The sequence below is a fragment of the Neophocaena asiaeorientalis genome, unplaced genomic scaffold (genome assembly GCF_003031525.2).
Source record: "Neophocaena asiaeorientalis asiaeorientalis breed wild unplaced genomic scaffold, Neophocaena_asiaeorientalis_V1.1 scaffold582, whole genome shotgun sequence".
Classification (NCBI taxonomy): domain Eukaryota; kingdom Metazoa; phylum Chordata; class Mammalia; order Artiodactyla; family Phocoenidae; genus Neophocaena; species Neophocaena asiaeorientalis.
In genome coordinates, this window is record NW_020172996.1 from 739,397 (window position 1) to 809,908 (window position 70,512).

Consider the following 70,512-nt stretch of genomic DNA (forward strand, 5'->3'; position numbering starts at 1 on the left):
TATTATGAGTGTTTCTCTACAGGCGTCATTTTGCCATGCATCTTTTATCCATTGTCTTCATGCGCTGATGATTCTGGGTAGTTGGTTATTTTATAAGCTATTGAAACATTTGTACCTACTTCTATTGCTATTTCTGCATTTCTTAGCTAGAAATCCTGTATAAAGAAAACTTTCCCATAATTTTCTGTTTGGCTACCTCAAAATACATTTTGTACAGAAAAGGGAGGAAAGAGCTAGATCTGTTCACTCCAGCAATTTTCAGGATAATTATTTGCAGCACTATCATCCTCCTCAAACAATAACAAATGTTTATCTCTCGGGGGTAAGATGCCCCTTTTGCACACATGCTCAGACTGTGATTGTGGCAGCCAGTGTCCTAGTAGGAAATAGCATTTAGTTAAGTTGCTCTTCTTTTCCGATAAGTCTCATATTTTAAAATTAATTGTATTTGTCTCAGTCCATTCGAAACTGCTATAAGAAACCACCGTAGACTGGGTGGCTTATAAACAGCAGACATTTATTTCCCACAGTTCTAGAAGCTGGAAGTCCAAACTCAAGGTGCTGGCAGATCTGGTGAAAGCCCATTTCCTAGTCCATAGACAGCCTTCCTTCTTGCTATATCCTTCCATGACAGGAGGCGATGGGAAATTTCTGGGGCCTCTCTTATGAGGACGCTAATTCCATTCATAAGAGTAGAGGCCTCATGAGCTAACCACTTCCCAAAGTGCCTCATTTCCTAATACCATCACGTTAGGCATTAGGTTTTGAACATATGAATTGAGGGAGACACAAACGTTGAGATCATAGCAGTATCTATTTCAGGAAATTGAGTTAGAAATAGTTAATGGAAAAAATAGGGACTTCCTTGATGGCGCGTGGTTAAGAATCCACCTGCCAATGCAGGGGACTCGGGTTCGATCCCTGGTCCAGGAAGATCCCACATGCCTCAGAGCAACTAACCCAGTGCGCCACGACTACTGAGCCCATGCTCTAGAGCCCGTGAGCCACAACTACTGAAGCCTGTGCGCCTAGAGCCCGAGCTCCGCAACAAGAGAAACCCCTGCTCGCCACAACTAGAGAAAGCCCGTGCTCAGCAACAAAGCCCCAATGCCACCAAAAATAAATAAATAAAATTTAAAAATAATAAATAAATGGGAAAATAGCTGGGCTAGGGACTTCCATGGCTGTCCAGTGGTTAAGACTTTGTCTTCCAATGCAGGGGGTGCGGGTTCAATCCTTGGACAAGGAACTAAGATCCCACATGCCTCTGGACTATAAAATGCAAAACATAAAACAGAAGCAGCATTGTAACAAATTGAGGGACTTCCCTGGCTGTCCAATGGTTAAGAAACAGAGCTTCCACTACAGGGGGCATGGGTTTGATCTCTGCTCAGGGAACAAAGATCCCGCATGCCCTGTGGTGTGGCCAAAAAAACAAAAACAGAAACAAAGAAACATTGTAACGAATTCAATAAAAGACTTTAAAAAATGGTCCACATCCAAAAAATATATATATATTTTAATATAGCTGTGTGCTTCCCTGGTGGTGCAGTGGTTGAGAATCCGCCTGCCAATGCAGGGGACACGAGTTCGAGCCCTGATCTGGGAAATCCCACATCCCACTAGGCCCGTGAGCCACAACTACTGAGCCTGCGCGTCTGGAGCCTGTGCTCCGCAACAAGAGAGGCTGCGATAGTGAGAGGCCCGCGCATATATATATATATATATATATGTATTAGCTGGGCTTGCTGGGGTTTCAACACAAACACTGAGGCGTACCCATGCAGGAATGAATTATTTTGTGTGGGAAGCAGGAAGAATGCCTCATCATCTACTTCCTTATGGGCCTCCTTACAGCTGTCATCCATTTCCCCTGTCATGATCCTTGCTGAAATATTTTCTTTCTTATCCCTTTGTTACTGACCAGGGTTCTTGGCCTCCTTAATCAACATTGATCAGAGGCCAGACAAGAAATTCAGACAAGACTTTGCTGGGTCTCATGCTGCAGCACTAGGGAGCAAAAAAGCAAGTAACAGTTCCCCTTGCTTGCTCCCTGATGTGGGAGTGAGCTTGTCCCTTAAATGGGATGAGGGTAAGAGGAGGGTTGAGGGTTGGAACGGAGGTATGGCTTAGGTGGTCTGCCCACGCCCTTGGTGGTGCTTTGTGCAGGGCTCATGCACAGTACCCTGCTTTTGCTTCCGACACCTCAGAAGTGGCAGTTGGGTTTTTGGTCTTTTGTATTTTGCTGTTCATAATTTGCCCTAAAGCACATGTACACAGTTATTTTTAGTCCCTTGTAGTTTCTTTGTATCTGTTGCTTGAGGAGATGTTCATCCAGGTGCAAGCACTACAGCAAAGGGTCCCAGGTCCCAGGTCACAGCCTGTCTCACCTTGAATGCATACACTGACGCCTACAAAATTATCTCTAAAGTTCTGATCTATAGGAAGTTGGAGAGTAATAAGATAATATATTTTGGTTGCCAACTATTGAAAGCAGGCATATTGTGACTTAGTGACACTGCAGTGTGTGTATCAAGGTTTTTCTTTGGGCTCCTGCTTGCTGAATGGAGTCTACAATATAATGTCTCCCCTTAAAGGGATTATGTTTTCAAAAAATAGAAGGGACAGAATAAATATGAAGATATTTGGATAATAACATACACTTAAATTTATAATTTATGTTAAAGCACTTTCACTTTTTGTAAAATAAATCTTCTGTATATGTTCCAAACATACTTTTTTTTTTTTTGCGGTACGCGAGCCTCTCACTGTTGTGGCCTCTCCCGTTGCGGAGCACGGGCTCCGGACGCGAAGGCTCAACGGCCATAGCTTACGGGCCTAGCCGCTCTGCAGCATGTGGGATCTTCCCCGACCGGGGCATGAACCCGTGTCCTCTGCATCAGCAGGCGGACTCTCAACCACTGCGCCACCAGGGAAGCCCCCCCAAACATACTTTTGAAGATCTTCATGAATTTATTTAAACATTTATAGAAAGCAAAGTTTTTTTATTGTCCACCTGTTTAAGGGACGCCCAACCTCTTCTTCTGCAACATCCTAGTAATGGCCATGTGTGAAGTCGGTTCTCTCTAGACACTGAGCAAACACGCTGAAACGCACAGAACTGTGAAACTTCAGTCTGCATGTATTTGAACAGTAGCAAGATAAAGTTTATTAGTTCCCATCTATGACTGTAGGTACTTTGTATCTGCGTGATATCATGATATCCTCGGAGCAGGCTCAACCAATCAGGAGGAGAGCCCAGACAGAGAGAGAGAGGCCCCCAAGACAAGGTCGGTCGGGGGGGCGGGGAGTACACAGGCAGATGTCATGAGGGAATTTCATTGGTGCCTTGTGATGTCACTAGGTCACAAGGGAGGACAAGGGGAGCTTGTGTCAGGTGCCACAGCCTCATCACTCTGGTGTACTCAGTCATCTGGGCGGGGTGCTCACAGACTGTGGCGATGGGAGGCAGCAGAATACGAAGTTTAAAAAGTTTACCATACAGTATGTCCACTTGCTCAGTTAGGTGCATCTTAAATGACAAGATAAAGGAAACACAACAGGGAAACTGGGTGTGTCCCCTTTAGAAACATCCAATGCCTCGCCTCCTTCGTTGGATCCTCTGTAGGCCCTTTGCCAGCTCCAGTCTCCTGCCTGTGGGACACTGGCTCCAAGGAGCAGACTCCCATTCCCGAGCGGATGCTGGACAAGAACTACATTACCCTGAAGACTATGCTCCGCGGAATAGCTGTGAGCGCCGCTCTGATGACGTCACAGAAAACGGGCGTTAGTGGCTCGCGTTGTCAGGGGCGGGACTTCCTGTGTCGCCAGGGAGGCCGTTTGTTCGTGATGGGGCAGTTGTGTCTCTATCTTAGGTGACTTCTACCCGGGTCGTCGGGACGGAGCGGGGAGGACAGCCTGGAGGGCCCACCTGCGCCTTTGTACGACCTGGGGGAGGGTCAGCCAAGTCCGCTGGACCCGCCGGTCTCCGGCGCCCTCACGTGGTCCTACGCTCCCCGCGGTGCGATGGCGGCGCTGGTGACCCCGGCGCAGGTGAGTGGACGGTGCGCCAGGCCACGCCCGCTAGGACCCCACCCACGTGGCCGAGGCGCGCTGCTGTGCAGGATGGTGGTGTCCTGTGAGTCATCACCTTGTCCTCCCCAGGGCATTGTTTGTCGGAGCCTCGGGTTGGGCTCGCTTGTGCTTCGGGTGGGAATCCAGGTTAGGGGCTTCGCACGGAGAGTCCCATTTCTGTCAGTGAGTGGGACGCTGTGTGGTAGGGAGAGATGTGGCTTCTCGAATCCCCCGACCCCATACCGCTGGCGTGGAAGGACCCGCAGGGAGGAGCGCAGGCCGCACAGTCCGGAGACCTTTCTGTGTGTTGCGGCCCCGCCTATTCCCGAGTCTAGGACCTTGAGCAGCTTTCCCTGCTGTTCTTGGTTATGTTTTGTTTTGTTTTTCTTGGCTGCGTGGTGAGGCATGCGGGATCCTAGTTCCCCGACCAGGGCTGGAACCCGTGCTCCCTGCATTGGGAGCGCGGAGTCTTAACCACTGGACGGCCAGGAAGTCCCTGTCCTTGGCTTTTATGCTAAAGTTCCTCCAACTGGGTTGAGGGAACTAGAAAAACCACATAGGTGACATGTATCCCCCTGCGTCCAGCACGGTGCAGGGAGCATCACTCTGGCTCTCTTTCCACGGAGGTGCCTCTTGAGCCTCTGTTGATGTTAGAGGCTCATCCCTGGGGGAATCTGACCCTTGGGCATCCCAGCTGTGTAACCTCTACAAAGATAAGGACTGGGGTGAGGAAGAGGCAGGAGTAGCCTGCAGCAGCTTGGGGATTGCAGCCCTGCTAGGACAGAAAGGGTGTCAGGACAGGCAGGGGGCCCAGAAGGCCAAGGAATTTGTCTTTCAGTTTACAGCCAGTCGAACTGGCTTCCCACTGAATCTGTTTTCCTATTTGAAGCTCAGTTACATATGGTAAGTGGTGGTAGTGTGCAGGAGTGTGGTGTCCGTTTGGACATGAAAACACAAGAGGTCCTGGGTAATTCCATAGCCGTGGCCCTGAGTACCCTCATCATAGTCCTGATCGCTGTCAGGACTTGTCTTATTTGTTAACTTCCCATTCACTTGGCTCCTTCCTCACTTTATATCAGACTCACTCCAGTGTGCTGTCCTGAAAGAGGCTTTTCGTGGTGCCCTGTCTAAAGCAGACTGTAACCTCTTGTCATCTCGTGCTATTTTCTTTCTTTTTAAAATTTATTTGTTTTATTTTTAACTGTGTTGGGTCTTCGTTGCTGCATGCAGGCTCTCTCTAGTTGTGGCCAGCGGAGGCTACTCTTCCTTGGGTTGTGCGGGCTTCTCATTACGGTGGCTTCTCTTGTTGTGGAGCACAGGCTGTAGGTGCGTGGGCTTCAGTAGTTGTGGCTCAAAGACTCAGTAGTTGTGGTACACGGGCTCTAGAGTGCTCAGTAATTGTGGTGCACGGGCTTAGTTGCTCCGCGTGGCACTTGGGATCTTCCCGGACCAGGGCTCAAACCCCTGTCCCCTGCACTGGCAGGCGGATTCTTAACCACTGCACCACCAGGGAAACTCTATTTTCTTGACTTTGGAATCTGCATCCCTCTGACATTGTCTTGCTCATTTATATCGTTACTTGTTTAGCATCTCTTTCCAGCCCTGGACCATGAGCGCCTGTTGCTGCTCTCTGCCAAGACCTAGAACAGCCTGGGCTTGTAAAGGGCACTCAATAAATGGTTAAATGAATGAATGGGTCTGCCACTCAGGTGCTCCCATCACACTTATAATAAGTACAACCTCCTGCACTGTGGCCCACAGGCCTGTACTGGATCTGCCCCATGACTTCCCCCATGCTTCTTCCTCTCCCCTTCTTCCCTTACTCACCGCAGTCAGCCAGGAGGTCCTGAACTTGCAAAATTCCTGCCCAATTTGCAGCTTTTCCCCTTGCATTTTCCTTCATCTGGGGTCCTGTTCCCAGATCTCTGCAGGGCTATCTCTCCCCACCCTTCCTGTGCATTACTGTCACCTCTTAGGACAGTCTTTTCCTGGCTGTTTTAATTCTAGCTAAGGTACCCCTTGCTCCCACCTGCCCATCTTCTGGCAACTCTGTGCCATCTTTTTCTGGCTGGATGTTCAATTCCCACTTCTGTTCCTTTATATACATATACATATATATATATATATATATATATATATATATATATATATAACAAAATTTTAATTATGTACTGAAAATAAATTACAGGAAAGAACTTTAAAATGCTAGAGGACAAAGTCACGATAAACATTCCCATTGAATTCTCTTGGGGGGTGGGGGGGTGAGACTGCAGTGCTCAAGAAGATAAATATCACAAATATATCAAAAACTTCAAATTGTCTCTGCATTCACACACTGACACGAGCCACAAACATTCCTTCACAGTGACTGTACTCATTAGCCTACCACAGAACTAGATTTTGTCATAAACTACAAAACTTTTAATACAAAATCGTGTTTATATATTTATAATTCATATACATGCCCTATCTGCGATTTTAGAAAATAAAAGCTGCACACTGTATAGATACTCTTAACTCATAGCTGTAGGCAACATTTTTGGTTGGAATTTCTCCCCCAATAAAATTAACGGCATATTTTATGTACACGAAGGCTAAACTGCATAAAGACAGTTCAGTTTCCCAGATATGCATCTCCTTTTAGGACAGGTTTATAAATTTTCAAAGGCAAGACAAATGTACACCTCAGAGTCATTTTCTTAGCTACAAGAGTTATCATGTAATTTCTGTGAAGTTCCTGATACATGCATTTATGTAATACTGGTATTGAAGGCAGTAAAGCAATATGTACTTTTAATGCCGTGGCTCAATAAAGGCTTCATTGTCGTTGCAATCTGGTTCTTGATACAGTGATTCATAACCTCTAAAAATTAAAATTTCAATGGGACACTGTGTTAAAGAGACTCTAAATAGATTTCTTAAAATAGTTCCCTGAAATATCCTTTACATAAGACAGATTTCACTAACATTAGATTAAGTAAAAAGGGAAAAAAAAGAATTAAACATGGCACAAGTGTGCATGAAAACTAACGCACAGTTAGTCTTCATGTCTTAGGAGCCATAAATAGAACGCTTAAAACCAACAATTTCAACTCTGTGGCAGCCATCTGTGAAGCCAGTTATACTAAACTACTCCTACAGTTGATTGTAAACTTTGGTTTATTTTTATTTGCGTTGTCATTGTACAGCTAGCATGAAAAGAAGAAAGAGTGGAGTCCATGAGGAGATGAACTGTCAGTCAGTCTTTAATCTGGCATGATGAGACAGCTGGACAGTCAGGCTTGCTTTGATAGAGTTTGTTACAGACTGCCTTATGTTTTCCTCTGTCAAATTGTCGCCCAGGGGCTTCAATACCTGTTCCCATAGTGTTTCAGCAATCTGATCAGTCATTGTTCAAATTTCTCTGAACTCCCCAGAGTATGTAACATATGCCCAAGTACAAAGAGGCCTCAGTGCTAACCCCATGACAAGGTTACACAGACAGCTATAGAGTTTAGGCCAACGAAACCAGTCAGTCCTGAGATTATATACATAGCAAACGTGCCTGCAAACAGTGTGGCAGGCGTATGAGCAGCATAGAAGATATTTTTGCCATCATTGTGCTTTATAAAAGTTGCATGGGTTTCTTTATAAAATTTGCCTAGGTTTCTTCTATTTCAGCCTCAAGCTGGTCCTGATAACGACGGTAGAATTCATCTCCACCCATTTTTTTTTACTGAACGAAACTGTTTAATCGCCACTTCCTTGAGATCCAGGTGTTTTCGCTTCCAGATCTGAAGGTGCAATGTGAGGCTTGTCCCCACCGCCTACCTGCTCCATACTTTCTCTCTTGCTCCTGCTACTGCAGCAAAATTATCAGCTTCAGCTGTTGCCTGAAGCATGGACTTTTTACATAAATTTTAATATAAGCCTTAAAGTATTCTACAAGATCTCTACAAATGACTTTCGTCTCTTATCTCTTTTGCTACCAAATTTTCTGGGGCAAGTAGCACTGGAACCACATTTCAAAGCTCTTGTTTAAACTCTTCATCAATATTTTCAATCTCCCATCAAAACTAGGATGGGCTTCCCTGGTGGTGCAGTGGTTGAGAGTCCACCTGCCGATGCAGGGGACGTGGGTTCGTGTCCCGGTCCGGGAAGATCGCACATGCCGCGGAGTGGCTAGGCCCGTGAACCATGGCCGCTGAGCCTGCGCGTCCAGAACCCATGCTCCTCAACGGGAGAGGCCACAAAAAAACTAGGATTAGTTGCAACTTTAAGACTAGGATGTGGCAAAAGGAAGCAACCAAGATTTGAGAAACAATTGTGAATGTGCTTCCTTACATTCTGTAGCTCTTCATGTTGATTTTGTTTTACCTGCAATCTCTTTTCAAGGAATTGTTTTCCACTTTCCAAACCATACGAATGTTCATAAGGATAACTCCAGTTTCGAATCAAAAACATTAATGTCTGAAATGGTTTCTGGTAGATTTCTTTCATTGCAAGTCTGCCATATTCTGTAAATAATTGCAAGTGTTGAAGATCATCTTCTTGAATATTTTGAGACAAATTATATACCTGGAGAGAGCCAGTCATAATGCTCAGAGCAAACACTGTTGCACAATCTCTGATAGTTGACTGGCTATCAAAGGCACCTTGGGTATCCATTAGCAGCACAGCCACTTTTGTTCATTCCAGACATATGCCTGTTGTTTCTCTTTCGCAACCAACTCGCCATGTAAAGCCAGTCAGTGCTTCATTGTTTCCACCAATCCAACTTTGAGAATCCTTGTTATACATACATCTAAGCATGAAGTCCAGTAGAAATGATTTCCCTTTACGAAAAGCTCCTGCCACGGATACCACTACTATGTTAAGATCTCGTATGTGCTCCTGTAGCAATATCTGCTCCAAAGCTTCTTCATCAAGCTCAAAATTATGGTCATCTTCATGTGCAAGAACAATCTGTACTGGAAATGGTTTCTTCATAACCTCATCAGAGTTTACTAGGTCGTCATCTTCATAATTCTCACCTAGGAGGGTCGTGGACGAGACGTGGTTAACCCAGGTGTTTGGGTTGCTGGTTCACCTCTGACGCCGCAGCCCCTCGTGCAGCTGCTACCTCTGCACTGCTTCGCCACCGCCCCCACCCTTTTTTTTTTTTGCCACACAACATCGCTTGTAGGATTTTAGTTCCCTGACCAACTATTGAGCTTGGGGCCTCAGCAGTGAAAGCGTGGAGTCCTAACCACTGAACCACCAGGGAATTCCCCCACTTTTCCTTAAATTTGAGGTTGTGGTTGATTTTCTAGAGCTGCCTGAGCCTCAGGCCTCTGGCTGTGACGTGGTGGTGACGATGGCATTTACCTTGTGGGCTGTGGATTAGTGAAAGTCACAAAATACACTGAACACTTAACTGGGCCAGGCACTCCACAGCATCTGGTATGGGAACATTTTCTCTTTAGTTCTAAGAATTGGCATAGTGGGAGTGATTGTTGTATTGATGTGGAAATTGATGCTTGGAGAAATGATGGGATGTCATCCTCCCCATGATCACACTGCCAGCAAGTGTCAGATTTTTTTATATATATAAATTTATTTATTTATTTTTGGCTGTGTTGGGTCTTTGTTGCTGCACGCGGGCTTTCTCTAGTTGTGGCAAGCAGGAGCTACTCTTCATTGCGGTGCGTGGGCTTCTCATTGCGGTGGCTTCTCTTTGTTGCAGAGCACGGGCCCTAGAGCACATGGGCTTCAGTAGTTGTGGCAGGCGGGCTCAGTAATTGTGGCTCATGGGCTCTAGAGCACAGGCTCCATAGTTGTGGCACTCGGGCTTAGTTGCTCCGTGGCATGTGGGATGTTCCCTGACCAGGGCTCGAACCCATGTCTCCTGCATTGGCAGGCAGATTCTTAACCAGTGCACCACCAGGGAAGTCCCAAGTGTCAGATTTAAGAGTCTTCATTCAAACCCCAGAAATCTGGCTCCAGAGCGAGGGATCTTTAGTCACTTTACCGCAGCGTGTGAAGACCGCAGCCTGGGGCAGGTGCACCGTGAGGACCAGGGAGGCTCAGCACCTGTCACTTTGCTGTTACCATTGTTGGAATTATCATCATGAACATTTTTCCCAGAGCACGTACCATCTGCCCCCAGTCCTCATGGAACACCATTGTCTGTGTCATCTCTAGTGGTTCCTTCACGGAGGCTTTTCTCTCAGCCACAGTTGCGTTATATCCAGAGACTGCTTCCACCTCCCCCTTGAGCCCAACACAGAACTCGGCGATCAGCAGGCCTCAGTGGTTCAGGCCTGGGTCTCTCTGCATCTTCACCGGCAACAGAGTGACAGGGTTGATCCTATCCAAGTGCAAAAGCCCAACACCACTACCTGTTTGACTGTCCAGGTGTTGGTGACCTTCAAGGATGTGGCCGTGACCTTTACCCGGGAGGAGTGGGGACAACTTGACCTGGATCAGAGGACCCTATACCAAGAGGTGATGCTGGAGATCTGTGGGCTCCTGGTCTCACTGGGTAAGTGCTTAGCTCTCACACATGTGGGGGACCCCACCCGCCTTGTTTCCGGGCTGATCAAGGTCACAGGAGTCACCTTTCCTCCTCCCCACAGGCCCTGCATTTTTCTGGTCGCTTCTCCTTCTGCCTGGTCTCCCTGTGTCTGTAGCAGTGATCGGTGGGATAGAAACAATGTCCTTATGAACACCAGCCCCATCCCAGTGCCCAGCAACCTCGGGCCTCAGTTTGAGGTCCTTGTTGCAGATTCCACAGGAGGGAAGCTGACTGACCCAGCCTGGTGATGTCAGGTGTCCCCACAGCCCAGTTAGCAGGGCTGTTCTCAGACAAGTGGGTGAGTGAGGGAGACCCCTACATGGCATTTGTCATCAGTGCCATCCAGGGATCTTCCTAAACAGCACAGTTTGGTTCAAAGGCCCCTCGTGTCTACGTCATCATCACATGCTTTCTGAGGCCTGGGCCGTGATCCTCCCCTGGGCAGGAGATCATTTTAGAAGGTGCACAGGAATGTCATGGAATGCCACAGGTGGACACCCTGCAAAAGCCAGTCCTTTTACCTTCTCTGTCTGGCACGCTGATTGTTGTCAAGAGAAAGTCTCAGATCAGTGTGAGTGAGTATTCCATGGCCCCCTTTGTGGCTAATTTTTCTGTTCAACAGAGGGACCAGCCTCTAGCTCACAGCCCTGAGCCTTCTACGTGAACTTGCTAGGACCTTAATGCCATTATTTTGACTTCAGCGTTGTGGGGTTTTTTTGTTTTTTATTGGAGTATTCCCAGGGTCCCGTGGCTGTGTGTGAAAGTGGCATGACCCTGCATGGGGCTGGCTTCCACTGATGAAGTTTAAGGGAAGTGGTGCTGTGTAGACAGACAGCACCACCCTCTATAGCAGTTGCAGCCCAGGAGTGGTGTTTGTGCCGTCGGATTCCCAGTCACAGATCAACATTTTCTTTACTTTGGGAGCCGCTACATTCATGGTCTTGTTCCTGTCATGAAGTCCCAGATAGGATGGAAGGGTTTCATTCTTCTCATCAAAACACCTGCGTCCTGTTTTTTTCTCCATCCACAGGGCATCCAGTTCCCAAACCAGAGTTGATCCACTTGCTGGAACGTGGGCAGGAGCCGTGGATGGGAAGGAGAGACCTCCCACGTAGCATGTGCCCAGGTAGGAGCCAATAGCTGCTGGGCAGGTGGGTTCCCAGCAACCTTGAGAATGCATGGGGACCAGTGCCTCTGAGCTGCTATGTGCAACCCCCTTTGTGGGGTCTGGTGGTTCCTCTCACATCAAAGTATAGTGTGCATCAGCTGGCCAGCTTGGGACCACACCATTACTTAGAGACCCAGGCACCTTCTTCTTCTTTCTTTTTTTTTTTAATTTTTATTTTCTCTCTTTTTTTTTTTTTTTATTAAAATACAGTTGACTTACACTGTCGTGCTAATTTCTGCAATACAGCAAAATGACTCAGTTATACACATATATAATTCCTTTTTTATATCCTTTTCCATTATGGTTTATAACAGGATATTGAATATAGTTCCCTGTGCTCTACAGTAGGACCTTGTTGTTTATTCATCCTATATATAATAGTTTGCATCTGCTAATCCAAAACTCCCACTCCTTCCCTCCCCACCCACCCTCCTCCTTGACAAACGCAAGTCTGTTCTCTATGTCTGTGAGTCTGTTTCTGTTTCATAGATATGTTCATTTGTGTCATATTTTAGATTCCACATATAAGTGACATCATATGGTATTTGTCTTTCTCTTTCTGACTTACTTCACTTAGTATGATAATCTCTAGTTGCATCTAGAGATCCAGGCACCTTCTGACGCCAACGTATAGCTCTAAGGTTGGTCCAGCATAATCCAGCTGGTGGAGGGGAAACAGCAAGGGATAGGGGCCAGGTCGCACCCAGATGCACACATACTTTACTCCCCTGTATCCCACAGGCAAGGACTAGGCATTTGGCCGCAGCTGGATGCTCAGGACTGGAGAGTGTGGTTTTGCTCTGGGCCGAAGGAGAAGAGCCAGTGGGCTTGGTTTGTATGACCTCTGTCTACTCTACTCACCCTGCTCTCAGGAAGTCAGAGCGAGGCTAGTGTGTATGTGAGTGGGTTGTTTGAAGGTGTAATGAGATAATGCAGAAAACTGCTTAGTATAGTGCCTGGTCTATACAGAGGGTCGACTAAGGTCAGTTCTTACCGTATCCATGTAATTGTATTAACCAGAGTGAATGGTGGTATCATGCATTTTTCCTGGACTTCTAGACTCAGAGGAAGAGGGGCCTTTCTTCCCCTTGAAGTTATGATCTATGCTATACTCTCTATGGAACTCTTTCCCACCTTCTCCATCCATTTATCCATCCTCCTGTTTGTCCACAAGACACTCAGAAGCAGCCCCTTGCACTGTACCTTCCTGCCCCTCTTGCCCTTAAGAACACCAAGCGGATGTTTGGGGTTTTCAGCCCCACATCTCTGCTGCTGGCTGTAGCTTGAATAATCCACAGTGAGTCACGGTCTCTCCTCTCTGTCGGTCCTTCAGGCTTCTCAGCCCGCCTGTAAGTGTCTTTGGCCAACCCCACTACCGATGCTCTCTTCCACACGCCACCCCGCCCCCCATTTCCTTATTCCCAGATCTCCACTTTCGTGTCTCAGAGACCCCTCAAGCTTGTCATGCCTTAGAAGACCCCCGGGATCCTGCCCACTCCTACCCCGTGCCTGGTTCTGAGAACGTCCTGCCATCTAAGCTGATGAGAAGATTAGCAACACCTCAGCCAGCCTCTCTCTCCATCAAACCGACAACCGTCCATCCCCAGGCCTGCCCGTTTGAGATTATCCGTGTGTCCTGAGTCCATCACCAGCACCCTAGTTCAAGCTCTCGTCATCTTTTTTTATATATATAAATTTATTTATTTTATTTTATTTATTTTTGGCTGCATTGGGTCTTCATTGCTGCACGCAGGCTTTCTCTAGTTGCAGCGAGCGGGGGCTACTCTTCGTTGCAGTGCGTGGGCTTCTCATTGCGGTGGCTTCTCTCATGGAGCACAGGTTCTAGGCTCATGGGATTCAGTAGTTAGGGCACGCAGGCTCAGTAGTTGCGGCTCATGGGCTCTAGAGCACAGGCTCAGTAGTTGTGGCGCATGGGGTTAGTTGCTCCGCAGGATGTGGGATCTTCCCAGACCACGGATCGAACCTGTGTCCCCTGCATTGGCAGGTGGATTCTTAACCACTGCGCCACCAGGGAAGCTCACAACTCTTGAAAGAGTTGTCTCATTTTGGAAATGATGGACAGTTGTCCTGTGGTGTATGTGGGGGATGGATTCCAGTGCTCCCGCAGATCCCAACATCCGTGGATGCTAAGGTCCTTATGGTGGGCCGTCCCCCTCCATATGCACAGTTCCATATCTTCAGATTCAGTCAACTGCAGATTATGTAGTATTTTGATCCATGGTCGGTTGATTTCATGGATGCAGAACTCACAGATACAAAGGGCTGAAATCGTGTATAAGTGGACCTATGGGTTTTAGACCCGTGTTATTCAAGGATTGACTCTATATATTTGACTTCCATACCTTTTGTTTTTAAAATCTACTTAATTTTTTTATATCAGAAGTATACAGTGATACATATCAATCCTTCAGGTTCACTTTTTCTTTTTTCAATTTTAAAAAAATTTTTATTGCAGTATAGTTGATTTAGAATGTTGTGTTAATTTCTGCTGTACAGCAAAGTGATTCAGTTATACATATGTATACATTCTTTTCCATTATGGTTTATCACAGGATATTGAATATAGTTCCCTGTGCTATAAAATGGGACCTTGTTTATCCATCCTATATGTAATTGTTTGCATCTGCTAATTCCAAACTCCCAATCCATCTCTCTCCACCAACCCCCTTGGCAACCACAAGTCTGCTCTCTATACCTGTGAGTCTGTTTCTGTTTTGTAGGTAAGTTCATTTGTGTCGTGTCATTTTTTTTTTTAGATTCCACATATAAGTGATATCATATGGTATTTGTCTTTCTCTGAGTTACTTTGCTTAGCATGACAATCTCTAGATCCATCCATGTTGCTGCAAATGGCATTATTTCATTCTTTTTCATGGCTGAGTAATATTCCATTGTATGTAGGTACCACATCTTCTTTATCCATTCCTCTGTCAATGGACATTTAGGGTATTTCCATGTCTTGGCTATTGTAAATAGCGCTGCTGTGAACATAGGGGTGCATATAGCTTTTCGAATTAGAGTTGTGTCTGGATATATGCCCAAGAGTGGGAAATCATCTTTACTTTTCACATATGTATAAACTGAGGTATCCTCCACCTCACCCAAAATTTAGACTATTTCCAGTTCTGTGACAGGTTCCTGGTGCTTCATCCTTGTCAATAGCTTGTCCTACAGTGTTACCCACTGTTTACACTCTATCACCGTGGATAGGTTTTATTTTTCTTTTCCTTTTGGGTGACGGGGCGTGCCTCAAACAACAGAAATTTATTGTCTTAGTTCTAGGTGCTGGGTGTCCGTAGGGTTGGTTTCTACTGAGGCCACTCTCTTTGGCCTGTAGAATAAGATGGATTGTTCTTGCTAATGGCATTGCTGTCATCCTAATTGCCCAGTACAGCAATGAGAATAATAACATTAGACTTCTTCAGAGAATCAGAGCCAAAAGGAGATAAATCAAAGTTTTATTCTATTGATTAGGCTTCATGTGATTGTGAGGGTTAAGTGATTTCAAAATCTTCAGGGCAGTCCAGTAAGCTGGAAGAGTAGATGCTTGCAGTCCTGAGTCTGGAGGCAGAATCCCTTCCCTCCCAGGGCATCTCAGCCTTTTCCCTTAAGGACATTGATTTTTCTTTTTTTTAAGTTTATTTATTTATTTACTTTTCTGGCTGCGTTTGGTCTTTGTTGCTCCATGTGGGCTTTCTCTAGTTGCGGTGAGCAGGGGCTACTCTTCATTGCAGTGCATGGGCTTCTCATTGTGGTGGCTTCTCTTGTTGTGGAGCATGGGCTCTAGGTGCACGGGCTTCAGTAGTTGCAGCACGTGGGCTCAGTAGTTGTGGCTCACGGGCTCTAGAACCCAGGCTCAGTAGTTGTGGCGCACAGGATCAGTTGCACCGCAGCTTGTGGTATCCTCCCAGACCAGGACTCGAACCTGTATTCCCTGAATTGGCAGGTGGATTCTTAACCCCTGCGCCACCAGGGAAGTCCCAAGGACATTGATTGATCGGATGAGGCCCATCCACATTAAGAAGGGTAACCTGCCTTTCTCAAAGTTTGATGATTCCAGTGTCAGTCATATCTAAAAAGTACCTCACAGCAACCTCCAGAATGGTGTTTGACCAAAGAGCTCAGCACAGTAGCCAAGCCAAGTTGACATATAAAATTAACCACCATACATACTCGCACCGTGTCAAGAAATGTGCTGAGAGCTTTACAGGCATTTTCTCATTTAACCCTCATGACAACCGGAGAAACTGAGAGTCCTCTAGTCTCTTAGGTGAGGAAATTATGACGTAAAGAAGAAAGGAGGGGGTTTCCCTGGTGGCTCAGTGGTTAAGAATCTGTCTGCCAATGCAGAGGACACGGGTTTGAGCCCTGGTCCGGGAAGATCCCACATGCTGCAGAGCAACTACTGAGCCTGCGCTCTAGGGCCTGCGTGACACAACTACTGAAGCCCGCACGCCTAGAGCCCATGCTCCGCAACAAGAGAAGCCACCGCAATGAGAAGCCCGCACAACAGAACGAAGAATAACCCCCGCTTGCCACAACTAGAGAAAGACCACGTACAGCAACGAAGACCCAATGCAAGCAAAAATAAATAAATAAAATACATAAATTTAAAGGAAAAAAAAAGAAGAAAGGAGGGACTTCCCTGACGGTCTAGTGGTTAGGGCTGTGCCCCTCCACTTCAGGGAGCACAGGTTTGACCCCTCGTCAGGGAACCCACAAGCCGCTCCTCAAACTGAGGCATTGTGACTCCAGAGCTCTTCCTGCTAACACCACTCTAATGCCTCTCAACAGAGCAGAAACTCGTCTTTCATACCGTTTGAGTTTGTGTGTCCCACTACCCCTTTTCTTCTGAGATTTTTATTCTCTTCTTCCTGTAACCGCCCCTTCAGGCTTGCCTTCACCAGGCTTCTGGTGCCACTTTCTTCTTGTAACTCTCTTTTTTTGCTGCGCTGTGTGGCTTGTGGGATCTTAGTACCCTGACCAGGGATCAAACCCAGGACCCCTGTAGTGGAAGCATGGAGTCCTAACCACTGGACCACCAGTGAAGTACCTCTTTGTTTTTTTTTAAATTTAAACAGTATTTTCAGTGTTTTATTTATAGGCCACTTAAATAGCACTTATTACATCCCAGGCCATTTTCTAGGCACTTTTTTCTTTTTTAATTGAAATATAGTTGATTTACAGTGTTGTGTTTCAGGTGTATAGTAAAGTGATTCAGTTATACATATACATATATCCATTCATTTTCAGATCCTTTTCCCTTATAGGTTATTACAAGGTATTGAGTATAGTTCCCTGTGCTATACAGTAGGTCCTTGTTGTTTACTTTATATATAGTAGTGTGTATCTGCTAAACCCAAACTCCTAATTTATCTTTCCCTCCCCCCAGCCTTTCCCCTTTAGTAACCATGAGTTTGTTTTCTATGTCTGTGAGTCTGTTTCTGTTTTGTAAATAAGTTCATTTGTATCATTGTTTTTACATTCCACATATAAGTGATATCCTATGATATTTGTCTTTCTCTGACTCACTTCACTTAGTATGATAATCTCCAGGTCCATCCAGGTTGCTGCAAACGGCATGATTTCCTTCTTTTTTATGGCTGAGTGATAGTACCTTTTCTTCTTATAACTCTTAAGCACTTTCCAAAGGTGGATCTACCCACGCTTATTCCTTCCGTTTCTACCCAGTACCCCATCCTTTTTTCTTTCTGGCAACTCTGATGTCTGCATTAGGACCCAGCTCATGGGACACCTCCCAGGGAAGATGACCTTTTCTTCCCAGTCTTGCTAGGTGCCACTTCCCTACACTCTCACAGAACCAAGACATCAATCCTTGAGGCAGGTGCTCTCCAGACAGTATTATTGAAACTGTCCTCCCTCCCCTACTCCAGATCCTCTGTCTCCCGGTCCGGCCTCCTGCCAGATTTTCCCTTTAATGGTGTTAGGGTACAAGGGTCATAGAAAGTAACTGGAAATCTAGGATACACTGACATTAAAACATAGCAGATATCAGAGGTGCTGATTTCATCCTCATTTGTTCACTGAAGTGTTGCTTCTGTTTCTTCTGTGTTGTATCACCGAAAGTCCCCCTTTGTGTATTGGATTCTTTTCAGATGACAGAGCAAAACGTCAGACCAGAGAGCTGGTTTTGTCTGAAGGAGTGTTGCTCCAGGGAAGCCTGACTCTGGGATCTTCAAGGGACTGCAGGTCGAGGCAAGCCATGGATCCAGAAGAGCTTTTGGAAGTGCAGAAAGGTCAGCTGAGGCCAGAGACAGACGCCCACAAGGAAACCCATCCTGGGAAAACGAGCCTTGAAGATGATGGTTTGGAGACGGATGATGGTGTGCACTCCAGGGCATTCCAGGAGAGAGTCTCTCAGGGAGATGTTCTCTGTGAGCATGACCCACAGACACCAGGAAAAGGCCCCCTGATTCATAACCTCTACAAGTGCAAGCAGTGCGGGAAGAGTTTTAACAGGAAGTGGTACCTTGTTCGACATCAGCGGATTCACACTGGAATGAAGCCCTATGAATGCAACGCGTGTGGGAAAGCCTTCAGCCAGAGCTCAACCCTGACCCGGCACTACGTCATCCACACCGGGGAGACGCCATACAAATGTGCCGAGTGTGGGAAGGCCTTCAAACGCAGGTCGTACCTCCTGCAGCACCAGCCGATCCACACCGGGGAGAAGCCCTATGAGTGCAGCCAGTGTCGAAAGGCCTTCACCCACCGCTCTACTTTTATTCGCCACAATAGGACCCACACTGGAGAAAAACCCTTTGAATGCAAAGAATGTGAAAAATCATTTAGCAACAGAGCACACCTCATCCAGCACTACATCATCCACACTGGAGAGAAGCCTTACGATTGCACAGAGTGTGGGAAGGCCTTCAGGTGCAGCTCAGAACTCCTACAGCATCAGCGGATTCACACGGGGGAGAAGCCCTACGAGTGTGCCCAGTGCGGGAAGGCCTTTCACCGGAGCACGTACCTCATCCAGCACTCTGTCATCCACACCGGGGAGACGCCATACAAGTGCGCCGAGTGTGGGAAGGCCTTCAAACGCAGGTCACATCTCCTGCAGCACCAGCGGGTTCATACTTGAGAAAAAGGCCTTCATCGCTGCTCCTCTTTTGTCTTTCATGAGGGGATCCATGCTGGAGAGAAGAACCCTTTGAGTGTAAAGAATTCTGGGAAGGTTTTTTGTCTGCTTTTCAAATGCACAAGTGGTCACGTGGGAGAAGACGCCTTGCGAATGCAGTGGAAATGTCAAAAGCCTTCGGCCTCTGCTCATCGTTCAGAGGATTCATTCTGTGGAGAAACTCAGCACATGAAGCTATGCCACCCGTAGGTCCATCCACCTCTGTCAACATCAGAGAACATACCGGGGAAAGACGTTCTGAATGTAACCAGAAGGACGCTCCTCAGCCAAAAGAAAAGACTCATCCTCGCCACCTGAGAATGTGTAATGAAGAGGAACCACTTAATTATTGCCGTGAGAAAGCCTCCTGTGACAGGTCACCACTAGTCACGTAGAGTCATATTGGAACTTGATGGAGCTTGGGCTTTCCCTGTGAGGAAGTGCAGAGGAGACAGACTCAGGGTTCGTTGTGCGCTTATAACAACATTCAGCCACAGGGCTCCCCCTTGGTTTGCACTTAAGCCATCTCTGCATTATGTTAAAAAGAAAACTAACAAGGGAATTCCCTGCAGAGTCCCAGTGGTTAGGACTCCACGCTTTCACTGTCGGAGGACCTAGCTTTGATCCCTGTAGGGGAACTAAGATCCCGCAAGCCCCACGGTGTGGCCAATAAAGAAAAAAGAAAAATAACAAAGAGGTGGAGGGGATAGAGACAAAGACTATGAACGGAAAAAAACAAATGCTTTCGTAAGCTCTTTCAGACTTTCCTGCCAAGCCTGTTGCAGTTTTTCATCAGTTCTGTTTTTTGGTGGGGCAATGTTTGAGGGAGCAAAGGACCCCAGCCCTTTGTTTTTATGTGTTCACTGCTGTCTTGTGTCATGAAACTTGGACGTTGAGGGCAGCTCCACCAACATTTGTTGGAAGGCTTTGTTCCGAACATCTCTAGCCATTGGCATAATTCTTTGTGAGAAATATGAGGGCTTGAGTCATGAGCTACTTGAACTTGTAAGAAATTAGAATACCGAAAATAGCATCACACAATACTTGTATTTTATATCTAAGGAGAGAATGGTCCACATAGGGATCGCCACATTAAAATGTGCACCCCTAAAGACGTTGAATTTTTTTTTTATAGGTAAACTCCTGTTCATCTGGTTTTAAATGCCTGATACTATCTCTCACTCTTTCTTCTTCTTCTTCTTCTTTTTTTAGTTTAAAAAGAAGTACGTTTATTAGTATATGCACACAGTTTGCGGAATAGAAACATTTAGGGTATTTAGGGAAATTCAGTCAAATTCAACAAACCTCAGTGAAAATATGTTGTATTTGTTTAATGGTAGACAGGTAATTACTTGAGTCTATTAACTGGCTGCATTTTCAGTCTTCAATAGGTTCTTTTTTTTTTTTCTTTTAATTTTTTATTTATTTTATCTTTGACCGCATTGGGTCTTCATTGCTGTGTGCAGGCTTTTCTCTGGTTGCAGTGAGCAGGGGCTACTCTTCGTTGTGGTGCGCAAGCTCCTCATTGCGGTGGCTTTTCTTGTTGCGGAGCACAGACTCTAGGCACGCGGGCTCAGTAGTTGTGGCGCACGGGCTTAGTTGCTCCACAGCATGTGGGATCTTCCTGGACTAGGGCTCAAACCCATGTCCCCTGCGTTGGCAGGTGGATTCTTAACCACTGCACCACCAGGGAAGCCCTCAATAGGTTCTTTGAAAAGATGTTTAGCAAGGTGGAAGATAACTTGATCCATGTCACTTAGAGGCTTTATTTATCTATTTTTAAAAATTTTATTGGAGTATAGTTGATTTATAATGTTGTACAGCAAAGGTGTACAGCAAAGTGATTCAGTTATACATATATACATATACTCATGTATATGAGTTATACATATACTCATTCTTTTTCAGATTATTTTCCCTTATATGTTATTACAAAGTATTGAGTATAGTTCCCTGTTCTATACCATAGGCTGTTGTTGGTTATCTGTTTTATATATAGTAGTGTGTATATGTCAATCCCAATCTCCCAATTTATCCCTCCCCCCCCCCAATTCTCACTCTTGATTCCATTCTATGTGGGTTTTTTTCTTTTTCTTTTTTTTAATCATTCATTCATTCACTTCAATATTTATTGGATGCCAGAATCACTGTTCTGGGCACTTGAAAGGCATCACTGAACAAAACAGGTTGAAGAAAGAAACAATCTTGCCCTACAGAGTTTACATAAGCAGCATAATAAACAATAAATTGTATAAAATACTAGAAGGTCATAAGTTTTACTGAAGGGAAAAAATGGAGCAGTGTAAGTTCAATGATACACACCAATCTGTGAGGGGATAAGAACACGTCATAATTTTAAATAGAATGGTTAAAGTGGGGCCTCTTCTCAAAGCTGACGTTTATGCAAAAACTTGGGAAGAGAAGAAGGTTCTAGCTATGTGGGTATTTGGAGAAAGTTCTCCCCATGTAGAGGGAACGTCCAGTTCAAGGGCTTTACGGCTGGGACATAACCTGCAATATTCGAGGCACACCAAGGAGGTGATGGAGCTGAATCAGTGATGAAGAGAGGGAATAGTAGGAGATTAATTCAGAAAGGAAATTGGGAGTCCAACTGCAGTCAATCGCTGCATAACACTATTAGGGTCTTGGCTTTGACTCTGAATGAAATGGGGAGACATTGGAGGATTGGAAGCAGAGGAATGGCTTGATCTGCCATGTCTTTGAAGGGTCACACCGGCTGATGTATTGAAAGTGGTTTGTCGGAGGGTTTGTTTTCTTTACTGTCTCTGACAGCAAGGTGCTCATCCTGTATGGCTGTGGCCTTCTGAGGTGAGTGCTAGTTCTTTCCTCTTTCCACTGTTTCAGCCTCTCTAACCCTGTGGAAAGGACATTTCCAAGTCCCCCTCTGCTGCTTTCTAGCGGTTGAATTATAGGTAAAACCAGTAAAATAAAACACACATCCAAGTTAAATTCATGGTAAAGGAGAAGGATCCTCCTTGTCCGATCTTATAAATGTTTGTGTGAAGCTGTTTTTTATGTTTTTACAGAGTAAAATGCCAGGAATTTTAACAGGTGAGTCTAGAAGTATACATGCAGGTCTCGTGTTTGTATGGGTTTCACAGTTGCCACCATGGACTTACTCCCTTGTGCTGGCATTGGATATAAGTACTTGAAATTTGTCCTGAGATTTTTTTTCCTTTGAGGCTAGTTTTCAAGCTACGCAAGATAATCAGTATTAACTGAAATAATGTGAAAAAATGTGCCATACAGGGGCTTCCCTTGTGGTTCAGTGGTTAAGAATCTGCCTGCCAATGCAGGGGACACGGGTTTAAGCCCTAGTCCAGGAGGATCCCACACGCTGCAGAGTGACTAAGCCCATGCGCCACAGCTACTGAGCCTGCGGTGTAGAGCCCGAGAGCCACAACTACTGAGCTCGCAGGCCACAACTACTGAGCCCGTGTGCCTAGAGCCTGTGCTCCACAACAAGAGAAACCACCGCAATGAGGATCCTGCACACCGCAACAAAGAGTAGCCCCCGCTCGCCACAACTAGAGAAAGCCCACATGCAGCAACAAAGACCCAATGCAGCCAAAAAGAAAATTTAAAAAAAAATGCGCCGTACAGAAAAATATAAAATGATCATTTTTCTCACTCAGGGCCTTCTTCAGAGCCCTGTTTTTTTTTTTTTTTTTGGCTGCGCTGAGTGTTCGTTGTGGCGCACGGGCTTCTCTAGTTGTGGCGTGTGGACTTAGTTGTCCCGCTGCATGTGGGCTCTTAGTTCCCCCACCAGGGATCAAACCTGTATTGGAAGGCAGATTCTTAGCCACTGGACCACCAGGAAAGTCCCTTCAGAGCCTTTTTTTTTTGTTTTTTGGCTGCGTTGGGTCTTCGTTGCTGCATGTGGGTTTTCTCTAATTGTGGCACATGGGCTCAGTAGTTGTGGCTCGTGGGCTCTAGAGCACAGGCTCAGTAGTTGTGGCACACAGGCTTAGCTGCTCCGTGGCGTGTGGGATCTTCCCAGACCAGGGCTCAAACCTGTGTCCCCTGCACTGGCAGGCGGATTCTTAACCACTGCACCACCAGGGAAGACCGTCATTTGTTTTGAATCTCAAAATTTCCCAGATTTGAGTCCATGGGAGTTCCTTTATGCTGGTTTGTCCCATTTTCATGTCACCATCACATTTTGTGCACTTAGCTCTGATACAAAAGATATTACAGTTTCATCCTGCAAATTTCCTTTCTCTGCCAGGAATCAGTCTTTTCTCTAAGGAGATTTTCTTTTTGGTAGAGAAAGGTATTGAGAAATCAAGAACTGGGTCTTGGATGTGCTCAAGGACATAGGTGAACCGTTGCTTCCGGGCCTTCTTTGACTACACTGCATTTAGGTTCACAAACACTACTCATGCCATGGCAAGATACAAGCCATTAACTAAAGTTCAGGAAGTGTTTCAAACTTTTTCAATGTAAAGTTTATTTCAGGGGAATACACGAACATCAACTGTACAATTTGATGACTGATAAATGCATTTATACATGAAAAAACTTCCCAGTCTAGGTATAGAACAATTCTGTGATGCCGAAAAATGCCCACTTGCCTGATTCCATGAGTCTCTGAGAGTCATTCACTTTCTGATTTTTTTCAATGTAATTGTTTTGCCTATTCTTTCATTGGTATCTAAATTTAGCCCATACTAGGGAATTCCCAGGCAGTCCGGTGGTTAGGACTGGGTGCTCTCACTGCCAAGGGCCTGGGTTCAATCCCTGGTCGGGGAACTAAGATCCCACAAGTTCTGCAGAGTGGCAAAAAAAAAAAAAAAAAAAAAAAATTAGCCTGTACTAGTTTTATGAAATAGAAGTATTTTATTTGAAATGTTAAATATATTTATAAGTTTTAATTAAGGTTTTTATTGATACTTTTCCTGGGCTTTTTAATTAATTACCCAGGCATAACAAAATTATACGTGCCATCTAGTCAGTTCATGTCTGTCCTTGTGTACACATACTTTGGTCTCCTTATTCAGGAACATGGTTTGCACCTTCATCTTACAGCGTTAGGCATCTCTTCCTGTGGGCCTTGCACTAAAGGATTCTATTTTGGGTTTTCCTCACAGCCTCCCCATGAAGCAGGTGCCTGAAAGGCATCATTTTCCATAAAAGGAAATCGAGGCTCAGGGAGATAAATGTACTTGCTGAAAGGCAGGGAACTGATGAGCAGCTGAACCAAGCTAGAGACACAGTTTGGCTGTACATGGTGTTTGTGCTGTATAACCACAAAACTATGCCACATGGCCCCAGAATGGGCCAAGGTCTGGCACGATGGTGACCATGATGATGATGGGGATGGTGATGACAATGATGTTGATGATGGCAGCTGGGATTGTAACCATCAACAGACCCATTCATTAGGGAGCACCAGGTGCTGCCCTATGCACTTTTCATACACTAACCAATAGACCCTCCTACAGTCCTGAGCAGTAGCTACAACATTATCCTATTTTACCAAGGAGGAAACTGACACACAAACAGCTCATTGACTAGTACAGGGTCACACAGGGCAAAGCAGTGAAGCTGGAATTTGACGCATCAGTCGGCCTCCAGAACTGGACTCTTGGGTGCTACACAAAGGAGGAAAGGACATGCAGCAGGAAGGGGAAAGTGGAGGTGAGGGGTCAGTGGGATAGGGAGAATTTAATGGGATAACAGAGGGAGCCTATGGGGGGCGGTGATTTGGTGATTCCCAGATGTTAGCAGTTCATGAATCACTAAAAAAATTTTTTTGACTAGAAAGCTCACACAGATTTGGTAAAAAAAGGGCATTTCACACCCACATTTCAAAAAATAAAGGACTTTTACCTGGAAAGAAGGCAGAGGATAGCATCTCACAATGGAGGGGCATCTTCTAATGTAAGTTGAGCTTAATGAGAGACAATGCATTAGCTGTATTTTCGTGACTTTGAGAGCACAGGGGTGCCAGAATTAAACGTGTGGTAATCGACAGTGCCTGGAACAGGCCTGACATGTGGTCAGTGTCAGTGGACATTAGTGATGGCCATTGATACCAGTGCTTTCAATTTAAATGGATGTACTTTTTATTTAACTTAAGTAGATTTATTCCAGGAGGGAAACATGCATTACTCTGGTAAATTGGAAAACCAGTTTGATTGGCTACAAATGGAGACTTGCCCTCAAAACACAACAATGAAATTGAAATAATTAAATCAAGTCCCAGGGAGCTCATGCTGCCTTCTGAAGCCTGTGAGTATAAAATTGTTCTCTCATAAAAAAGGGAAATTATTCACAGTCAGAAAATTATCAATAACAAAGCACGAATGGAGACTTCCTTTTGAAAACTTTAAGGCAGAAAAAAGGGAAAACGTTCGTCTTCAGTGTGTCCATCATGGCATGTGAAGAGGGTAATTATAATCCAGGCAAACAATAAGAAATATAATACATGTTAGCAGAAAGAAAAAAAAAAAATCCAATTGACCGTGCCTCCACTGCCGGGGGCCCGGTTCGATCCCTGGTCAGGGAGATAAGATCCCCAAGCCACACGGTGCGGCCACAACAAACATACAAACAAAATCTAATTGAATAGTAACATACAAGGATAAGTAGACAATGTTAAAATAGCTTTTACAAATATCCTACATTTGTTCTTGGAAGTCTACAAAAGAAAGATCTTGATAAAGGTAATCCATGTACATCAGTCTGAGCAATCAACATTTTATTTTATTTTTTCATATTTATTTATTTTCATATTTATATATTTATTTAAGTCCCCCCACACAGTTCTTTATGTCAGAGGAAAAAAATGCAGTAGAAAAGATGACTTAGGACTTGTTTTTGGTTAAGGGTAAGGATTATTTAAAAACCAAAAGGTGGGACTTCCCTGGTGGCACAGTGGTTAAGAATCCACCTGCCAATGCAGGGGACACGGGTTCGATCCCCGGGAAGATCCTACATGCCGTGTAGCAACTAAGCCTGTGTGCCACAACTACTGAGCCTGCACTCTAGAGCCTGGGAGCCACAACTACTCAGCCCTCGCACCTCCAGCCCGTGCTCCGCAACAAGAGAAGCCACTGCAATGAGAAGCCCCTGCTCTCCACAGCTAGAAATAGCCTGCGCACAGCAACAAAGACCCAATGCAACCAAAAATAAATTAATTTATAAAAATAAACAAAAATAAATAAAAACACAAAGGTCATCAACCAAAGAAAATAAATTAATTGAAGCTTAATCAAAATTAAAACTTTGCTTTTCAAGAGATAGTTAAGAAAGTAAGAACTCAAGTCACAACCTAGAGAAAGATATTTGTAAGAACTATCTCTGAAAAATGACTGTGATTCTCAATATGTAAATGGTCCTTATAACAATAACGAAAAATAACACAATTCAAAATATTCGCAAAACTTCTGAAGGCATGTGTCACCAAAGAAGTATAAATGGTAAATAAGAAAATGAAAATATGCTTCTCCTTATTACTCAGCATTGTAAACACATTTTAAAGCCACAGTGAGGGACTACTACACACTCATTGGAATGACTAAAATTCAAGCACTGACAATTTCAAGTTAATGAAGAGATGAAACAGCTACAACTCATATATTTCTTGAGGGAATACAAATTGATAAATAACTTTAGAAAATACTGTTGTACTCTCTTGTAATGCTATACATATACATATCATACGACACGGTAATCTCAATTGTAGGTATATCCTTAAGAAAAATTAAATCTTATGACTCAGGAATACTTCGGTGGAAATATTCACAGTAACAGCAGCTTTATTCATAAAAGCCAAAAAACAATATAACGTTTATGATTTTACTTTTTATTCCCCCGTCATGTGTTAAAATATCTAAACTAGTCCCAAGACAGAGTGGCTCATGCTAAGACCCAAATCTGAATGCTGAAACTTACTTCAATTTCTATCTCTTGCAGATATCTGGCTCTTTCAGGAGCGGAAATCTAAGGCCAGCCAATCAGAATATGCCTGATAAGCTTTAGTTTTTCACAACCTTGTTCCAAAACTTCCCTGTGCCCCACATAAAGAAAATTAACCTTTCTATGACCAATCAGCCATTGCCTAGTATGAATTCCTTGTTCTCAAGTATTTTTGTCTATGTAATCTGTGCATTCTGAATAGCTCTTCAGAGCTCCTCTCTATTTTCTAGACTGGATGCTTTCCAGTTCATGAGTCACTACGTAAAAGCAAACTATATCCCAAAATTAAAGTCTGTGAAATTTTCTCTTAACATGTATTAAGTTTTTTTTCATAATTGTATAGGTTTACATGGTCTGAATTTTTAAAACTTATTTATTTTTGGCTGCTTTGGGTCTTCATTGCTGCAAGTGGGCTTTTCTCTAGTTGCGGCGAGCGGGAGCTACTCTTCGTTATGGTGCTCAGGCTCCTCATTGTGGTGGCTTCTCTTGTTGTGGAGCACGGGCTCTAGGCGCGGGGACTTCAGTAGTTGTGGCACATGGGCTCAGTAGTTGTGGCTCCCGGGCTCTAGAGCGCAGGCTCAGTAGTTGTGGTGCATGGGCTTAGTTGCTCCATGGCATTGAATTTTTTAAATTCAATTTTACATTCAAATCTTGAAATCTTTCTTTGCTTCTTTTTTTTTTTTCATGCTTTTGGTAGGTATAGCAGTGCTACTTAGAGATATCTGACATGTTTTCTTATTATTACACTGGTTTACGTAGTGCATGTATCAATAGAAAGTATTTTTTGCACAAAGGGGCAGAGGTGTAAAGTAACTGCATAACGCTAAATACTTCTGCAAAGTAATTTTAATAGATACCCAATGGCAGTTTGTGATATTTACTAATTTCTTTAGTTTTACCAACATTTGGTAATGTCAGACTTCCTTAGGCTCATCAGTCTGATTCGTTTCATTTTCATTTTCCTAATGGAAAATAAGACTACTTTTTAAAAAATGTTGGTTGCTTTCATAATTCTAAACTGAAGTGACATAGAAGAATTTTGCCTTCTCAGGTTTTAAATCTTTTATTTGTAGTAATTATCGAATTTATTTATTATTTATATATTAAATCTTTAATAATTTATAGATGTCTCAATATCTTCCTAAGTGTTTTCTTGTCATTTCAATTTTTACGTTTTTTTAAAGAAGTCTGTTATTATCATATAGTTTGTGTACATGCTGTGATAATTTTTATATTTGCTTTGAGAAGTCCTGCAAGGCATGCCAAATTAATAGTGTTGTGAAATGTGAAATAAAAATGAGTCACTTCTGTCAAGGGATTTTTTAAAAATTATATATATATATATTTATTTGTTTATTTATTTATGGCTGCATTGGGTCTTCTTTGCTGTGTGCGGGCTTTCTCTAGTTGCGGCGAGCGGGGGCTACTCTTCGTTGTGGTGCGCGGGCTTCTCATTGTGGTGGCTTCTCTTGTTGTGGAGCACGGGCTCTAAGTGTGCAGGCTTCAGTAGTTGTGGCACGTGGGCTTCAGTAGTTGTAGCTCGCGGGCTTCAGTAGTTGTAGCTCGCGGGCTCTAGAGCGCAGGCTCAGTAGTTGTGGCGCATGGGCTTAGTTACTCAGCGGCATGTGGGATCTTCTCGGACCGGGGCTCGAACCCACGTCCCCTGCATTGGCAGGCGGATTCTTAACCACTGCACCACCAGGGAAGTCCCCTGTCAAGGGATTTTTAACATGGAGCTGAGAGGCTATTAATTAGTGGACCTCCTGCACTTCCCCATCTTGTGAAACCATGAACTTTGATCTGGGCCAACCTGCAAATATTCCAAGGATTCTGCAAAAACACCTGCAACTTGTCACACGAATGGACTATTACTTCCCTGTAGTGATAGCCTTAGCATTCAGTCCTGTTCAGTGGAGACTAGCTTCTGCCTCCAACTCCAATTAAAATTCTTTGTAATGCAAACCTCTCTTTGTCTTTAAAAGCTCCTTACTTTTATTCCCTAGCCCACACCCCCGCCCCACCGCCACCCATCCCCAAACCCCCAACGCCCGTGAAACCGGTCCCCTGTGCCAAAAGGGTTGGGGACAGATGGCCTAGCCCGACATCTTTTTTGTTGCTACTTAAATGTGTGCCCCGAATTGCAATTCTTTGGTCCCAAGGTAACGCGTTGTACTTGATTATTGTCTCTCAGGTTAATTTAGGTTGACAGTATCCACTATACAGTTATGTTTTCTAATTTCATGTATTTTTTTTTAGCCAATGATCAACATACTTTATTGCACATAATTCCCTTTTTTATTCCAAAATCTTATTAACTTGGTTTTTCTTATTTGAAAATACTTCCAAGGTTTTCATAAAAAACAAAAACAACAAATAAGGACTCTGGCTACTCTCAGTCTTTACACAACTGGAATGCTTTTTTTCTAATCTTTTATCAACTTTTATGTTGAGAAATGAGAGTTAAATCAGAATTTTAAAAAGATTAAACATACAGGGTTTGATGGGTCTGCTTTGATGTGTTGTTCTTCCCGCACGGACTTGGCCCATTAGTGCCCCGGAGTTTGGGGGAGGGTCTCCTCCGCCCCCGACTCGGTGGACCGATGGGAACTACATTACCCAGGAGACTGTGTGCGGACCGGCCTTGTTGTCCACACCAGTGATGGCCCCGAACAGGGGCTCTTCCGGGATTGTGAACTAGGAGTGGGTGGGACTTCCGGCTCCTTCCTGAAGGAGGTCGTTTGGCTGCTTTTGCTGCTGTCTGCAGGACCCGAGACTCAGGATCACTCGGTGGAGCCGAGCTTAGAGAAACAGGAAAGAACCAGAGGGGCGCCGTCCACACTGCCCAGGAGTGAGCGGGTTGCGGAACCCGCTTCCGGGATTTTCGGCCTAGGTCTCCGCCATTATCCTGCGCGTCTCCTGGCACCACCGCGCCCACAGGGTCCTATGTCAACCAACGCGGTGCAGGACCCGGCCCAGGTGACTGGTCCGCCCCCTCCGCGCGCCCCCCCCGATCCTGACCCAAATCCTCAAGCCCCCAGGGAGGGTCTCCTGCTCAGGGCACTGGGGTTCAGTCCCCTGCTTCCAGAACTTTAGGTGTGCGTGTGTGGTGGTCCCATTTCTGACAGGCTGTGTGACGCAGTGTGGAGCGTATTAAAGGCTGTGGGTTTGGCTCGTGCAAAGACTTGGAGGTGCTCAAGAGCCGGGAGCATTCGGGAAACCTGGGGTTCCAGTCATTTCTGCAGGGAACAGAGAATTTAGGGAGGAGTCAACAGTCTGGGCCAACTGTCAGCATTCTGGGTGCTGCGGAGGGTTGTGAATAAATCAGACACACGGTCTGAGTTAGAGTTTTAAAGTATTCCAAAGGCTGCTCAGGGGAGAACAGATTGGAACAGACTCTGTCCTGAGAGTGGAGGCAGGGAGACCTGGGAGAGCCCAGTGCATTCCACTCCAGAGAGTAAGATGGCTTCTGGACCAGAGTGGTGCCTATGGAAGTTGTTGACCTGAAACAAATAGACTGCCCGCTATTTCTATTGCAAAGATGGTTCCCCCGCTCCGCCCCTGCCCTCCTTCCCATCCTCCCCCCACCCCAACCATCGTTAGGGAATTGCAATTGGGGTGTGCAGCTATGGTGAGATATCACTTTTATGGAGATTAAAAAAGGATGTTAGCAGGGCTGTAGCCACCAAAGAGTCCATGGGTTTTTTGTTTTTTAAAGAGTCCATGCCTTTGCTTTTCATTGGCTGAGTCCTTTCCAGGAAAGAAGGAGTCTTCATCCTTTTGGATTCCGTTATTGTTTCAGGTCAGTGAGGGCTGACCCCTTCTGGTGTGCCAACTCTAATTGAGGTTTCTGTTTACTAATTTTTTTACGAAGGAATATAAGTAATAAGATTCTTAATAATTCTTAAAGATAATTAGCAGGATTTCCTGGTGCAGTGAATGTGGCTCTGACCTAAGGACAGAGTAAAGGACAATAAGCATTTTCTTTTGGCTGAGCATCTGGAAGACTTGAGACCAGCAACTGATGTGAGAAGTCAGTTTCAGGGAGAGATTAAAAGTTGGATTCGGGACATGCTGCTTCTGAGATTCCAAAGTTGAGGTAACATAGGGGCCGGTGGAATCTGTAGTCTGGAATTGAAGGAGGAGGTCTGTGGCTCACTGATGTCCATGTGGTTACAGACTAAGTCCTGGACTCCGGCCAATTCTGAATCTCAAATTTAAGAGGGAAAGTTTGGTCACTTTTCTGGGAAAGGGGACCTGAGATGAAAGAAGAGAGACCTGGGGCTGGCGGGCAGTGCAGAGCAGGTGAGACTTTCAGAGGCTACCTGAAGATGGGAGGGTCCTGTGGTTCCAGAGCTTTCTGGGGAAGCAAGGGTATAAGGTGTAAGGAGTCTTGCCTGGAATGGAGATGGAGAAGGATGTGTTAGATTGTGTAGATTCACTCCTCTGAACACTTAGCCGACTGTGCATTCGTTTTTGAGCCAGCAAAAAGTGGGCAATGTTGACCAGTCATTGAAGCCCAGGCCCAGTCAAGGACAGAGGTGCCTCAGCTCTCCCAGGAAACTACAAAGTTAAAAAGGTATAGATTTAATAAGTTAGTCTTGTGTAAGCAAATAATAACTGCTTAATATATCTGTATAAAATAATAATAAATACATATATATATAAAATTTAGTTTTTGCCTTGGGCTCTTCACATAGACCTCTGAACCCCTTGGAATTTCCTGGGGGTTAGGACTTTTTTTTCACAACGACCCCATTTTGTCACACAGGAGTTTATTATGATGAGGTGACTTAGGGCAGGGCCCCTAGGTAGACTCAGGAGGGGACTGGTCACCAGAAAAACCAAGCAATTAGAAGTTTATACTCCCCCCCAACCCCCCAGCCCTGGGGCCTCCCAAGGATCAGAAGGAAACTAGAGACTAGGTATAAAAACTGCTGAAGAATGAAATTCAAGGTTCCTTCAGATTGGTGAACACATTGAAATTGCGGAAGTGCTGGGAGGGTGGCATGTACTGAAAGGGCCTGGAAACACCCTGGTGCCCTCTAGCGCCCCACCCCGCCCCAGACCTAGATATCTCTTCCATTGGGCTGCTCCTAAGTTGTATCCATTATAATAAACCAGAGAAATAATAAAACTGTTTTCCTAACTGTGGTGGGTCCTTTTAGCAAATTATCATAACTTAGGAAAGGTTCATGGGAAATCCTGAATTTGTAGCCAAGTAGAACAGAAGTACCGTTAGCCTGGGAACCAGACATTGGAACTGGCCTCTTTAAAGAGGGCAGTCTTGTGGGACTGAGTCCTTAAACCTTTAAATTCTGTCCCTAACCTCAGGTAGTGTCAGAATATGATTAAATGTCAGTCACCCAGTTGGTATCATAGAATCAGATCATTGGTGGTGGAAGAGACATCATATATTTGGTGTCAGATAGGGAATCACAGAAACCTCAAGGTATTGATTAAAAGTCACATTTATATAATGATTTGAAGGACATGTAGGAAATACCCAGTTTTCAAAAACATTTACAGAAATGTTAATCCTGTGTTCTGTAATAGCTCAGTCTTAGCATTAGATATGCACTAATGCATTTGATGTCTACACTAACATCGTGAGATTGGCACCATAAATATTGCTATTATACACATAAAGACACTGAGTCTCAGGGACGTTGAGTCTTTTTGTTCAGGGCCATAGAGTTGTCAAGTTATAGCTCTGAAGACTGAGGATCCGAGGTCAGAGGGCAACCTCAGATGACTCATCTCCAGGAAAAGGAAGGGAGGAAACAGTTCAGCCTGTACATCCACACCATGATCACCTTTATCTCCGATCCTCCCTCTTTTCACAGGTTCCCATGGTAGCAGCAGCATTTATGGCCCCTGGACAGGTAAGTGGAAGAAACCCCAGTACCTACCCACACGTCATCCCTACCCCTGGTCCTGACACACAGATATAGGAGACAGTGTTGTCCTGGGATTGTGGGCCCTTAGGTCTGGGCCCTGGCATCATCTCAGGCACAGGACCATTAATCAAAGCCAGCAGTTGTATGGAGGTGTTCCCATGTGTCCAATGGAGAAGGTCAAGTGATAACATGTCCTTGGGCACAGACTGGAGATGAGACTGAGAGGGGAGTCTTCAGGGAACTGCCAAACTCATGACGTGGGCTGATAAAGCCTGGGGGCATGAGTCATTCCTGGGATAGCAGCCTGAGGAGCTGGGCCTCTCCTGAGGGGGCGGGTCCATGACACGTTGGCCACAGAGGAGGGAAGTGATCTGACGCTGGGTCTGAAGAGACTGTTCTGCCTGCCGAGAGGAAGACTGGTGGTGAGGGTGGAGCCGGGGGCCCAGTGGAGGGCACAGTCCTGGTGAATGTCGATTGTGACTGAATCCTGGCAATGGCTCTGTAGCAGGAGAGGAGGTGAGTCTCTGAATCTCGTTTGTGGTAGAGCTGATTTTCTGCTGTACAGGATGAGAGAGAGTAGTCTGACATGACCCCAGGATGTTTGGCTCTAGGTGACGGTGGGGATGCCATGTCTGAGACGGGAAGTCAGAAGTAGGAGTAATGGACAGAAGGACTGTCCAGAGTTCCATGTTCCCATGCTGAGTCTGAGATATTGCTGGGGTCTTGCGGGAGGTCCCGCAGAGGCCTGGGGAAGCACCGCGTGCTGGGTGGCATGTGGGGAACACGGTGAGGTGCTGAAGTCCTGGGGCTGAGGTGGTGGCGTGGGGTGAGGTGGGGGTCACGGTCAGGCACGTGAGGGAGCTGTGACCCTGCAGGGCTGGGCAGTGGAGAGGGAAGGAGTGTGAGCATGGACTCAGGGCCCTTGTCCCCAGGCTTTACTCCAGGGGGCTGAGCACAAGTGTCATTTTGTGTGATGTGATCTGTGTGATCTTAGGAGAGTCAACTCTGAGGAGAGCGGCTGAGGGGGTGTGTGGCAACCACAGAGCGTCTGTGAGACTGCCTGTCTCCCTCTCCGTTTTAACTGAATGATGTAATGCTAGCAAGTTCCTGTGGCATCAGGACCTAGTGTGTCTTCTGAGCTGGGTTACTGGGGTGGACAACCATGACCTGGGGGTCCTGGTTGCAGAGGCTGCTGTGAACTCACTTGTCCCCCTCATGACAGGGCCATGTGATCTTTGAGGATGTGGCTGTGTCCTTCTCCCAGGAGGAGTGGGGTCTCCTTAACGATGCTCAGAGACTCCTGTACTGTGACGTGATGCTGGAGAACCTGTCACTTATAGCCTCCCTGGGTAAGGACCCCTGTTCCCACACCATCGCCCCATACGGGACTCTGCCCTTCTTTTTGCATGGCTCACTCCATCCTTCCGAGCCTGGACCTTGGACACTGCTTACTTCCCTGATTTCCTGTCACTTGAGCTGTGTTCCCCCACCCTGTGTGTTGTTCAGCCCTATACCATAGATGTTGAAACCTTTCACAGAAGGCTTTGGTCTCAGAGGCTTGAAGCCTGCCCGACTGATACCACTTAGCTTTGCCACCAGTTGTTGTGTTGACTGTTCAGATGTGTGCAAGATCCGTGTCACATGTTCTAACCTTTTCTTGTGCACTGCCTGTGTCAGAAATTACAGACACTTACATGGTCACCACTTGTGGTCAACCCTAGATTATGTTTGCAAGACTCCTTAAGGTTCTTCTAGTGATACATCTTTTTCCTGAAGCCTGTCATTGGTTGGTTCACTCTGGGCCAGTGTCTTTCTCCTATTAGCCCTATTTTCCACTGAGGACTTTGATCTGGTAGGGTTCATAGTCACCCAGCCTGAGCTGAGGGATGGAGGCAACCCTGGGTGCCTGGCAAGGTAGGGTCCTCTCTAGTCATAGGAGGAGGGTTAAATGTATCCTGGGCCTGGTGAGTAGGAGCTGTAGGAAGGCGTGATACATTGATGAGTTCTAATCCTATAGGGAAATGTCCTTTCTCCACGACTGTTTTAGTCTTAAACTCATCATGGCTGTACCTCATTCTATCGTTCTTCCCATTTTGACACTTTGCCCCTTTTATGTATCTACTGTGGGTTCTTTCTCCTGGCTCTTTCTATCTCAGTGTCATCCACATTTCTCCTTTTCCTCTCACTCTGCAATGTTGTCTAATAGTCTCTTCTTAATGTATCTTGGGAGGTGAAAGTACTTATATAGTCCTTGAACTCTTGGTAGTCAGGTGTGAATGGTGTGAATGCCTTTTCCTGGAGTGGGACACACATTCTACCCAGTACACTTGTCACCACCAAAAAATTCTGCTGAACACCGTCGGCCGAGGAGTGGGTTGTTCCAGGCCTCTACTCCTAGTACAGTGCCATATCCTGGTGTCCTGTGTTCTTGCTGTTTATAAGATCTCTCCCTATTCTGTGACCATCAGAGGTCTAGTACTCACAGTAGCCCCTTCTTCTACCTGTCTGCCTCCCTTGTTTGAATCCTGCACAATGGACTTCTCTGATGTGTCATACAAAAACTATAATGGGCTCCTGTCCCATAAAAGTCTCTGTGCACTTTATCAGTTTTTTTTTGTTTTCCTTTCAGGTTGTTGGCATGGAGTAGAAGCTGAGGAGGCCGTTTCTGAACAATGTGTTTCTGTAGAACAAGTGACGGAAGACAGGAATCCAAAGCTGGAGCCATCTATCCTGAAGCCTCTTACTTCTGTTACAAGTGTCCTGGCAGAGAAAGATGCTTTGTACTTGGCTGACAATATGTTCACGTGCAGAGAGGTTGAGAAGTCTTTCCTAGGCACCTTGGGCTTTCCCCAGCACCAGCCCTCCCATGATGGAGAGCATCCACGTAGAAGCAGGCAGAGCAGGGAGGTCTCTCACCCTGGGCAAGGGCATCACAAGTGCAGCGAATGTGGTAAAGCCTTCAGTAAAAAGTTTAAATTCACGGAGCACCTGAGAGTTCACACTGGAGAAAAACCTTATGAGTGCAGTGACTGCGGGAAGTTCTTTAGACACAGCTCCAGTCTTATTCATCATCGGAAAGTTCACACAGGAGAAAGGCCTTATGAATGTTGTAATTGTGGGAAAGTCTTTGCCCACAAATATAAACTTTTTGAGCACCAGAGAATCCACACTGGAAAAAGACCATATGAGTGTAATGAATGTGGGAAAGCCTTCCTTCGCAAGGATTCACTTGTTCAGCACCAAAAAATCCACACTGGAGAAAATCCTCATAAGTGCGGTGAATGTGGAAAGTGCTTCCTGTACAAAAATAACCTTCTTGTGCACCAGAGGATCCACAGTGGAGAAAGGCCTTATGGGTGTAGCAAATGTGGAAAGTCCTTTGTCTTCAAAAAAAGGCTTCTTTATCACCAGCGAATCCACACTGGAGAAAGGCCTTACATGTGCAGTGAATGTGGGAAAGCCTATGTCTACAAAGGAAGTCTTATTGTGCATAAGAGAATTCACACTTTAGAGAAAGCTTATGGGTGTAACAAATGTGGGAAATTCTTTACAAGCAGTTTTGCCCTCAATAGACATGAGAATGTTCACATTGCACAAAGGTGTTATGAGTGCAGCGAATGTGGGAAAGCTCTCAACGGCAAAGTTAAACTTGCTGAGCACCAGAGAATCCATACTGGAGAAAGACCCTATAAGTGTAATGAATGTGAGAAAGCCTTCATGCGCAAGTATACACTTGTTCAGCACCAAAAAGTCCATACTGGAGTAAAGCCTTTTAAATGCAGTGAATGTGGGAAGCCCTTCACTTACAAAACAAGTCTTGTTGTCCACCAGAGAATCCACAGTGGAGAAAGGCCTTATATGTGCAGTGAATGTGGGGAAGTCTTTGTCTACAGAAGAAGTCTTGTTGTCCATCAGAGAATCCACACTAGAGAAAAGCCTTATGAATGTAGTTCTTTGTAAGCAGCTCCAAGCTCACAAAAAACAAAGTTCACACTGGGGCAATGCCTTCTGGACTTACGCTTTCCTTCACTTGAGTTAATATCTGGCAGCACAACTCCTATGTAGTAGAGTAGGTGAATGTATACCTTATATGTGGCCAGTCTAACTTTTCTAAAATGGTAGTATCTTTTTATAGTCTCACGAGAAGCAGCAGAACATGAGTTCCTGTTTTTTACATTTTTACCAACACTTGGTATGTTCAGGCTTTCTAATTTCAGTGATGTCATAGGTGTATCTAGTGATTTTAACTATTGACACAATGTGAGTGGTTTTCCATGTGTTAATTTCCAACCATATTTCTTTTTTTCTTTTTAGTTTTTATTGGAGTATAGTTAATTTACAATGCTGTGTTTCAGGTGTACAGCAAAGTGAATCAGACAGCCATATTTCTTTTTTGAAATTTCTGTTCATATAATTTTGTCATCTTAATTACTGAGTTTTGATGTTTCTTCATGGATTATTGATTAAGGTCCTCTAATGGAAATATTTACCAATATTCTTCCAGACTTGTTCTTCTCATTTTAGTCACTTTTCCAGAGAAAGACTTTATTTATTTTTTTGGGGGGGGGGTGGTTTTGGACATGCTGTGGCATGCAGGATCTTACTTCCCCAAACAGGGATTGAACCTGTGCCCCCTGCCGTGGAAGTGCAGAGTCCTAACCACTGGATCTCCAGGGAATTCCTCAATATGAAGCTCAGAATCCACTTTTCAATTTGTGCATCACAAAAAAATCCTACTAGAATTTTGACTGGGATTGCATTTAATCTTCAATTTAGAAAGAAATACTGAGTGTCCCAATCTATAAACTTGATAGATCTCCTTTTATTTAGATCTTGCTTAATTTTTATTAGCAGTCTTTTTTAGTTTTCTGTTTGTAGGTCTTACACATCTCCAGGTATTTTCTACATCTTATGATATTGTGAAAGGGAATTTTAAAAAATCTTCAGTTTATGAATTGTTCATACCTATTACACTTAAAGAGATATGAAACTAAGGACAGAAGTGATCTTTCTTTCTTTTTTTTTTTTGGGGGGGGCGACGTGTGGGACCTCAGTTCCCTGGCCAGGAATTGAACCTGGGCCACGGCAGCAAAAGACCAGAATCCTAACCACTAGGCCACCACGGAACTCCCTAGTAGTGATCCTTCTTAATCTTATAAATAACATCTACAAAGAGCTATTAGAAATACTATCCCTTTGAACCATTATTAAAGTATTACCGTTAGAATAAAAGGAGGACAGCTGCTCTTTGTTCTCTTATTCAGTATCATCCTGGAGTTCCAATTTCATTCAATACAACAACAAAAAAATACGGCAAAATAATGAATATTTAGCAATTGGAAAGGAAGAAATAAACCACCTAAAATATGTCCACAGTTTTCGTCTTCACTATGAGTCCAAATATGGACACTCAGTTTAGTGTCTGGACCCATCATAAACTCCTAATTTTTTCGTCACCAATTTGCTGCCCTTCTTACTTCCTTAGAACCCATCACCTTCTATTACACTATGCAACTTAATATCATAGATGAACTGCTTATTGTATATTTCTATCAAATATAGACTAAGTTCCAGTAGGGGAATATGTATTTACATGTTGTGCACTGATATATTTCATATTCCTAGAAACATGTCTGAAACACCTATGGTACATATTGATGTCTTGAAATACATAACAAAATGACAACACTCATTTAACGTTCAATTGCACAACTGTGGGTATACTTTCTAACTCTCCTTACCCTGCCTTTCTCCTCACCCTGCCTTTTCCTTCAGTTTTACTACCCTCAAAATGCTCTGAGTTATGGGACAAATCATATTTTGCAAAAAGCCTTTAAATCAACTAAAAAGTCCCAATAGTTATTTTATTGGCTTCCTTCTCTTATTAGATCTCAGAGGGTTTTTTTTTCTCACATTCCATTGGGAGTTTGATTGTTTATTTCAAAAACAGGTTTTCCGCCATCAATTTCTGCCACTCCTGGTGCATATCCTTTTTTTTTTTTTTTTTTTTGAGTGTGCGACATGCAGGATATTATTTCCCCGACCAGGGATCGAACCCACTCTCCTTGCAGTGGAAACGTGGGGTCTTCACCCCTGGATCACCAGGGAAATCCTGATATCTATCTCATTAAGCACTTTTATTTGCTCTTGGTAGTTACACAGTCCCAAATGTTTTTCAGAGTTTGTCTCCTCTCTGCAGACACTGTCAGTGCACTTACAGGTGATGTGGTAATCACTTCCAAGAGCAGATGACATCGTTGGGTTCTAAACATTTATCTCGGGCTTTTGTGTCCCCATTGCAGACTCTCAGTTTCTGCCACGGCAGTCCTTGTTACGGGAGTAAATACACATTTGGTAAGTATCTCTTCAAGTATCTGATTCTTAGAAAACATTTATGTCAGAAAACCCAACAATAACTATTCTTAAAATAAATTTCACTTCCTGAGGTCAGGACAGTAAAAAAGGAACCACCTTAGGAAGGTTATATATATAGATACATAGATATAGACAGAGAAGAACAAAGCCATAAAATCAGGAAAGGCATTTGCTGAGGAAACCAGAGGCATGTTGCCCCTCATCAACGTACATCAGGAGTGCCTGACACTTCCCCTTTCTCCTCAGTTGCATTGTTTTGAAACTTGTCTCACTGGCTTCTCACTAAACACAGTGACTATAAACAGGGTTCACTGTAGAAGCTTCAAGATAAGGTAGGTTGTGAGTAATAAGATGAAGAAGATGAGTTCCTACTCTGAGTAGAGGCCTAGTGTCTGTGTGGTATCTGCTGATGAGGGGCATGTTGTGTCATGGAGACTTTAATGATGTGTCTCTAAATTTTTATCCTTGGTGGAAGGCTGTTTATTGCATCTCAAGTACTTGGATGTCCTCTTTATCAGTAATCGCCACTCTCTACCCTCCTAGGGCCTTGGCTTCCATTCCTCACCTATAAAAATGGATCCATTCTTCTGTCATCTATCTGTCTATCGTCTACCTCTATATCCTCTTTACTTTATTGTGATTTCATCTCAATGACATAATTTTTTAAAAAGAGTTTCTTGGTTTGATGTGGACCATTTTTAAAGTCTTTATTGAATTTGTTACAATATTGCCTCTGTTTTTATGTTTTGGTTTTTAGGCACAAGGCATGTGGGATCTTAGCTCCCTTACCAGGGATCGAACCCTCACCCACTGCATTGGAAAGTGAAGTCTTAACCACTCCGCCGCCAGGGAAGTCCCCATTTATAATTTTTTTAGAGAGAAAAAAATTGGACCATACACCCTCTTAGAAGAATTGAATCATCCTACACTCAGTGAGAACAGGGCATTTAAATTAGACCCTTCCTGTGCCTTCACAGAACCTCTACGATAAGGGGAAGTTATCAATCATTATTGTCTGTGACTCACTGGAGGTCATTATGAGTGGATTGACCCATGACCTCAACAATGTCATGGTTGTCAGACTCTCAGGTTTATGCAAACTTCCAAATTCCCACGATAAATTCTGTTGACATATGTTTTTGTTATTTAACTTCACCTTGTGGTTCCTCTCAATATTCCTGGTTACTTCCCTTGTCAATTTTCTTATTCTGCTTAATTTTCTAATTCTGTAACCTATTTTCATTATACTTGTGGAATTTTTTTTACTTTAAGAATTACGACTAACAGAACATAGTCAAATTTTAGAAATTTCATATAATATCTAGAATATTTATATCAAAGACATTTACCCATACATTATAACCTGGGAGGGTTTATCACCACTCATTTGGCAATGCTTCCCATGTAATTTCACATCACAAATAATCCTAATTACTTTAATATCTCTGGCTCTGAGATTCTTCAGGGGCCCACTACAGGTCAGAAGAAACTGAATTAGAATTTGATCCTTGGGAATTTTGTCAAAAATATCAAAAAGGTTTTAAAACAGTTGACTAAGAAGTATCATAAGTCACTGTCAAACATGTTTAATTATGCACTTTACCAAAGTGACAATAAAAGATTTCAAAGGCAAATACAGGAAGTTATAATAGATTACTTAAAAGATAAGCTTTACAATCTGCTATCAATAGCTGATATATATATATATATTTGTCTTTATTGAATTTGTTACAATATTGCTTCTTTTTTTTATGTTTTGGTTTTTTGACCATGAGGCATGTAGGATCTTAGCTCCCCAACCAGGGATTGAACCCTCACCCTCTCCTTTGGAAGGCAGAGTTTTAACCACTGGACTGCGAGGGAAGTCCCAATAGCTGAACAGTATTCTAAGAAAACACTGTCCTCAACAGAGACGAAACCAAATTTAGGTTTTAGCACCATCTTACCCTTAAAATTCATTTACTCAATTAAATTTATTCTATTCTTACTCCTGACCACACACAAACCCCTCCCCCCTTCCCCCAGGGTTTCTTTTCCACAAACCTTCTCTAACTTCCTTTTTTACCTTCAGATTTTTTCCTATGCCTTCTATCTCTCTCTCTTTTTAACCTCTCTTTAGGTCAAAATTACTTTCTCTTAACTAAGTGTATTTCCTTTCCTTGTACCTTCTTTTTTCTTGCATACAAAGATGTTTTCCTTAGTAATTTTTAGTGTTTTTCATTACATATGTTAATTAGAATTATTCACCTTTAAAACCTTAATTTAAAGTGAAAACTAAGAAGCAAGCAATTTTGAACTATCTTTTACATTAGCATTCTGTAAGTTGGCAAACTTATAAATACTATTTATACTTTGTTTTAAAAAGTGCTTTCTTATAGAAAATGTCTCCTGTGGCACCAAACATATATATTTTTTAAAATTTATTTTTGGCTATGTTGGGTCTTCATTGCTGCGTGTGGGCTTTCTCTACTTGTGGCGAGTAGGGGCTCCTTTTCGCTGGGTTACGCGGGCTTCTCATTGCGGTGGCTTCTTGTTGCAGAGCACAGGCTCAAGGTTCGTGAGCTTCAGTAGTTGCAGCACGCGGGCTCAGTAGTTGTGGCACACGGGCCCTGGGATGCATGGGCTTCAGTAGTTGTGGCGCACAGGCTTAGTTGCTCCGCGGCATGTGAGATCTTCTCAGACCAGAGATCGAACCTGTGTCCCCTGCATTGGCAGCAGGATTCTTAACAATTGCGCCACCAGGAAAGTTCCTGGCCAAACATTTATTAATAGTCCTAAATATCTTCAATTGCCCTGTAGAAGGAAGCCTATGTTCAGTAATTAATTTCCCAGTGTCTTATTTGGGAATGATCTAGATATTCAATAAACTTCCATCATTTAACTTAACTTAGCAAAACTCAAAAGTTTCAAGTTACCAAAATCTGGAGAGACTTTTTTCTTTTTTTAAATTGATTTATTTTATTTATTTATTTTTGGCTGCATTGGGTCTTTGTTGCTGCGTGCAGACTTTCTCTAGTTGTGGCGAGTGGGCCTATTCTTTGCTGTGGTGTGCAGGCTTCTCATTACAGTGGATTCTCTTGTTGCAGAGAATGGGCTCTAGGCGCGTGGGCTTCAGCAGTTGTGGCTCACGGGCTTAGTTGCTCTGCAGCATGTGGGATCTTCCCAGACCAGGGCTCGAACCCATGTCCCCTGCATTGGCAGGCGGATTCTTAACCACCGCACCACCAGGGAAGCTCTTTTTTTTTTAATTGAAATATAGTTGATTTACAATATTGTGTTAGTTTCAGGTATACAGCAAAGTGATTCAGTTACATATGTATAATTTTTTCAGATTCTTTTCTATTATAGTTTATTACAAGATACTGAATATAGTTCCCTCTGCTATACAATAAATCTTTGTTGTTTATCTATATTAGTGTGTATCTGTTAATCCAATACTCCTAATTTCTCCCTCTCCCCACACCTCCTTTGGTAACCATAAGTTTGTTTTCTATGTCTGTGAGTCTGTTTCTGTTTTGTAAACAAATTCATTTATATTTTTCTTTAGATTCCACATATAAGTGATATCCTAAATATTTTTATTTCTCTGTCTGACTTACTTCACTCAGTATCATAATCTCTAGGTCCATCCATGTTGCTGCAAATGGCAATATTTCATTCTTCTTTTATGGCTGAGTAATATTCCATTGTGTATATATACCACAACTTGTTTATCCATTCATCTGTTGATGGACACTTGGGTTTCTTCCATGTCTTGGCTATTATGAATAATGCTGCTATGAACATTCAGGTGCATGTATCCTTTTGAATTAGAGTTTTCATCTTTTCTTGATATATGCCCAGGAGCGGGATTTTTGGATCATATGGTAACTCTGTTTTTAGTTTTTTTAAGGAATCTCCATACTGCTTTCCATAGTGGCTGCACCACTTGACATTCCCACCAACAGTGAAGGAGGGTTCCCTTTTCTCTACACCCTCTCTAGTGTTTATTTGTAGACTTTTTAATGATAGCCATTTTGACTGGTGTGAGGTGATACCTTATTATAGTTTTGATTTGCATTTCTCTAATAATTAGCAGTGTTGAGCATCTTTTCATGTGCCTGTTTGTCATCTTTATGTCTTCTTGGAGAAATGTCTGTTTTGGTCTTCTGCACACTTTTTATTGTGCTGTTTATTTGGTTTTTTTTTTATGTTGAGTTTTTTGAGCTGTTTGTATATTTTGGAAATTAACCCCTTGTCAGTTGCATCATTTGCAAATATTTTCTCCCAGTTGTAGATTGTCTTTTCTTTTTGTTTATGGTTTCCTTTGCTGTGCAAAGGCTTATAAGTTTGATTAGGTCCCATTTGTTTATTTTTGCTTTTATTTCTTTTGCCTTGGGAGAATGAACTAAGAAAACATTAATATGATTTATGTCAGAGAATGTTTTGCCTATGTTCTCTTATAGGAGTTTTATGGTATCATATGCTTAAGTCTTTAAGCCTTTTTTTTTTTTTTTTTTTTAGTCTTCTGCACACTTTTTATTGTGCTGTTTATTTGGTTTTTTTTTTATGTTGAGTTTTTTGAGCTGTTTGTATATTTTGGAAATTAACCCCTTGTCAGTTGCATCATTTGCAAATATTTTCTCCCAGTTGTAGATTGTCTTTTCTTTTTGTTTATGGTTTCCTTTGCTGTGCAAAGGCTTATAAGTTTGATTAGGTCCCATTTGTTTATTTTTGCTTTTATTTCTTTTGCCTTGGGAGAATGAACTAAGAAAACATTAATATGATTTATGTCAGAGAATGTTTTGCCTATGTTCTCTTATAGGAGTTTTATGGTATCATATGCTTAAGTCTTTAAGCCTTTTTTTTTTTTTTTTTCTGCACCACAAAGCATGCAGGATCTTAGTTCCCGGACCAGGGATCAAACCCGTGTCTCCTGTAGTGGAGGCACAGAGTCTTAACCACTGGACTGCCAGGGAAGTCCCAGCCTTTAAGCCATTTTGAGTTTATTTTTGTGTATGGTGTAAGGGTGTGTTCCAACTTCATTGATTTACATGCAGCTGTCCACGTTTCCCAACATCCTTTGCTGAAGAGCTTGTCTGCTTCCCATTATATATCCTTACCTCCTTTGTTGAAGATTAATTGTGTGTGTGTGGGTTTATTTCTGGGCTCTCTATTCTGTTGCGTTGATCTATGTGTCTGTTTTTGTGTCAGTACCACACTGTGTTGATTACTGTAGCTTTATAGTATTGTCTGAAGTCCAGTAGGTTATGCCTCCAGCTTTGTTCTTTTTACTCAGGATTGCTTTTGCAATTCTGGGTCTTTTGTGGGTCCATATAAATTTTAGGATTATTTGTTCTAATTATGTGAAAAATGTCATGGGTAATTTGATAGGGATCACATTAAATCTGTAGACTGCTTTGGCTAGTATGGCAATTTTAACACTATTAATTCTTCCAATCCAAGAGCATGGAATATCTTTCCATTTCTTTGAATCATCTTCAGTTTCATAGTATCAGTGTCTTTCACCTCCTTGGTCAGGTTTATTCCTAGGTATTTTATTTTATTTTATTTTTGATGTGATTTTAAATAGGATTTTGTTTTTTTACTTTCTGATACTTCATTGTTATTTTAAAGAAATGCAACAGGTTTCTGTATATTACTCTTGTATCCTGCTACCTTGCTGAATTAATTAATTAGTCCTAATCGTTTTTGTGTGGAATCTTTAAGGTTTTCTATGTAGAGTATCATGTCATCTGCATATAATGACCATTTTACCTCTTTACCTTTTTCTTGTCTGATTGCTGTAGCTAGGATTTCCAATACAATGTTGATAGAAGTGGTGAGTGTGGGCATCCTTGTCTTGTTCCAGAATTTAGTGGGAAGGCTTTCAGCTTTTCACCATTGAGTATTATATTGGCTGTGGGTTTGTCATAAATGGTTTTTATTAAGTTGGGGTTTTCTTTTGAGATTTTGTTTGCTTGTTGAGGAAGGCCTGTATCACTATGAACTTCCCTCTTAGGACTGCTTTTGCTACATCTCAGATTTTGTAAGGCTGTGTTTTCATTGTCATTTCTTTCAATGTATTTTCTGATTTTCTGTTTGATTTCATCATTGACCCACTGCTTTTTTAGTAGCATTGTTGTTTAGTCTCCGTGTAATCATTTTTTTCCTCATTTTTCTTTGTGTGGTTGATTTCTAACTTTATACCATTGTGGTAAAAAAAAAAGACACTTTAAATAATTTCTATCTTCTTAAGTTTGTTAAGGCTTGTTTTGTGTCCTAGTATGTGGCCTATCCTAGAGAATGTTCCGTGTGCACTTGAAAAGTATGTATATTCTGTTTTTTTGGAATTTAAAAAATCCCAGGAAATAAAACTTCAGGACTGGATGGCTTCACAGGGGAATTCTACCAAACATATAAAGAAGAGCTAATACAAGTCCTTTTCAAACTATTCCAAAAAATTGAAGAGGATGGAACACTCCCAAATTTATTCTACAATTGCCCTGATACCAAAACCAGACAAAGTCACTCTAAAAGAAGAGAATTACAGGCAGGGACAGGGGGAGAAACTATGGTTCTGAGTGTTGTTTGTGGTTGAAATCTTAGTGCATGGTTTGGCCACGGAACTTGTGGTTTTATTCTGTTGTCTTTGCGAAAAAACTGAGTATCTTGTTACAAACAGGACAGGGCCAGTTTTAGTCTGATTCTGCAGTTACACATTTAAGGCAGGTTACCTGGCCTTCGCTCATATTCTCATGGAAAAGAAACTTAATATCACTGACATACTTAACATGATTAATATTTTAGGTTTTGACCAAATGTGTTCTGCCTAAAGTTGGGTTTTGCAAAAGCACAACCTGACACAGGGTTCAATGACATATGACTTATTTAGGGGAAATTAACAGAAGAAGTTTAATGATAGAGTACAAGGCAAGGAAAAGAGCTAAGTAAGGGTGTGGGCCCAACTGGAATCTCCCTCAGCCTGATCCCTTTTGGAGATCTGGAATGTAAATGGTACCACATATTTGTCCCACCTTGAGACAAGGGAGTATCTTTCTGTAACTCCAGGTCAGACAGTCCTTAAATATTTCCCAGAGAGACTGCTTTCTTTGTTTACTTTTTCTAAAACATTGGACTTACCTGTAACTGCAGGAATTCATATATGAGGCATTTTACTTGGTGTTCTTTCTTTCTTATTATTTATTTTGGCTGTGTTGGGTCTTCGTTGCTGTGCACGGGCTTTCTCTAGTTGCAGCGAGTGGGGGCTACTCTTCATTGCGGTGCACAGGCGTCTCATTGCGGTGGCTTCTCTTGTTGCAGAGCACAGGCTCTAGGCACGTGTGCTTCAGTAGTTGTGGCATGTGTGTTTCAGTAGTTGTGGCTCATGGGCTCTAGAACGCAGGCTTAGTAGTTGTGGTACACAGGCTTAGTTGCTCCGTGGCATGTGGGATCTTCCCAGACCAGGGCTCTAACCCGTGTCCCCTGCATTGGGAGGCAGATGCTTAACCACTATGCCACCAGGGAAGTCCCACTTGGTGTTATTTCTGAACATGAATTTCTTCTTCTGTTGCAGAGCCTAGATTGCATAACTATGATCATTCTTAAAAAGTCCATCAAAGGGCTTCCCTGGTAGTGCAGTGGTTAAGAATCCCCCTGCCAATGCAGGCGACAAGGGTTTGATCCCTGGTTCGGGAAGATCCCACATGCCACGGAGCAACTAAGCCTGTGTACCACAACTACTGAGCCCACGTGCCATAACTACTGAAGCCCATGTGCATAGAGCCTGTGCTCCACAACAAGAGAAGCCACTGCAATGAGAAGCCCGTGCACTGCAATGAAAAATAGCCCCTGCTCACCACTAGAGAAGACCCATGAGCAGCAGCAAAGACCCAATGCAGCCAAAAATAAATAAATAAATTTATTTTTAAAATTAAATAAAATTTAAAAGTCCATCAAAGAATAAAACTTCTCACTTGTTTTACAATAAATAAATAAATAAATAAATCAGAGTCCTACATTGAAATGCCTAAAGTCTGTTTCACTTGGCTGTTTGACTGACTCTAAAACAAAATATGTTCAAAAGTGAGACTCTAATATTTCCTCCTAACCTCCTCCATGAACACCACCACTACCCTTTCTATCTCAGTTAATGACAAATCCATCCTTCCAGCTTGGACAAAAACCTTGAGTCATCTTGATTACTGTAGTGTGAGGCCGATTAGGAGGTGAAGCCATGTTCTGATCTGAGGACTTGGAGCTTTGTAACCACAATCATGGGCATATCCTCAGTAATAAAGATACTATATAATGAAAACACGTGGCATCTTCTTAGTGAATTTTTATTGGATAAAGTTTAATGTATAGAATGAAGTAATTGTGTATAATCTTGCTAGTAGACTGAAACTAGTGGGGAGTCACTTGCCTTTCACAAATGTTTTTCAGAGATACTTTCAAATCCTTTGGCAGATGTTATTGCCATTAGAGCAAACAGATCGAAATCCAGAAAACCAGAACGTTTATCTCAGAGTTTAGGTGGCCATTTTCTACACAATTCCACCACTGCAGGAAATGTCGTAGCAGGAAATGAAATTTGGTGATATCTCTCCTTTTCAAATAGATCTTAGGTGTCACACTACTAAAAGAAATGAACATGCCTTGGAAAATGGTGTAAGAAATACTATCTTGATATAACAGCTGGGTTGGATACAAATACAATCAGTGAGTATAGAGGCAGAGGTGTTTTCTGACGGAAAAGCAGACAGCACCTTGCCCACGTTATTCAAGGCTGCCTAATATCGCTGCATTTTTCTCCTCTATGGAGTCTTTTCCCTCTCATCCCTCACCAGTATTGGAGCTCACAGAATGACTCTCAAGCTTCAGTCTCCCTGAAATTGAAGAGCAGCAAGATAATATTAGGTCGAATCTTTTTTTTTTTTTTTTTTTTCGGTACGCGGGCCTCTCACTGCTGTGGCCTCTCCCGTTACGGAGCACAGGCTCCGGACGCGCAAGCTCATCGGCCATAGCTCACGGACCTAGTCGCTTCGCGGCATGTGGGATCTTCCCAGACCGGGGCACGAACCCGTGTCCCCTGTATCAGCAGGCCGACTTTCAACCACTGCGCCACCAGGGGAGCCATAGGTCGAATCTTTGAATGTAGTCACTTTCTATCTGCATGATATCATGGTCTGGTGTGTCCCTTGGGGATTTTAGCTTTTGGGCACGTACGAAATAACACGTCCAATCATTTTCCTTAGCTGCAGAAGACACGACCCGTAAATGGGGTGGTGGCTATTTAAGAAGCAAAGACGCCTCGCTCCGCCTCTAGAGCCCGACGACTTCGTTTCCCAGAAGCCGTCACGCGGGCACCTCTGATCCTTCGCAGAGATTCCCGGAAGGGCGCCCTTCGAGGTGCCAGGTGGTGCTGCGGGGGCAATATTACCCAGGAGGCTCTGTGGCAAGAGGCGGTAGCTCCGAGCCAATGACTGTGCAGGACTGGGATCCCACGTTGGGCGAGACTTCCGGCGGAATTCTCGTGACCGTCGTATTGGCCGCGCCTGCGTCTGTCCTCGGGATCGCACGCAGCTCCCGAGTCATAAGCGGGCTCGAGGGCCAGGAGCAGAAAGTCTTGGGAAGAGGCTTCCTCCCCTCCCTGCACGGAGGCAGGTCTGACGGTGGGTGGGACAGGCGAGGGGCGTCAGCTGAACCGTTGGGGCCCTCCCTGGTCTCCTGTGTTGCAAGGCCCAGGTTCCTGGAAAGGGTCTCATGGCCGCGGCAGAGGCACAGACGGACCCGGCATTGGTGAGTGGATGGCCCCTCAGGCCCTTTGGACCTCCAGCCACATCATCCCGGCGCCCCCATATACAGCGAAATTTTCCTGGGTCTCTTCACTTCCCCTTACTCTGCCTTTGAGTCTGGGGGCCGTGGAGGCCGGTCAGTCAGTCCCAGCCTAGTGCCCTGAATCCAGGCCAGGATTTATATGGAAGAGTTCCCAACTCAGTTAATTGATCTGTGCAGGGGTGTCCCAGGCACTTGAACCACTAGGTGAAAATGCTGGGAGGTGAGGCTGAGGTGGGTGGAATTGCGAATCTCCATTTTGCCTGTTGGGGACAGAGTGGCGAGATAGAAGTCAGGTCTGGAATGGCAGACTGAGGAACGGTGACTCTCTTTGGGTTTTTTTTGTTGTTGTTATTTATTTATTTAGCTATTTATTATTTATTTTTGGCTGTGCTGGGTATTTGTTGCTGCACGTGGGCTTTCTCTAGTTGTGGCGAGCAGGGGCTACTCTTCATTGCAGTGTGTGGGCTTTTGAGGTACTCAGAGGTGAGTTATTCTTGGCCTATGGTCCTTAATCGAAAACGGGGATTGTGTGACGCACTTCCAATTTCTGGAACCCAATAGGATGAGGTAAGGGTTGCCAGGCACAAGAACTAGCATGTGCATATGCTTCGTTGTGGCACTGACCTGGGAATGTTCTAGAAACCACAAGTCTACACTATGTCTTTTGGGACCAGAGAGCAGGTGGGCAGGAATCAGCTGTGAAATGGCAAATGAGGAGCTCGGCCTTCTGAGGGTGGTGGGAGCCATAGACGGTTTAGAGCTGATGGAGGTGCCCTGATTCAGGTCGTAACAAGCTCTCTCTGGCTACAGAACACACTGTGGGGGTGATTGTTTCCCTAGTATTCAGTCAGCTGTATTTTCCTCTGACAAGATCTAATGATACATATTTTTTTATTATTATCATTTCTTTTTCGGTATGTGGGCCTCTCACTGCTGTGGTTTCTCCTGCTGTGGAGCACAGGCTCTGGATGCACAGGCCCAGTGGTCATGGCCCACAGGCCCAGCCGCTCCGTGGCATGTGGGATCCTACCGGACCGGGGTACGAACCCACGTCCCCTGCATCGGCAGGTGGACTCTCAACCACTGCGCCACCAGGGAAGCCCCATATTTTATTATTTTTACTTTTCTCTAGATTTAATTTGCTCTATATTTTGTTAAGGATTTTTTCACCTGTATTAATTAGGACTATAGTTCTATAATTACTAATTTTTTGTAGTCATTACATTTTTATATCAATTAGGTTTTTCTCTTAAAATGAGCTGGAAAGCATTTGATCCTTCTCTTATTTTCTGAAAGGACAAGTTATTGTAGTATTATTTACCCTGTAAATGTTTTATAGAATTTGCCAGCAGTGTTTGATAATTTTATTGTTTTTGAACATATTTTATTCAGTTTATTTCTAAATACTTCATATTTTGATGGTATTGTAACGGATTTCTTTTTTTCAATTTCCAAACATTCATTGCTAGTATATGTAAACACAAGTAATTTTTGTATATTGGCTTTTTTATCCTGGGACCTTGCTAAACTCAATCATTCTCAATCATTAGACCTAGCAGCTTTTTGGTGAATGAGTTGTAATTTTCAACATAATCATGTCTTACATGAATAGACAGTTTTGGTTCTACCTTTACAATCTTTAGAATTTTTTTTTTGTTACTAACACAGACCACTAGTATAATGTTAAGTGATGAGCATAGACATACTTGCATTATTCCCAATATCAGGGCAAAAGCATTAGGCTTTCACCATCAAATATATTAGCTGTTGTTTTTTTCATAGATACACTATATCAGGCTGAGGAAGTTCCCATCTAATCCTAATTTGCTGAGAATTTGTATCATTCACTGGTTTTGAATTCTGTGAAATTCTTCCACTACATCTTTGAGATGATTGTTTTTATTTTAGTCTATTAATATAGATTATAGATTCAGTTGTTAAATCTTTGCTTTCCTGATAAACATCACTAGGTTATGATTTATGTGCTTACATATGTATATGGCTGGATTCAGTGTGCTAAAATTTTGTTAAGGCTTTTGTTGTATCTGTGATCATGTGGGTATTGGTCCATAGTGTTTTAATAGCATCATTCACTTAACTAGTTGGGAAGTGCTTGAATCTTGTTTTAGAAGAATTTCTATGTAATTGGTACTGTTTCATCTTTAAATATTCTTTAAGAGTTTTTACATGTTCCAGGGATGACCTGGTAGCTGACAGCCACCAAGAAAACAGGAATATCAGCTCTACAACCACAAGGAACTGAAATTGCCTAATGACTCAAATGAACAGGAAACAGGGGCTTCCCTGGTGGTGCAGTGGTTGAGAGTCCACCTGCCGATGCAGGGGACGCATGTTCATGCCCCGGTCCGGGAGGATCTCACATGCCGTGGAGCGGCTAGGCCCGTGAGCCATGGCCGCTGAGCCTGCATGTCTGGAGCCTGAGCTCCGTGATGGGAGAGGCCACAGTGGTGAGAGGCCCGCGTACCTCAAAAAAAAGAAAAATGAGCAGGAAACAGAATTTCCTCCACTCCATGAAAAAAAACACAACCCTGCCAACAACTTGAGTTTAGCACAGTGAGCCCATCCCAGGTCTCAGTGGGCATATGACATATAGAACTATAATATAAATTTATGTTGTTTAAGCCATAAGTTTGTGGTAATTTGTTAGGAAAGCAATAGAAAGCTAATACATCAACATTATTCATCAAGTACTTTTTTTTTTTTTGGCCATGCTACGCAGCTTGTGGGATCTTAGTTCCCCGACCAGAGACTGAACACAGGCCACGGCAGTGAGAGCACTGAGTCCTCACCATTGGATCGCCAGGAAATTCCCTTCAAGTACTTCTTTACTTTCTAATGCAAGAATATTTCCTATGCTCGTGTTATACTTTTCCAGCTCCAACCTGGAAATAGCCTCTTATCTAAGGAGTTCTGGTTCTTTTTATTGAAATATCGTATTCATAAGCCAATAACTGGACAATAAATATGCTCACAGCTGCTGGAATGCCACTTCTTTCTAGGCTGTCTCAGAAGAGATAGGGAATGTGTTCATATGTAAACATTTCTACATACATTGTTTTTTATGTGTATTTAAATTTACAGAAATTTCACAAGATTGGATATTTTTAAAATTTATTGATTTATTTATTTATTTTTGGCTGTGTTAGGTCTTTGTTGCTGCGCACAGTCTTTCTCTGGTTGTGGCAAGCAGGGGCTGCTCTTCATTGTGTATTGCGGTGGCTTCTCTTGTTGCAGAGCATGGGCTCTAGGCATGCAGGCTTCAGTAATTGTGGCTTGTGGGCTCTAGAGCATGGGCTCTAGATTGCAGGCTCAATAATTGTGGTGCACGGGCTTAGTTGCTCCACAGCATGTGGGATCTACCCGGACCAGGGCTCGAACCTGTGTCCCCTGCATTGGCAGGTGGATTCTTAACCACTGTGCTGCCAGGGAAGTCCCAAGACTGGATATTTAAAAGGGTCTTAAGACTCCAATAGCATACTCAGATAAGGCTTTTTTTTATAGGCAAAGATAAGAGAAAGAGTACAATACCAAAAGTACAATCAATAAAAAACGAATGGGTAAATTGGATTTCATGAAAATTAAGAAATTCTCCTCTAGGAAAGATAACGTTAAGAAGTGAAAACCAAAGCCACAGACTGTGAGGAAATATTGGTAGAGCATATATCAAATGAGTAACTTGCACCCAGAATATATTAAGAAATTGCAAGACAGTTCCTTAATAGTAGGCAAAAAACTTTGAACAGATAATTCACTAAAGATATATGGATGGCAAATACACAGGGAGTCATTAGGGAAATGCAAATTAAAACCACAGTGAAATACTACTACATACCTACTAGAATGGCTAAAATGAATGGCCAGTGTCTTACATACAAAGGTCAGGAAGGATGTGAAGAAACTGGAAAACAAATACACTCCAGGAAATGTGAGATGGCATAACCATTTAGAACACAAGGTGGCAAGTTCTTAAAAAGTTAAATATTTGCATCAACTTCCAGCATGACAGTGTAAGGAGCTCTGCAAGCCCTGATTCCCAATGACACTGGTGAAAAATTATAAAAACACCATCTAAAGCCTCTAGAAATGATCCTAAGTCTACACAGTAAATGAGGAAACATTTAAGGAAATCTAATACTCAGGACGAACAGCAAGAGCCAGTCACATCTGAACCAAGGCCACACCCCCTCTCCCTGCTTCGAACTCAGAGATGAAAACTCCAGACTGAGGCAGCCAAGAACACAGGGCTCCCTCTCATTAGAGCTGCCTGGCAGAGGACTAGCCTCTCAAGAGGAGCAGGATGTCAGCAATTCTCATCCTGCTCCAGTGTGCATGTTTGGATGAATGATATTCAATTGTTGGCTCACTCATAAAGTCTGCTCTCAGAGCTTCTATGTTTAAGTTAGGTTGACCAGGAGACAGCACATGCCCTGCGCTCTTAAGGCCTTTCCCAGTCTGAACTTTCTGGTGCCAAACAGGGTTAAGACTTTGGCTGCAACCTTTCTTCATGTCCCCGTATTCATAAGGCCTGTTTGAGCTGTGAAGTTTCTGTTGCTGAATCAGAGTGGACCTTTGGTTAAAGACTTTTCCACATTAGCTGCATTCAAGACTTTTCTCCACTGTGAACTTTATGGTGTTGAATGAGGTTGAAACGCTGGCTAAATGATTTCCCACAACTGCTGCACTCATAGGGCATTTCTCCAGTGTGAATCCTCCGATGTTTAACAAGGCTGGAGCTGTGGCGGAACAATTTCCCACATTCCCTGCACTCATAAGGCCTTGCTCCAGTGTGAACCCTCTGGTGTTTAACGAGGCTAGAATTCTCACTAAAGAATCTTCCACATTCATTGCACTTAAAAGGCTTTTCTCCAGTGTGAACTTTTCGGTGTTGCATGAGGCTAGAGCTTTGGCTAAAGAATTTCCCACATTCGCTGCACTCATAAGGCCTTTCTCCAGTGTGAACTCGCCAGTGATTAATAAGGCTTGATTTGTGGCTATAGAATTTCCCACACTCGCTGCACTTATAAGGCCTTTCTCCAGTGTGAACTCTCTGATGTTTCATGAGGCTTGAGTTAAAGCTAAAAAACTTCCCACATTCGCTGCACTCATAAGGCCTCACTCCAGTGTGGATTCTGTGATGCTGAACAAGTGTGGAATTATGCCTGAAGGCTTTTCCACATTCACTACATTTAAAAGGCTTTTCTCCAGTGTGAACTCTCCGGTGTTGAATGAGGTCAGCATTGCGACTAAAAGATTTTCCGCATTCACTACACTGGTAAGGCTTTTCACCAGTGTGAACTATTTGGTGTATAAAAAGGTTGGATTTATGGCTAAATAATTTGCCACATTCGCTGCATTCATAAGGCTTTTCTCCAGTGTGTAGTCTCTGGTGCTGAACAAGTAAGTATTTCTGACCAAAGGCTTTCCCGCACTCACTGCATCTGTAATGCCTTTTTCCAGGGTGAAAGCCCTCCCCACTTTCAGTGCTCCTATGTGGCTCCCCTCTGCTGTGAGCCACCTGATGCTTGGGAAGACCAGAGCTAGTTGGGGAGACCTTCCCACCCTCCTCATCCTCTTCTCTTCTTGAGGGTTTCTCTCCAGAGCTCAGCTTCTGGTGTTGGTGAAGGTTTGCTGTGAGCACTCCCTCTACATAAACACCCTGCTCAGGTGCCACGTCCTCAGCCTCCGCTCCACACCAACAACCTGAAAGCAGAGAAATGCTGATGAATAGTATGTAGACTTTGGCGGGACAGGGCAGCACCCTCACAAATGTGTCTGACACAGCCAGTATGGAGTCCCTGGGATTACTGACAGGGTGAGGGAGAGCTCGCTGTGCAGTGCCAGACCTGACAACCTCATAGATCATGGGGACTCATGAGTAGCAAGGATACAAGATGGGGTGCATCCCAGGGAGGAAAGGCAGGGTCTCCAACACACTCCTCCTCAAATGGCTTTCAGCAGGGTTTCAGCTGCTGGTGACACAGGAACACAGTGCAGAAGGGTGTGTCCAGGCACAGAAAAATTGAAGGCAATTGAGTAGCTGGTGTTCAAGGACTATTAAGGAAATGTGTACACCTCATGACACATGGAGTGAAAGCTTGTATTGTGACCTGGAAAATTTCCCATTCTCCTGTTGCCTCAACAGCCCCACAAACAAGCTGTAAACTATGCCACCATGTGCACCAGTGTGAGAAGGTGGGCCCCTGCCACAAGTTCTCTTACCTACCTTCCTGACTGAGACCCAGGGCCATTTAAACTCACCAGTGAAATCCCCTTGCACCTTCCCCATGTTCCTCTCCTCAGTCCTAACCAGTGATGCTGCATCCCCTTCAGAGAAGTCCACCATGGCACTCTGTGAAGGTCGATGGTGCTGGCAACCTCTTCTTCACTGCTGTCGCTCTTTGTCTCCTGATCCCATGGGTATTGGGGGCACCATTCCTGGAGATCAGTGGCTCAAGATCTTACAGGCCAGGATCTTAGCAGGAACATTTAATTCCAGCAACTCCCAATAACCAGAGGAGGTGAGCCAATTATTTCAAAGTAAAACATCTTTGCAACATTGCTGGGCTCTACTTAGTGCCACTGCCTATCAACATGCCAACTACTGCTCAGCTCCTGAGGTCTAGGAACAATCGGAAAAGATCTGGCCACCAGAGCTGTCCTGAATGGATCCCAACCCAGCTGAAGTCACCTTAGAAAGGGAAGCCGAGGGGCTATGAGAGGGGCTACAGAAAGGAAGCATCCAAGGTCTTCTCAGACCCAGCAGCTCAAGAACACAGGAGATCATAAGGAATTAAAAGGTGAAACTTGCAATTTCACAAGACTAGAAATACCAATGATTCTTAAAGATTTCATTCAAAGAGGTGGGGAAAGGGAGCTGATTGGTTACTGAGAGCATTTAACATGGGTGCACATTCAGCCCCAGAGATGAGGCAGCTGCCAGCATTTGGAAAGAGGCTAAGATGCATAATTAAAGATATTTTGGCCCTCCAAGTTCAATTCTCACCTGATATTTTGGGGCTGAAGGACCTCAGGGAGGACAGAGGGCATCCCAAACGCCAGGGTAGGTGTGACAGAGACCAAAACTTTTGATGGGATTATAAAGGCCTCAGATGAGGAATCTGAAGCCTCTACCACCACTTGGGACTCAGAAGCCCTGCCGTTAACTGAATTGGATTTTCATGGCCTGGAGATGCCCAATGGGAAACAGTAAAGGAAGCCCATGTGCTCCTCTGCAAAAACTGGAATGGTTCGATGGATCTATCAGTTCTTTGGGCATTCAGACAAGGAGAACCCTGAGCCCGTTTCTAAATCAGGAGGCCCTCTTTGTCACAGAGTCCAGGAGTTGTTCTTGCAGGCGCCCATCCCGATACAGAGCTTTGTTGCTTAACTTCATTGGTATATCTCACACCAAATGGGAGGCCACGGATGGAACTATCTCCAGACGTGCCACGAGAGCTCCGCACACCCTGACTCACAAATTCTGACATATCACATCCGCCGCCTGGTGTGCGGGTAACCACCCCCCACGCCTAGCATTCTTTCCTGAATTGCTGACGCTCCCTACTGCCTCCAGGGTGATACTGGTAGAACTAGTCATGGCAAACACACTGCACCAGGTGTCAACAATCTTTATCAAACAGCTGCCCATGATGGTGACCCCTGATGCTTTGAGTTTTCCTCTGAGAGACAGATGTGTATGACACCTGAACAAGCTCAAGTCCCTCTCACAAAGTGAGAACCTGTGGAGTTGCCCCTGCTGGTGAAGGTAGTAAACATGCCATAGTATCACCTGAAACAAGGTACTGGCCTTTGACTGGTTGTTCAAGATCTACTAAAAGAAGGGGAGATGGTTCCTGCTATTTCTCCTTAATAGGAGTGGCACTTAACTGTTGATTATCGAAACCTCAAAGCTCAAGTTCCCCCCATCAGGGGTCCAACACCTAACATAATCCAATTAACTGAAGACATCAAGAGGGCACCAGTGACTACTTGGCCACAGTGGATCTGGCCCAGTATATTTTATTCTGGGCCTATGACCCCTTAGTCACAGCCCCAGTTCGCCTTTACTTTTTTTTTTTTTTTTTTTTCTGTACACGGGCCTCTCACTGTTGTGGCCTCTCCCGCTGCGGGGCATAGGCTCCAGACGCGCAGGCTCAGCGGCCATGGCTCACGGCCCCAGCCTCTCCGCGGCATGTGGGATCTTCCTGGACTGGGGCACGAACCCGTGTCCCCTGCATCGGCAGGCGGACTCTCAACCACTGCGCCACCAGGGAAGCCCCGCCTTTACTTTTGAAGTAACCCAACATACATTTACAAAGTTGCCCATGAGTTATTTAAACAGCCCAGCCCACAATTACTGCCAGGACGTGGACCGGGTCCCATCCCCACTCCAGTTCTTTATCCACCAGGTACCTCCCTTTTTCCATCAACTCAAGGACGCTGGGCAAAACAGGCAATTATCTATTCCCATCTTATTTTTTTATTTTTTTGGCTATGTCGTGTGGCATGCGGGATCTTAATTCCCCAACCAGGGATTGGGCCCATGCCCCCAGCAGCAGAAGTGTGGAGTCTTAACCACTGGACCACCAGGGAAGTCCCTATTTATTCCCATCTTAATCAGGCTTGTGGTAGCTGCAGGAGACACCAGGTTTGGCACCAGTACAGCAGCCTTTGTCCAACAAGATCAGATCACGTCTGCCAACCAGCGCCTTTCAGCGGCCCTCTCAGATCACGTAGGAAACCTTCGCCCTTATTCAACAAACCTAAAAGTCTTTGAGCCCAAATGGTCATGGATAACAGACTGGCTCCTGATTGTTTACTAGCCAGGAAAGGTGGCTCAGGACAGCTACAGGCCAAGCTACGAGGATTAGGACAAGTGGTAAAAATCTTTCGTAACAGAACCAAAAGCTTCCAAAAGACTCCCTTAAACCCGGAGGTGCCTGATCTGTTCTCTTGCCTTTCCCCTACTACCTGCCGTGCTGGCTGCGGCCTGGGTTTCAAACCCTCATTATATATCTGGTAGGACCCTTCTTAGTTGTCACCTTTGTCAAAGATTGCCTTTGGTGGCAAGAACAAACTATTCCTGTCACTTCTAACATCGCCACAACCCAGGTGGCAAGCGTCACCCATCCCAATGAGAGTTGATAACGATGTTGAGACACCACAGGGTCAACTATATTGCAACCTTTGAAGCTCCCTGTTTTCCTGCTCCCTTGGCATCCCCACAAAGAGGCTGTGAGCACCCCGCCAGTGGCACCAGTGTGAGGAGGCTGGTCCCTGCCACAAGTTGCCCTTCTGGTCCTCCTCTGAGTGTGACCTAGTACGTTTAAATGCACCAATAAAATCCCCTCGTGTTGGGACTTCCCTGATGGTGTAGTGGTTAAGAATCTGTCTGCCAATGCAGGGGACATGGGTTTGAGCCCTTGTCTGGGAAGATCCCACATGCCACGGAGCAGCTAAGCCCATACACCACAGCTACTGGGCCTGCGCTCTAGAGCCTGTGAGCCACAACTACAGAGCCCATATGCCACAACTACTGAAGCCCGTGTGCCTAGAGCCCACACTCTACAACAAGAGAAGTCACCGCAATGAGAAACCCATGCACCGCAACAAAGAGCAGCCCCCACTCGCCGCAACTAGAGAAAGCCCGCACGCAGCAACAAAGACCCAACGCAGCCCTAAATAAATAAATAAATAAATAAATTCCCTCAGGCCTTTTCTTGCATTCTCCCCCCAACCACCAACAGAGACACTTGCCAACAGATCCTCACCCTCTGCTTCCCCCCTGCTCCATTGAGCCTGCTCCCTCGCGCTCCTCCCACGTGACCCCCCCTCTTGGTGTGCAGTGACTATCTCTCTGGACCTGTGAGCATAATAAACTTTGTTTTTTCCCTTAGGCTGTCCTGTGTTTCCTCTCGTGGCTGCATCTGCCTGGCCATGTCATAAAAGAGCACAAAATCGGTCTACTGTTGGTGAGCACTAGAGAGGGAGCAGTGGAGGACGGGTGGGGGACAGCCCTGGGTCAGAAACCAGAGCTGCCCTGAGCAGCGGGCAGAGCTGAGGAAGAAAAGGAGAAAATCAGCCTTGGCCCCTTGTTTGACACCAAAACATCAGGGCACCATGGAGAGACTCCTGGTATGATTTGAACCCATCCCTGAGTTCCCTCTTCCCCACTTCCTCCCTCCAAGCACCTCTTGGCGTGGCTGTGATCACGACTCCACAGGCAGGCACAAAGGGCTCTCCCCACTGCTCCAGCTGAGTAACTTCATGGGTCCTGGAAGATGTGAGTCCTAAGGGAGGGACAAGGCAGGCAGGTCAAAGCAACCCGCTCCACGGCAGCCCACAGGGATGAAGACTGAATATTACAAACAAGAAGCTTGGAGAAGGATCTTGCAGGAACAACCCAGTCAAGCAGTGGCCATGTTGGTACCTCGATTCCTGGCACAGGCCGATCCCATGTCAGCCAAAGGAAGAGGGCAGAACTGGGGGCACAGGACTGCCATGGATCTCCGCAGCATCAGGCCAGGGAAAGGCCAGTAGCGTGTGATCCATCGGTTGGACTACAACACTCCTGATCCCCAAACCCTTTCCTGCACAACTTTGGGGCAGCAGCAGCTTGGGGACAGAAGGGGTAGTGTACCCAGCCCAGGCTTTCACTCACAACACCTACTACAGCACACAGAGAAGGACGCAGTACCCATGGACCAGCTTTGGGAAGGACAGACCTGCCCTTGGAGAAGGGGAAGAACAGAGCCCCGCCTAAGCTGTGGGGTGCAAGGAACTTACCCAGAGAGGCCATCAGGGAGAAGTTCTCCAGCATCACACTGCGGTACAGGAGTCTCTGGGCTCTATCAAGGAGCCCCCACTCCTCCTGTGAGAAGTAGACAGCCACATCCTCAAATGTCACTCGGCCCTGCCAAGATGGGGATGGTTCCGTTTATGTGCAGCCTCCTTCCCAGGACTCTAAGCATCTCCCCAAATATCCACCCTCCTCCCAAGCCACCAACCTCAGAGGAGATCCCAGGCCCTGGTGCCATTGATGCCCACCCTCTGCTGGCCGTCCCATCGATCACTGTGTTTGGCCCTCATCAACAACAGGCAGGGGGGTATGTGTCATCTGAGCCCTGGTGCTGGCCTGCAGAGCCTCACCCTTCTGCCAGACAGCTTACCTGGGATCCTCTAGATTGTGCTTCCCAAACACAACCAAAACTGAGTCACTGTCCTCCCCTCAGGCCCCAGTCCAAGGGCCTGGGGCCATCAGTTGACACTCCCTCCCAACATGTACATCGTTCTTTTTTTTTTTTTAAATATAAATTTATTTATTTATTTTTGGCTGCGTTGGGTCTTCTTTACTGCACGCAGGCTTTCTCTAGTTGTGGCGAGCGGGGGCTACTCTTCATTGCGGTGCACGGGCTTCTTATTGCACTGGCTTCTCCTGTTGTGGAGCACAGGACCTAGGCAAGAGGGCTTCAGTAGTTGTGGAACACAGGCTCAGTATTTGTGGCTTGCGGGCTCTAGAGCGCAGGCTGAGTAGTTGTAGCACACGGGCTTAGTTGCTCCACGGCATGTGGGATCTTCCCGGACCAGGGCTCAAACCCATGTGCCCTGCATTGGCAGGCGGATTTTTAACCACTGTACCACCAGGGAAGCCCTATACATTGTTCTTTACACCACACCTCCCTTCACAGCCCCAACCCCTCACGGCCACCACCACCCACTACACCACATCCTGCATCTCCCTGGCCTCACCACGTGCCAGCGTGCACGTGGCACCCTGAGGGTGCTTGGCAAGTGCAATCAGAATCCTACTGTCCCAGTGTTCCAAAGGCAGTAACTGCCAGGGGCAACCCCCAGGCCTACTTTGAAGGCCTCCTTACTTGGCCCTTATCCTTGCTTCATCGTCAGCCACCCAAAACGATGCACAGATCTCAGGTACACTCAGCCCTCTTCCACTTCTGTGTTGCAAAGCTGTCCCCTCATCAGTCTCAGCTTCCTCTGATACTTATTCAAAGCCCAGGTCCAGGGACTTCCCTGGTGGTCCAGTGGTTAAGACTCTGTGCTTCCAATGCAGGAGGCTCGGGTTCCATCCCTGGTCGGGGAACTAAGATCCCACATGTGCGCAGCGCGACCAAAATATTAAAAAAAAAAAAAAAGAACAAAAGCCCAGATCCACCTGTCTCTCACATCAGGCCTAACAGCTGTCCCAGAGGACACTGTGTGATCTTGTGCTAACCTCCAGGTCACAGTGGGGATAAGAACAAGTCTGGGGAGCCCATAGCTTGATGAATAAGCAATAGCACCAGGTTTGCTGTCATCTCCCTGCCTTGTCTCATATCCACTCCCCATGGAAACCCTGGTCACCAGCCAGATCCTCCTCACTCCTACAACGCCTCCCCATGGCCACTACGTTCCCTCACGTGTTTCTGTGAAGCCCACCACCCCATCTAGCAAGAGACCCAGTCCTCGGCCCCACACACTCCTCCCTTGTCACCTAACACACTGCCACAGGACCTGAAGGTGCCCCCTGCCAAATCTGATCACAGTTCCATCCTGGTCCACACACCATCCATACTGTGGGTGAATCCAATCTGAACTCAAGATGTGTGTGTCCAGGTATCCACTGGATGAATCCACTCAAGGGTTTTCTGGAGCATCTCAGTTCAACAGCCAGAACCTAGCTCCTAATATTCCCACTGAAAATTACTCTTGCCGCCGACTTCGACATGGTAGTACTAACCCTGCTTCTAGCTACTAAGGCCAAACATCTCAGAGTCACCCGACACTTCCTCTTCTCTCTCCCACCCTCCACATCAGAAAGTCTGTTCAGACCTACTTAAAAAAAACAGACACAGACTCCAACATGTCTCCCACCTCCACTGCCACTACTCTGGTCCAGCTACCAACACTCATCTGGACTATGGCAGTAGCCTCCTCCCTGGTCTCCCTGTAACCCAACAGTCTTCTCTCTACTCTGCAGCAGAAAATGCTTGTTAAGCCTGGGTCAGATCAGTTCCCTCCTCTGCTCCAAACCTTCTATGGCTCCCACCACCCTCCGGATAGAGGCCCACCTCTTCAGCCCACCATTCCAGATCTAACGCCTGCTTCCTGCTATTTCCACCAGACATAATGGAGACCTAAGGTTGCCTGGGCATTCCCAGCTCAACCTCACCTCTAGCATCTTCTGATGTTGACCACTGTGAATGGAATTTCTTCTAAGCGTCATGCCACCGGTTGCCAGAAATGGAAAACAATCTGTATAATTCCTGGCCTGGACTCAGGGACCTGACCTTGGATGACCACCTTCCAGGGATCTCAGATGGCAGGGTAGGGAGAGTAGCAGGTAGAGTCCCAAGACACTACAATCCTGGAGCCCATGCAGGTGGGAGGTGAAAAGGGTGAAGACCGAGTATACCTTTCACTTACCTCTTCATGGTCTGCAAGGGATTCTGCAGGAACAGCAACCTATGGAAAAGCAAGGCTGTGAGAAGCAGGCAATAATGTTGGGCCCAAAGGCTCAATCAAGGTGCCTTACACCATCTGGGCCTCAGTCCTCAGTGATGCCTCTTACCAGCTGTGCGACCTTGGACAAATACTCAACCTCCCTGTGCCTCAGTGTTGTGGTCTGTCAAATGGGGATAACAATGGTGTCCACTCAGTGGGGCTGCTGTCTGTGTCAAATGCATTCATATGCAACACGTTCTAAATATCAACTCTTACTGTCCTCATAAGTGATGCTTCTGTCAAGATTTCCTGGTAGGTATTAAAAATGCAGTTTTTTAACATGCCTTTTAACTAAGAAAATACAATAATGAAGATGTTTGATTTAATTGAATGCTTAGCAGTATATTGAAATTTCAACCAATTATTAAGTGTTTATAATCATTAACTTGTTAAAGCCATGTTATTTATTTGTTTTTTATATGTTATTTGTTATTTAAAAGCCATGTTATTTTAATTTATGTACACACGTATATATATATTTTTACCAGTTAGTGTTAAATGAGTATTTCATAAACTCACGATTTAATAAACTGGGGACTTGGGCCTGAGAATATTGAGTAGATACTAGTCCTACTGGCAACCTAACTGCCTGCTGTACACTCTCCTGAAGGGAATCCTGCTAGGGGCATTTGCACTGGAGCAGCTGCTCATCCCTCCTGCCCTAAAAGCTGGGGGAACTTAGGCACCAAAGGAGATGCTCTACTAGCCTCACTGAGTATTCTTTTTCTCCACAAGGAGTGGAAATGAGGCCCTGCTGAGCCTGGAGTGGCAAATCTACACCACTGAACATCTCAGTCTCCACCCCAGACCTGGGTCCTTATACCCTATAACCCTCCATTCCTGCACACACCAGCCAGAACCACTTTGGAGCACAGGACTCCACCCCTCTGGAGGTAGCCCCACCCTCCAGGCTTAACTGAAATAAAAACTTTGATTCTCCTTCCTAAATAGGACCCACAGTGCTTGCCCTGGTCCAGGCCACCACCATCATCCCTTGGATATCTCCAGCCCAGATCCCTCCGCAGAAACCCATGAGTGAGTAAGCAAGCTATCCACATGACACGTCCACTCTGGGACATCTCAGGGTTACCATGTCCAAAATCCAACTCCCAGTCTTATCCCTGAAGCCTGCTCCCTGCAAACCAAGAAACAGCATCGTCCTTCCTTCCCTCCTTTTTCACAGCCACATCTGGGGCAGCAGGAAATCCTGTCTGTTCAATGCTTAAAGCCCATAAGAAATCTGATCAATCCTCCCCGCTGTTGCCACCAGCAATGGTCCAGTCCGCACCAGCACTATTAGTCTATTGTGCTTACTTACTCACAGGTCTCCTAGTCTCCACTCTTATCACCCGCACCCCCGTCTGTTTTTCCCTGAGAAGCCTTTGGAAAACTTTGACACATAGAGTCTCTCCACTTCACAACCCTCCGTGGCCACCAGCGGCCGCAGAATGAAGGCCCAGCTGCTCCGGCTGCCTTTTCACGTGGGACTCATCCCCTTAAGCTGTTCCGTGCAGACTCTAGAGAAACTTCAAGTTTAAGCCTCTCAGTTCGGTTATTGTTCCAAGTCTTTGTGCCGGTCCCTCTGCCTGTAACCCTCTCCCACACCCCATCATACTGGCTGACAGAAATGGGGGACCCCTCCCCCAACGAGCTCCCTACTGACTTGGACCCAGGGGATCGAGCAGGGGACGATCAGTGGGGCCTTTGGTGTCCGGTGGGGTGAGGGCGGTGAGAGACCGGAGGACGAGTGTTTACCTGAGCCGGGACTCTAAGCGCTGCCGCAGCCATCGGAGTCTGTGGGCGGAGCCGGGCCGGGAGCGGCGGACCAGGTCGGGCCCCAGGCATCACCTGTCCCCGACCCAGAATCGGGTCACCTCCGGGCGCTGCTGCCCGAACGTCAGACCCGCCTCAGTGCAGTGCAGCGCCTGCCTCCTCTCGTGCCTTCCCGCTCTCGTCACTCCAGTTCAAAGCAGCTTTCCGGAGCCTCAGACAAGGCGGAGAGACCCAACAGACCCCAAAACGACCGCCCCTAAGCGGACGCCAAAAGTCCCGCCCAGCGTGTTCCTCACGCGCGCGGAAATGTCCGAGCACAGCCACCGGGGAGAGCAGCGCCTGCTGGGTAATGTAGTTCACACACCGCCAAACCTTGAGGAATTGGACACGTAATAGGGGCGGGGCGGGCACGCAGCTGTTTGCACGCGCCGTTACAGCGCGACCGTTACCGGGCAACCGTTACCGCCAGAACGCTAGGGGTGACTGTTAGCGCCAGACCTGAGCGGGGCGCCCAGGTTAGAGGTCCCGCTGGGCTAACGGTATGACTGGTGGTGGTCCTCCAGCGGAGAGTGTGGTAAGAGACAGATCCCGGACTCCCCCCCACCCCACCCAGGCCCTCTGGCCTTAGGCGGGTGGGTGAGCTGGGGGACCCTGGCGGGGAAGGCTGGGGGCTGTGTCCTGCAGAGCTCCAGAGGCCTTGCCAACGCCGCTGACTGGTGGGGCCCAGGCCTTGAGGCGACGGCAAACGTCTCCCCTCATCCCCACCTCCTGGATCGCGGTTTGCAGAACCCTGCAGACATGCACACACACGTCCCACCACCCCGTTTGGGCAGCCTGAGGAGATCGAGGGCCAGTTGGGTCCTTGGTGCCTTGCTCCCCCAGTGATGACGACTGGGCAGGGTCTGTGGACTTGGCCCTGGGGGCACGGCCAGCTAAGATCTACCTCTTCACCTGACAGGGTAACTGGCCGGAGCAGGGACCCCCTTCTTTTAGCCAGCACCTGGACCTCAGAGGGTGAAACTTGTGCCTTGGGACCTTGCCCTTTCTTGTCAGAACAGAGGATAAGAAATACAGGCCAGTCTTGTTTGGTGGAGTTTTACAGGAACACCGTTACCTGACCTCAAGAACAAAGGATCTGATACCAAGAAGTTTGCAACAACTAACCGCGCCCCTCCCTCACCTTTCCTATAAAAGGTCTTTGCTGACAGCTTTCAGAGAGTTCGGGGTTTTTAAGGCATTAGTCACCCGTCTCCTTTCATCGCCCTGCAATACGCCTTTTTCTGCTCAAAACTCCGATGTATTGGTATTGTTTGGCCTCACTCTGTGTCAGGCACAAGGACTTGAGTTCAGTAACAGACAGAGCTGCAGAGATGGAGGTGGAGGGGAAATCAGGGTCAAGAACTCTGCCAGACTCTCATCTAGAGACTATCCTTATTGTAGATTGGCCTGTATTTTAATGTTCCTGCACAGCTGGTGCTCCAGGCTTTCCTTCCCTTAAGGATTTAAAGAGGATCTTGAGGGCCAATAAAGCAGTTTCCTTGGAATGAACCAGTTATACATTACCAATTTCCTTTGACAATGGGACGCCCAATATAAAAAACAATGGTGGTAAAGCGAAGACTCTGAGTTCTGGATGTAGGTGATGAGATAGTCGAGGATCCCAAGTGTTCACCTTCCTTCTTCACCCCAAACTCATCTGTGCCCTTTCCCTTCTTAAGGGCTCAGCATTGGTGTCCAAGCAGGACAATAAACCTCAAACCCATAAGCCAACACTCCTCTCCCACCAGATTTCTCCCCTTCATCCCTTATTACTCTTTTTGTTCCACTGCCCTTCCATTTCGAGATACAAAGCTAACTCCCTGCAGGTGGGAAGAGACCCTGGCGGGGAAGGCTGGGGGCTGTGTCCTGCAGAGCTCCAGAGGCCTTGCCAACGCCGCTGACTGGTGGGGCCCAGGCCTTGAGGCGACGGCAAACGTCTCCCCTCATCCCCACCTCCTGGATCGCGGTTTGCAGAACCCTGCAGACATGCACACACACGTCCCACCACCCCGTTTGGGCAGCCTGAGGAGATCGAGGGCCAGTTGGGTCCTTGGTGCCTTGCTCCCCCAGTGATGACGACTGGGCAGGGTCTGTGGACTTGGCCCTGGGGGCACGGCCAGCTAAGATCTACCTCTTCACCTGACAGGGTAACTGGCCGGAGCAGGGACCCCCTTCTTTTAGCCAGCACCTGGACCTCAGAGGGTGAAACTTGTGCCTTGGGACCTTGCCCTTTCTTGTCAGAACAGAGGATAAGAAATACAGGCCAGTCTTGTTTGGTGGAGTTTTACAGGAACACCGTTACCTGACCTCAAGAACAAAGGATCTGATACCAAGAAGTTTGCAACAACTAACCGCGCCCCTCCCTCACCTTTCCTATAAAAGGTCTTTGCTGACAGCTTTCAGAGAGTTCGGGGTTTTTAAGGCATTAGTCACCCGTCTCCTTTCATCGCCCTGCAATACGCCTTTTTCTGCTCAAAACTCCGATGTATTGGTATTGTTTGGCCTCACTCTGTGTCAGGCACAAGGACTTGAGTTCAGTAACAGACAGAGCTGCAGAGATGGAGGTGGAGGGGAAATCAGGGTCAAGAACTCTGCCAGACTCTCATCTAGAGACTATCCTTATTGTAGATTGGCCTGTATTTTAATGTTCCTGCACAGCTGGTGCTCCAGGCTTTCCTTCCCTTAAGGATTTAAAGAGGATCTTGAGGGCCAATAAAGCAGTTTCCTTGGAATGAACCAGTTATACATTACCAATTTCCTTTGACAATGGGACGCCCAATATAAAAAACAATGGTGGTAAAGCGAAGACTCTGAGTTCTGGATGTAGGTGATGAGATAGTCGAGGATCCCAAGTGTTCACCTTCCTTCTTCACCCCAAACTCATCTGTGCCCTTTCCCTTCTTAAGGGCTCAGCATTGGTGTCCAAGCAGGACAATAAACCTCAAACCCATAAGCCAACACTCCTCTCCCACCAGATTTCTCCCCTTCATCCCTTATTACTCTTTTTGTTCCACTGCCCTTCCATTTCGAGATACAAAGCTAACTCCCTGCAGGTGGGAAGGATTTTGGACCATTGTTGACACCAGGCAGCTGTTGATAAAAGAGATGCCAACACTTTATTATGTGTTCTCCTACCACCTACTTTACCACTGACTCCTTCTTTTGTGTCAATCTTCATTTCCCTGATTTTTCTCCTGTAAGTTTCGTCTGTGGACTGAGCAGTGACTAACCTCCTCACAGCTTTGGAATGACTCATGAGGGCAAAAGATGATGAAGCTTTCACTCCTTCCTGGAACTTTCTGGAAGGGGGTGTTCAGTACTAGCTGATTCCATTGTATATATTCTTGCCTCCTTTGTCATAGATTAATTGACCATAAGTGCATGGGCCACCATCTTTTTCTTAATCACCAGTAAGCAGGGACTCAGGGGTTCTGTCACTGGGAAGGGCTCTATATAGGGCTGTTCAGTTTCAAGACCAGTCTCCTCAAGGAGGCATTCAGATTATCCCTGGGTCGCCAATGATGAGGTGAAAATTGTCCACTCAGGCAAAGCCTCCTGTGACCAATGCCTTGGCGAGTGGATCCTCACAAAGAGATGGTGTGTCAAACTGACAGTCCCAGCTCACCCATATTTATAGCACATTATCTCCAAGACCAGATATTCATTTTGGGAGGGGGAGAGTTTCTAATGCCAACTGTGTCACCTCAGGTCATCTTGGCAGGAGATCCCCAAAATGCCTGCCTCTTCTTATCAGCATGCATGGATCAGTCGTGGCTTAGTTACAGCAATGACTGAAAGTGAAGCCTCAGGAAAAAAAAAAAAAGTGAAGGCTCCTAAGACATGGAGTCAGCCTCCAGACAAGGCTTTATTTCATGCTTGATGGAACTGACACACATACCTCAAAAGGCTCCTTCCAATTGTATACTTTATACACACATCACATCAGAAATCACACACATCACAAAAGGAGTCAATATTGGAGTTAAGAACATAGGATGATAGAAACCCAAGTTACATTAGTTATTTAGATCAGACCACAATGTGGCATGTAAATGGGAGGGAGGAGAGTCAGGAGAGATAGTCCCACTGACAAGTGTGAGATGAGGTGCAGATAAACTCCCCTATTAAGCCAAGCACAGAAGATATGTGTCATTTTCTTGAAATCACATCTTGGAAGAGTAGATTCTGGATTATTCACCCTATCAATTACTGATGAGCTATGGAAATGAGCTGACCACCATATCATGAATCTCTGTGGATAAATCTAACAAACATGTTACAGAATCTAGTCAGAAAAATGCATATATGGGCTTCCCTGGTGGCGCAGTTGTTGAGAGTCTGCCTGCCAATGCAGGGGACACGGGTTCGTGCCCTGGTCTGGGAGGATCCCATATGCCACGGAGCGGCTGGGCCCGTGAGCCATGGCCGTTGGGCCTGCGCGTCCAGAGCCTGTGCTCTGCAGCGGGACAGGCCATAGCTGTAAGAGGCCCGCGTATCGCAAAAAAAAAAAAAAAAAAATACACTATGATACAATCTATGGAAAATTCAGAATTTGGCAATAAAAGATAGTCTGTCGTTTAGGGAAGTATAGGTAAGCAGTAAAACTATAAAGACATCAAAAGAATGATTATCAAAATGTCAGGTGTGGGGACTTCCTTGGCAGTCCAGTGGTGAAGACTCCATACTTCCACTGCAGGGGTTGCAGGTTAGATCCCTGGTTGGGGAACTAAGATCCCACATGCCATGCGTTGTGGCCAAAAAATTAAAAAAAAGAAAATGTCAGGTGAGCTCTAGGGGCCCAGAGGAACATGTAAATGTAACAAGGGACAGGGGATGCCTAAAAAAAATTACACGAGGTGAGTTTTATAGGTGTGGTCTTTGTAAAAGAAAACAACAATTTATACATCTCATATGAACATCCCACTGAATGTATGACAGTTTTTAAAATTAAAAAAGCTAGGTAGACAGTTTATTTTTTTGCATTTAAAAAAATTTATCTTATAAAATTTATTTTTGGCTGCATTTGGGTCTTCGTTGCTGTGCATGGGCTTTCTCTAGTTGCAGCAAGTGGGGGCTACTCTTCTTTGTGGTGCGCGGGCTTCTCATTGCAGTGGCTTCTCTTGTTGTGGAGCACAGGCTGTAGGCACAAGGGCTTCAGTAGTTGTGGTGCATGGGCTCAGTAGTTGTGGTTCGCAGGCTCCAGAGTGCAGGCTCAGTAGTTGTGGCACACGGGTTTAGTTGCTCCGCAGCACGTGGGATCTTCCTGGACCAGGGCTCGAACTGTGTCCCCTGCATTGGCAGGCGGATTCTTAACCACTGCACCACCAGGGAAGTCCCTATTTTTTTGTATTTTTAAAGTTTACTTTATCTGTTTATACACAACCTTGTTCCAGAAATTGTTTAAGGTGGCTTAAAATACACAAAATACACCAAGGAATTAGTAACAGAAGAGCCAGGAATAAAACATGTACAAAATGCTTATACGATTCTACTCGTTTACTCTGGGTGGACCACAAATTTGGCTCTAAGCTTTTTAGCAGGCAGAAGACGAAACTTAATTAGTTACATCATTTACAGTGTCCATAAAACAAAAACACCCAATTACCCAAGCAAAGCACTGTTATTCCTAATATTAAGACCAGAAAGAAATTTCTCAAGAGGCTTCATAAAGAGGTCAGTGTATGATGTAATAATCAGTGGTCTCAGTAGCAACCTAATGGGAGACTCAGAGATGAACTTCTCAGGACTCTTTCTTCAATATATGCAGATGGCATCACACCAACCTGAAAATCAGGAAAAGCAATTTTGTCATGAGTTTGAGGGTTGAGGGACAAACACAATATGATCCAGTCAAGGTACTCAGCTCTCTGCTCAGCAAAACCACACTTAAATTTTAGAAAACCAGAGTTGAATCCAGTACCCAGAATGACTCCAGAGAAGTCATGAAAACCCTAAAATTCTGTGTAACATTTTTTTCTTTTTGGCTACACCGCGACTTGTGGGATCTTAGCTCTCCGACAAGGAATTGAACCTGGGCCCAGGGCAGTGAAAGCACAGACTCCTAACCACTGGACCACCAGGGAATCCCCTATACAACATCTTCAGAATAGGTGTATTTATTCTTCTTGACAGAAAACATAGTTTATCAGATACTCTGTGTACCCAGTTGGTACCCAAAAGTTAGGACCCATTTCTTTAGACA

At 45.1% G+C, this 70,512-nt stretch overlaps 3 protein-coding genes and 1 pseudogene across 5 annotated transcripts; 2 read left to right on the plus strand and 2 right to left on the minus strand.

The window, feature by feature from the left end:
- Positions 1–3,841: 3,841 nt before the first annotated feature.
- On the plus strand, positions 3,842–20,010 carry ZNF550 (zinc finger protein 550). Of its 2 annotated transcripts, XM_024742338.1 has the most exons (4): positions 3,842–4,053; positions 10,450–10,576; positions 11,640–11,735; positions 17,915–20,010. In XM_024742338.1, the coding sequence occupies exons 1-4, from the start codon at positions 4,027–4,029 to the stop codon at positions 18,904–18,906; spliced, it is 1,242 nt and encodes a 413-aa protein (XP_024598106.1). In that variant the 5' UTR covers positions 3,842–4,026; the 3' UTR covers positions 18,907–20,010. The 2 variants fall into 2 exon arrangements, with proteins under 2 accessions (XP_024598106.1, XP_024598107.1); XM_024742339.1 differs by lacking the exons at positions 3,842–4,053; positions 10,450–10,576 and adding an exon at positions 12,519–12,608 and having other exon boundaries at positions 11,703–11,735.
- Positions 7,424–9,042, minus strand: LOC112398007 (atlastin-2 pseudogene; annotated as a pseudogene).
- A 9,609-nt stretch (positions 20,011–29,619) lies between the features above and the next one.
- Positions 29,620–37,286, plus strand: LOC112397979 (zinc finger protein 549-like). Of its 2 annotated transcripts, none has more exons than XM_024742333.1 (4): positions 29,620–29,862; positions 32,730–32,768; positions 34,006–34,132; positions 35,413–37,286. In XM_024742333.1, exons 1-4 carry the CDS (start codon positions 29,830–29,832, stop codon positions 36,741–36,743), a joined length of 1,530 nt encoding a protein of 509 aa, XP_024598101.1. In that variant the 5' UTR covers positions 29,620–29,829; the 3' UTR covers positions 36,744–37,286. The 2 variants fall into 2 exon arrangements, with proteins under 2 accessions (XP_024598101.1, XP_024598102.1); XM_024742334.1 differs by lacking the exon at positions 29,620–29,862 and adding an exon at positions 30,947–31,462.
- A 15,195-nt stretch (positions 37,287–52,481) lies between these two features.
- Positions 52,482–64,544, minus strand: LOC112397980 (zinc finger protein 773-like). Its single transcript, XM_024742335.1, has 5 exons — positions 64,254–64,544; positions 62,421–62,459; positions 59,784–59,910; positions 59,189–59,287; positions 52,482–54,698 (listed from the first exon to the last, which is right to left on the minus strand). The coding sequence occupies exons 1-5, from the start codon at positions 64,341–64,343 to the stop codon at positions 53,599–53,601; spliced, it is 1,455 nt and encodes a 484-aa protein (XP_024598103.1). The 5' UTR covers positions 64,344–64,544; the 3' UTR covers positions 52,482–53,598.
- Positions 64,545–70,512: the final 5,968 nt, after the last annotated feature.

Coding starts and splice junctions, on each gene's coding strand:
- LOC112397979 (XM_024742333.1), top strand. CDS start 29,830: ATGTCAACCAACGCGGTGCAGGACCCGGCCCAG. Junction 29,863..32,729: donor CGGTGCAGGACCCGGCCCAG/GTGACTGGTCCG, acceptor CTCTTTTCACAG/GTTCCCATGGTAGCAGCAGC. Junction 32,769..34,005: donor CATTTATGGCCCCTGGACAG/GTAAGTGGAAGA, acceptor CCCTCATGACAG/GGCCATGTGATCTTTGAGGA.
- LOC112397980 (XM_024742335.1), bottom strand. CDS start 64,343: ATGCCTGGGGCCCGACCTGGTCCGCCGCTCCCGGCCCGGCTCCGCCCA. Junction 59,911..62,420: donor CCCTTGCAGACCATGAAGAG/GTAAGTGAAAGG, acceptor CCATCTTGGCAG/GGCCGAGTGACATTTGAGGA. Junction 59,288..59,783: donor CTCCCTGATGGCCTCTCTGG/GTAAGTTCCTTG, acceptor TCCCTCCCTTAG/GACTCACATCTTCCAGGACC.
- ZNF550 (XM_024742338.1), top strand. CDS start 4,027: ATGGCGGCGCTGGTGACCCCGGCGCAG. Junction 4,054..10,449: donor CGCTGGTGACCCCGGCGCAG/GTGAGTGGACGG, acceptor TTGACTGTCCAG/GTGTTGGTGACCTTCAAGGA. Junction 10,577..11,639: donor TGGGCTCCTGGTCTCACTGG/GTAAGTGCTTAG, acceptor CTCCATCCACAG/GGCATCCAGTTCCCAAACCA.